The sequence below is a fragment of the Mytilus californianus genome, unplaced genomic scaffold, assembly GCF_021869535.1.
Source record: "Mytilus californianus isolate M0D057914Y unplaced genomic scaffold, xbMytCali1.0.p SCAF_12, whole genome shotgun sequence".
In the NCBI taxonomy this organism is placed as follows: Eukaryota; Metazoa; Mollusca; class Bivalvia; order Mytilida; family Mytilidae; genus Mytilus; species Mytilus californianus.
The window spans coordinates 48,076,137-48,132,354 of NW_026262604.1; the positions used below are offsets into that span (position 1 = coordinate 48,076,137).

Here is a 56,218-nt window from a genome sequence, read left to right on the forward strand (position 1 = left end):
GATTCAGGTGATCCGTATGATCAAGTGGTACCATGATCCCAACTCAAACTATGTTGAAATCTCGGGCTTTTTTAGAGACCATACTATAAAGATGTCATGAAATAGCATACGTTCGTTTTGGAGATTATGTGGTCGTACCATGATCCCATCTCAAACTACGTTGAAACCTCGGGCTTCTTACGAGACCATCCTATAAAGATGACATGAAATAACATACGTTCGTTTTGGAGATTACGTGGTCGTTCCAGGATCCCTACTCAAACTCCGTTGAAATCTCGGGCTTCTCGCGAGACCATACTATAAAAATGACATGAAATAACATACGTTCGTTTTAGAGATTAAGTAAACCATCAAGTTATTTGTATTCAGATATTTGAAATCTCGGGCTTCTCGCGAAACCATACTATAAAGATGACATGAAATAACATACGTTCGTTTTTGAGATTAAGTAAACCATCAAGTGATTTGTATTCCGATGAGTGAAATCGCGGGCTTCTCGCGAGACCATACTATAAAGATGACATGAAATAACATAGTTCGTTTTGGAGATTAAGTATACCATCAAGTTATTTGTATTCCGATGAGTGAAATCTCGAGCTTCTTGCGATACCATACTATAAAGATGACAGAAAATAACATACGTTCGTTTTAGACATTAGGTATACCATGAAGTTATTTGTATTCCAATGGGAAATAACTGTCCCCTCTTGTCGAAGTTTTGTGCATTTGCTGTTATAGATTACAGTGTAACCTTTAACCTTTAACCTTCTCAAAGATCAAACGAAACATCAGTTGATACCTGTAGATATATAAACGATATATTCTAGGTAAACTATCTATATTTGTCTTCAATTACCAATGATAGAGATAAGGTAAATTTCCTATTTTTTTTGTTTCATTTACTTGGTCAAAATAGTTGTCAAATCCTACTAGATTGTTCCGAAGCATCAATATTTCTGCGTTTGTATTTAAAATTTCAACTTTTCCAAATATTTCCATAAAAAAGGAATATAATGAGACGATACGTGTTGCTCTTTAAGGCGTTTTGAGACAAAATTGCAAATTTACATGTTTTTGTGAAATTTTACATCAACGTCTTTTACCAAAATAAATTAATGTGTATTGCTTAGACAACATATAGCTGTATTTCCAAATATTTTTATTTTTTTTTTTTTTTGATTTAACTGTCTAAATTCCGTTTTGAGCTATTATTTATGCCGTATATAATTTGGTCATCTATTTAAAAGTAAGCAATATTGTTGTTTAAAACTCAGTTTACACAATCTAAGCGAAGATTGACAGATTTTTGGAAAAAAAAACCTGTTGTAAAATAAAAAAAAGGGGAAGTAGGCCATAAATCTTTGTACATCTTCATTTGCTCTTTCTTAATTCAAAGTGACCTTTGTCCTTTTAAGGCCTTTGTGTCAATATTTCTTATAGAAATTTGTATACTAATTTGTTTGTCAAGTGAGTCTTTTCATATTGGTTTCTTTCTTTGTGGAGTGGTGATGTTGCATTAACAAGTTCTTATAGTATGTGCTGTTTTCGGATAATTATTTACCCTTTCCCAGATGGTTATTTGCACACTCATTTGTAGGAACGTTTTAGATTTTAATGACAATATCACAATAACTTTTAAAACAGAGATATTATAGATCGCTACCATTAATTGGTCAAAACTTTTAACTCAAGTATCGACATTTTTTTAGGATAGTGTATGATTCTAACAGCGAGAATTTGATAATATTTTACAGTTAACGTGATGGTACCCAAATTACACCTATTTTGACTGTTTTTTTCACCTACGTTTATTTATGATCTAGACAAAAGTTTCTATTCTGTGCTTATTTTGTAGATATATCATTATTTACTATATTTTGTATATAGTTCACCAATTTAATTTTGAATTCATATTGAATCGTAGAAAAATGTGTTTGAACCGACCTCCAAACGACCCATGATTCCGTAATGAGGAGTACCAAAATTGCATCCATGCTTAAATTCACATCCGTAAAATTCAAATAACTAATGTTTTGTTTTATTCCTCCAAAATAATTAGACAATAGCCATTGCTTACTATTCATATCAGGAAATGGATACCTGTGACATATTCTAATTGCTCATTTTTAAAAATTTGACTTTTTGTGGACGTCGCATGGCGACTTTTCCGTATATTTTATTTTTTCACTGAATATATCATCTGTTGAAACATACTGTGACCGTTTTGTGTATATTTAAATATATTACGCTATGGTGAAAGACGTGCATTATATCAAATCATAAAACTACCAATTGTTTAGTCTCTAAGAAAACATGTAAAATTTCCGCTGCTAATTTTTTTTTCTGAATGGGTGCATATTGGGTGTTCGGTGCAATTTAGTAACTTTTACGTTATTTTTCATTCTAAAAAAAACTGCAGTAAGGATTTTAAATGATATAGCTGCTCAAATCAAAATGGATATTGAAACCTTGATTTCATTTTGAGCGCAATTTGTTTGAACTATCATTCTAACCGATTTCATTGAAGTTTATGTTTGCACTCAATATATTTTTGTTTTCATAGTCTCTGTATAAATTACATGAATTAATAATATTGCAAAGCTATTTTGTGTGATATTCATAAGCAGCTATTGACTCTTGAGGGATGTGATGTATTTCTTGAAAAGCGTCGATGGTCTTATAAAGTGATGTCTCAATAGACATTTTCGAAAACTTATCGACACTGACGCTTACACCTATGCCTAGGACGACAGGTAACCTTTTTAGGTGGGGTCATCTCAAGATGTACAATGAGCACAGGCATTTATGAAAAAATATATATATAATTTACACTTTAAATACTGTATAAAAAATATTTTCAATGATTTGTTGATTTATTGGCTCTGCTTAGAAGCTGAGAATTGACCGATCTTCATATTATAATTTTTAAAAAAAGGGGGCTTGGCTTTGTGTAAATTAGTAGAACTTTCCACAGAAAGTCAGGACTCTACTTCGTTGTACAGAGCACAACTTTATATCCCTTGCGAAATGGCAATGATATCATTGTTCCTTTTTGTAGATTATCCCTTACTAAAGAATCTTTTATACCATCAACTTTAAGACTATAAAATCATACCGATTTGTCCCTTCGAAAATCAGACTCTATCTCAAAATTTAAAATCTAATTAAAAATGCTAAATACTATAAATAAAGATGTACCGAAGCACTATTTATATGGACCGAGGAAACTAAATATAATTCTAACACAATTCAGATGCTATTAATCTTTCTTGAACTATGACTTGTTTAGAGTCAATATAATTGCTGACCCATCTTGTTTTTGTAAATGCAACATTGAGACTGTACACCATTTCCTTTTCGACTGTTCTTTATATACACACCAGAGAGAAATTCTGATGAACAATTTAAGATGGCTCCCTGATGACCTTATATTAAATGTTAAGTTACTAACATCTGGTTATCCGAACCTTTCGTATGAACAAAACGTCAATATATTTAAACATGTATTCGAGTTTATTAAAAGGTCTGAGAGATTTCTTGTTATATGATACTCATAGTGTATTTGCGGTACATTTACGTCATCATCCTCATCATCATTACCAATGTTTCCGTTATTATTGTTTTATCTTTTTTTTTCAATAGATAGACTCTTATAGTATTGTATATTCTGAATTATTGCATGCTCACATTAATATTGTATTGTAATTTATTGTTATTCGGAGCGGACTTCATAAGTATGGTTTACTTGTGTCCAATCCATTTTACTTTGAGTAAATAAAATATGTTTAAACTAAACTAAACTCTACTTCGTCAAAATCATCTCTCAATAACGCCGATTAATTTTTTCAATCGTGAAAATGGAAGCCATTGTAGGGATGACCCGCGCTGTCAACTTAGCTCTTGAAAACCGATAAATTTATCCACTTGGCATAATTACGATCCTTACATGACAGTTGTGTTTTAAAAAAACAAATGTATCTACTAGCTATAAAGCATCTCATGTACTTTTAGGCCTTTTGTCAACTAAAAACCATTGTCTGGTTGGTTGTCAGGGGGAAATTTTGAAAGTTGATAAAAACATTTAAAAAAATCTATTTAAGCATTATGTGGAAGAGCAGACTAAACATTTGTTTAAGGTTGAAGAATAATTAACCTATATTACACACACAAAAATGTGTTTTTTTTCAGTTATGCATTTTTAAGACCCACTTATAAAGTCATGGACTTTTTGTATAAATCCAAGGAGGAGTTAGTGAACAACATTTGTCCCACTTTTTTTTTTATACATTTTATAAATAGAATAATTAACAGCCTAAATTTTTCACTACAAAATGAGTGAACGAAAGTAAAACAAAATACAACTAAGAAATACACTCCCAGTTTAAACATTTGAAATAGCACGAAGCTTTTCGTATTTTATTCAAACACACCACCTCTGTTGTTATGACACATTAGAAAGGTATTTCACTTGACCCATATATTTCCTGTTTTGGTACTGTGAATGTGTAATGTTATTATATCAAAATGTAGCCTAAATATATAAAAAAAATAATGGATCTGAAGCGAGACTGATACATGTATCAATATTTTTGCTTTATACGTATTCAGGACAAAATAGTCAAATTCTAACACGCTTGGACATAAAAAGGTGTACCCGATTTTCTCTTTTGATAAGATGAATACCCATTTTTGTTAATTTACCCCAAAAACTACATGCAATGTAATTTACTGCTTGAAAAAGATCAATCAGTATAATTCGACAATTAGAAGAAAACAGTTGGAATATCACAAATCATCACTAAAAGAATTCCAAAACTGATGAGAGGACTTTGTGTTTCTAGCTCAGATTTTGAATTAAAAATTATAGAAAACCAACTAACGAATAATGAATTTATATTTTTTTCTACCTCTGCTGAGTCAAACAAAGTTTTACGAAGGGAGTCTTTTTCTTCTTTGGGATATCCATCCTATTTGCAGTGTCGCCATATTAAAAATATATGCGTTTATTTTTAAATATAATTTACCTCGTTAATATAGTTATGAATGTTAAATTAAATTCATGTAGTGTATTTTGACATTTTGATACGGTCCCTCTATTTCTTTAGTCAGTGTAGGTATCGGTGTCGGTATAAGTGTCCGTGTAGATAACTTTTCGAAAATGTCTAATATTTATAAGGCGTCATGAATGTATGTACTCCGTTAATTGTCAGTTTATGGCATAATACAGCTCCCATATGGGGTTGCTCTTTATGATGTACTTTGGTGAAATTAAAAAAATCTATAATTTATAATTGATACTATAAATAAGTCAGAAGAGCATTAGTTAAGGACCAAAATAAGCTAAAAATATTGAAAGTTTATGGAGCTCCTTTTCGAGATATTTTATTTTTACAAAATGGCGGGAAAAGGCTGACTCGGACTTTTACCTTGTATTTGCGTTGGTATTGTTTGGGTCTAAAATCAAAATAAAGGAAATCTAGAATCTGCTAAATTCTGGTAAATGACCTATTGAAGTCTTATATGAAAAGAAAAATGGGTGTTATGGGGCAAAATATGTTACTTTGTATCGTCGGAAAAATGCCAAGGAGTCCGAACATTTGACAAAAACTTCTAAACCCCACCTAAGTACATCCTTAACATATACATTTGCGATTCTTTGTCAGAAGCGGGATCATTTTCACTTTATTGCTACAAAGTGACCAGAAGTGATTTTTTGCGTGAACACATCAGCTTTATATTAGTGAGTTTAGGAAGCTTCTATGGCCCATTCAGATATCCTCGGAAACAAGATTCTCGGAAAGTTTCGAAAATTTTCGTTCATTTATACAGGTAGATATCTATGTCTTTGATACGGTCCCTCTACGGATACATTACCACGCGACATTGTTTATGTCAACAATCCAAGTTCATATATAGATCGGAAACACAGTGGTTGGAAAACATAAAGATAATTAGGCAATGCGATATTCTGTCAGAAATAGTTAATTTCATTAATAGATACTAACAGACCAAAAGAATATTCATTAGAATTAGTAAATTTAAACTGAAACTAAATTTATCTTTACTAGAACACACCCGCGAAATCGCGGCCATTAAGAGTGTGGTTGAAAGTATGTAAACTGTTGTAGGATGAATTTTTGTAAAAGATTTTATGACTGGAGAATTTCAGGAAAGGTATCAAAAGTCATAGGTACTTGCATGGGGACAGGACAATTTGTTTTAGCCCTCCCCCTTTTTTCATAAGTCTATTATTTTTTTTCTGTTAATTTCAATTATTTTCGCGTTTTTCTGTATACTATGAACATACATAAACTATAAATAAAGTGTATTTGCTATTTACTATCAATTCCAAATTTACTACGGCTCTCTATATAATATATCAGTGACCGCCGTGGATAGTAAACTTGGAATTGATAGTAAATGGTAAATACACTTTATTTATAGTATATATATGATCATAGTATACAGAAAAACGCGAATATAATTGTCCTGTCCCCAAGTACTTATGACAATTATGAACAGTCCATAACGGAAGTCTTGACTTAAAAGTCCGTCCGATGACGGAAATAATATCCGGACGCCTTTATTTTCGTTTTCCTCCCAAAATATATCAAACTGAATAATCATAAGCGAGGATGACAAATGCGACTATGCATGGTACCTTTAGTACACAGAGGCATGACGAGTAATTTATTGTGGAAGGAAGAGAAGCGACACACAAAAAGAGGTCTTCTCATTTAAATATATAGAATAGAATATAATTGATAATGTTATGTTATGTCCTACAAGTTTTAACAGTGAATACATTTATGAAAATTATATGGAACATATGAGCACCAGTTATCAGGGATGTACACAATTAAATTAGTATCAAAATTTAAGCTGTAGTTAATGAAAGAAAAATAGTTGCATTGTTTCAATTCACAAGGATATTAAATCCTTGCATCACAAAAAAACGTAATTAATATTTTACAAGAATCATTTAATCCCTACATTTATAATTCATATCGTCTTCGTATGGTTTTATAAGTCTCTGTATATATTTTGTATAGCAATAAAACAGAAAGTTAGACTTAAAGAAGAGATTGATATGATAAATACTTGACGTTTGTGTTTATTCATACATGTAGTATATTTTTTTCCGGAAAAGATTTATTAACAGCTACATGTAGGAATGCATGTTAATTAAATTTCAATTCTTTTTTTGTTTTTAATAGTTCAACCTTATAGCATCTAAATCTTTGCAATATGATGCGATTTTGAAAATTGTATGCGTTGTGTTGACCAGCTATCTTACACACGTCTTGCTTCATTTACATTATATTACACCCTGTTCACACATCTGGAGTCAACCCACTTGATGTAGGCAGTTTGACATCCAGAATTCAACTAATATTAGATTTGAGCCTAGAATAAATATACTTGAGGATTCAAATGAATATTCTGGTCCAGGATATCAGTGCGTATGCTTTCCATTTACTACTTTTTGCTCCACGTGCATGCATAAACATTAATATCACTCGCGGAATGTGAATTTTCAAATTTATTATCTAAATCCAGGACACGGCAGAAAAGTTTAAAATGTGACTTTGAAGTATGGTCATCATTAAGGTACTCCGACCTCTAGTTGTTTCTCTTTTCTTGTCAGTCTTTTTTTTAGGGACTATCCTATTAAAATCTTTGAAACTTTGACATTTTCGAAATATTAAGTCTTTTCTACACGAGGAATAGATTACCTTGCTGTATTTGGCAAAACTTATCGGAATTTTGGGTCCTCAGTGCTCTTCAACTTCGTACTATAGGTTGGCCTTTGTTAACTAGTTTTATTCGAGCGTCACTGAAGAGTCTTTTGTAGACGAAACGCTGGTCTGGCGTACAAAACTTTAATCCTGACCATGTATCTATGATGAGTTTATTGACTTTTATAAAACATAAACTTATGATATAAATTGGTTCTTTGGGACCATGTTCGGGTATTCATATGTTCTTCAAAACTAAGTTTTTCCTGTCGAATAGTTAAATTGATTTAATTAACTTAAGGAAATCTTAAAATTTTAAATGTTTTATGAGACCGCATTATTTGTCAGTGTATAAGAGGTCCGAATGAAGCTGGTGTGTAAACTCTCAAGAACAAAGTACGAAACCTTCTCATAAGTTGCATGCCACAGAGTCACACTTCACATGGAAAAGGGACTTTCAATTTCTCTATATCACCTCTACCATTAGTACAGACAGCTTTAATAATGAGTATAACAATAATTTAAAGCATCTAGAAAAACAAAATTTGAAGATATGAATGATAAAAAAAAGTATCTAGATTATTAAGCAAACTGAGTGCTGAACTTTATATTGCGATTGGTTTGTGCAATTTGCTTTAGACATCCGGTTTGCAGAAACTGAGAATTGCAATAGGATTAGGCAATGTATATTAAAAACGTAGAAAAATTATGTACACTCCCAAGAAATAAATAAAATAGTCAAGCCTTAAAAATTAAATTCAAATGGACACTGTATACACTTTTCTATTACAACTAAAATCCAACAGTGCTTTTAATTGACTTGTGCAAGAATAAACACAAATATTACATGTTTTCAGTAAAAGTGTTTTAACATAATCGTTACCTGATTATATTCACAGTCAATAATTTCAAATAAAAAGCAAAAACAAATCAGCAACAATTGTTAGGTACCAGTCAGCGGACTCGGGTTCGTGTATTGCTTTTTTTTTTAAGAAAGCAAATTGTTTTTTATAATTAGTTAAAGATGGTAGACTAATAGGACAACATCTCTGTTCAATATGGGACTCCCCCCTTAGTTCTCAGGGTTACGTTTAAAAATGTCTCAGGTCACTAGGTCACTAAAAGGCAAACTATACAGTTCTCGGTTTTGAACATTTTTTAAGGTCACAGGTCCTTTTAGATGAGAAGTCAGGTCGCAGCTCGGATTTGACCATGTTGGAGCCACAAATATGAATAAAAGAAGCTGTAAATACGTAAATAAAGCAGCAACAAAACGACATTGAAAACATAAGACATCTTGAATACATAAAGTACTCAACAATACATAGGTGCCTTAACAGGATCAACGTGACACACTATCAGAGAACTGCCACCAACATAACATATCCCCCTTTCAAAAAAATAGCATTTAAGGAATAAAAACAACCAAAATAACAATTCTATGGAGAAGGTGTCGTATATGAATTTTGTTGATTTATTTTAATTGAAGATAACTATAGACGTCCTTTACATTTCAATGACGAAAAACATTTAAAAAAAACTGTCAAAAACATAGGGTACGGGTGGGACACAAACCGTATCAAATTTTTCATAAAAATGGGATAAGGGTTTGGCTTTATTGATACGACACGAAGCAATTTAAGTTTACCAGAACATTTCATAATTTAAATCCCTTATTTTCATCAATTCAGAATGATTTTTAGATGGTCAACAATAATTGTGAAGATCACCTGCAAAAAGTTCGATACCCTTTTTACATTTCTTAACATTCTTCTTGGAAAAACTCACAAAAATGTTCACAAAGCTTGGTCTTATTATGTACTAAAAAGTTAATAAACAGTAGATTTTACTGATTACTGATAACTGATTCCAATGAAATCTAAGGTAGACATGAATGAGACGCAACTCAATAAGAAAAAAAACGAAAACGAGGCATCAGTATATTTTCTTCAACTAAAGACAAGTGCCATGTTATACATGTCAGACCATACATTACCCACACCCTTTAGACAAAATTCTAATTATAAGTTAAGAACAAAGAGTTATGGCCAATTTCCTGTAAATTTATTTCACGCCCTGGCAATTTTCAAAACGTGCTACTATCTCTACTCAAATTCACAGTATGTGTGTACTATGAGGTTCTAATAACATTTTGGCGTATTTCTGAACATATAATCAGATTTGATATAAAAATAAGGAGAGGTAGTATATGATTGCAAATGACACAAATCTACGTCCGATTCAGGGGCGGATTCAAGCGGAGGCGTGGCGGGCGTGCGCCCCCTAAAATTTGCAAAGCATATGGGTTGTCCTCAAATATCCTTAATAAAGAATATTTCGATAATTTTACCTAAAAAAAAATTAAGTTTGCGCCACCCTAACCTAAGATCCTGGATCCGTCCCTGCGATTTCTGGACATATAACTAGCCAGGTTTAATATAAAAATAAGAAGATGTAGTATGCTTGCCAATGACACAATTCTACATCAGAATTCTGAACATATAACCAGATTTAACATAAAAATAAGAAGATCTTATATGATTGCCAATGACACAATTCTTCACCAGATTTCTTAACATATAACCAGATTTAACACAAAAATAAGAAGATCTTATATGATTGCCAATGACACAATTCTTCACCAGATTTCTTAACATATAACCAGCTTTGATATAAAAATAAGAAGATGTGGTATGATTGCCAATGAGAAAACTCTTAAAACCAGAGCGACCAAATGACATAGAAGTTAAGGTGACCAAGAATGGCTCAAAACAGCAATTTTATAGATGCTGGCAAAATTTGAATAAATATGAATAACGAGGACATTCTGAACAAAAATCAAAATTCTATTTTAAGGTAGAGTTATAATGATTTATCTTACACATACAAATCAATGCATGTTGGTAAAGCATAATCTTCGATTCGAAATTTTACAAAAATCAAAAAATCTTATTTAGGATGTTCGCTACTCTGTTTCAAAATAACAAACTTTTTAAAAGACTCTTATAGATTGATAGTATATAAATAACAGAACTAAAAAAGCAGAAAAAAAATAAAGGGTTCGTATGCTTGTTCTCGAGATATAAGCCATTGAAAATTTAGCGGGAAATGATTCTCTCTAGATTTTTCATACAGTTAACATTGGCAGCTTTTTTCTTTCAAAAACTGTGAAAAAATAACAGGGATTTTATAACATTTTCAAATATGGCTTTTTAAACTATATGTAATAAAATTGTGAAAAGAAAAGTAAGGATTAGTGGGCAAAATTTTTAATGGCACTACATTGATAAAACATGAGGATTCCGAATATCTGACAAAAATTCTAAAACAAGAGGAGCGAATATCCTTAATTAAATCTTATAGATTTGGTAATCTCAAACTTTGTGCAAGGATCTGGATGGGATTTACAGAATAAGGGAATAATGGGCGTAGCCCATAATATTTACCAGTGAATAGAACAATATAAAATGCACTTCCTGTGAACAATTGTGTAGCGAAGGTGGTGATCTGTACTATTTCTAAACATGTGCGAGACAAATAGTCAAGATTGCGTAACTTTGTCATTTTACTTAATTTACTTGTATTCTATGTCTGTATTACTCATGCATGGATAGGGCATATTTTAAATCAACATTGCAATGTATTATTAAAGTGCACATATTCAACATTTGGTTCTTCAAATCAGAGGCAACTCAAAATACATTTCATGTTAGACTTAAATCGTACTTTTGCCTAAGTTTGCTCTTGACCATCAAAATACGGATAGGAACGTTCATTTTTAATTTAATTGTGACGTCACACACGAGCATGGGATTAGAACATGGCTTTGTTTACAAAGCGAAAAAGAACGTCACATTAGAAAACCAGGACAACTTGATCAATTATTTGACGTAACTTGACGAAAATATTTACATTTTCATGAAAAATGATGACAGAGTCCTTTCATCGATAATATTGTCATGCAAAATTATGACACAGTCCTTTCATCGATAAGATTATCATGCAAAATTATGACAGAGTCCTTTCATCGATAATATTGTCATGCAAAATTATGACAGAATCCTTTCATCGATAATATTTTCATGCAAAATTATGAAAAAGTCCTTCCGTCGATAAAAAATTTCATGCAAAATTATGACAGAGTCCTTTCATCAATAATATTGTCAGGCAAAATTATGAAAAAGTCCTTTCATCGATAATATTTTTCATGCAAACTTATGACAGATTCCTTTCATTGATAGTATTTTGGGCATACAGTAGTACATAAATCAGATAACATCCGAACAACACAAAATATATATACTTGTAAACAAGGATGTTTGTCCATTGGAAACCATGCACCACTCACATCATCACATTTCAATGTTCAGTAATCCACGAAATCAACAAAACCCTAATTTGGTATACATTTATTTAAAACGTTCACACCACAATAAACATATGTACAATATGCACCATAGTTTCAAGTTGAAGTGAGCACAGCTTCATGGTAAACAACATTGAACCCAAACGTTAACCCGATACATGTATTGGACGGACGAATAAACACGCTGACGGGCGAACGGACGTACATAGCTTGAATCGGACGAACGAATAGACGCACTGACGGACGCCCGGATGCACAACCCGAAATTAACATAATGACGCCCTACTGTCGTATGCGGAGCATACAATCGGAAGCATCAAAACTTAACAAACGATAAGTATCTATTGTGAAGTGAACAAAATATTGAGTAGTATCATAAATCTGCTGTCAAAACTTAATGGAATACCCAACTCTTTGGCTCGTTTCATTTTCATAAAATTTGACAAAATGTTTACTTTTAACCTGTTGACAAAAATATAAAAAATTCAAGAAATTTGAATCACACAATTTACAGGAATATTTAATTTATTGGATATACATTGTATAGCAGTTTGAGTACAAACACTAATTTAATCATTGAGGAGCTTGATTTCTCTTTACTAAATAGCATGTGATTAAAACGTTCAGCTGACTTTCTCCCTTAGGTGTTATTTACCCCATTAATTCTCTATGTGACACAAATATTGAGGTGTAATTAGAGACAACCAGTGACGAGTCTCACTGTTGGAATAGTTTGTTAAAACAAATCTTTTTTCCATGATGCTCTTTTCGGGTTTTCTGGTCCGACCCAAGTGTATTTTGCCTTGCGACAGGTCTTCTGAAAAATACTAATAGAATATTTTACAAGATCATTTTAATGTTAGAAAGAAAGACATTCCTCCGACACATAGCTATTTTGTTTAGCATTGTATGTTGAAGGATCATGAATTGAAAGAGTAAAAATACATTTGTTTTTACATTTTAATATTCTCGAACTCTTTTTTGTCTAGATTCCTTTTTGTCATGATTTAGTTTCTTCTTCTCTTGAGTTGTTTTATCTTGTTTCTGGTTTCTTTTTCTGTCTTCATTTCTTTGTGTCTTGTTTTTGATTCTTGTCTTATTTTTGTTTTGATTTCGTGTTGTCTTGTCTTGGTGTCTTTTCATCAGTGATTTCTATTTGTTTTGTCTTGTTTTGTCTTGATTTCCTCTTTTTTGTTTAAAATGTACCGAAAGTCTGTAACCAGCAAACAGAATTATACCGGTAAGTGATGATTACATTTACTTAACGAATAAAATACGAGTCAACGATAAAGTAATGCGTTACCTGTATGTCAAGGCTTTCTGGAAAGTATCTAACCCTTCCAAAGCACATGAGTTCACCCGAATATTTGCCGGGTCATTGATTTTTAGTTTTCAGTTTAGTGTTCTTTCGACCTTTGGTTGTCTGTTGTTTTTTTTTTTCAACGGAATTGTCTGTTTTTTCTTCGACGTATTTGTTATTAGGCACAGGATATCTTCACTCTCTTTAGAAAGTGCTTTTTGACTGACATCTGCATCAGATTCTTAAACAGCAATTGGTGGAATTGACAGCTAGAATTCACTAAGTCTGATCAACTTTCGATCATTATTTATAATTTCAGATAAACGAAAATAACTTTATTTTTCAGAAAACCTAGATGGTCCAGGCAGTATCGACGATCTAACACAGGTAAAATAGTTACAATTGAGAATAATGTTGTCAATCGGCATACCGGTGTGCCGAAATAATGTTTTGCAATTCCGTGTTCAATCTGTAGCAAAGACGTTTTTCGTAAATTTGGGTTTCATCTTTTATTTCTTATGAGTAACAATTAAACTTAGGAATTGAATGTACAGAAACAAGACTAATAGACCAAACATTCTACAAACATGAAGCATGAAGAATAATAGGTTCTATAATATAAAGATTACTAGTAATAGAGAATTATAGAATAACTAATCGAAGAATTCAAATAGAGAAAAATATTCAACGAGTGACCGAACAACACATTAATTCACGAATGCGCGTAGCGCATGAGTTAATTATCAGTGTTGTTCGGTCACGAGTTGAATATTTTTCGATTTTTGAATTCTTTGATTAGTTATTCTTTTTATTACATTGGCAAATGGCTTTTTTTATGAAATTAAAGTAGAAAATGTAAGGAACTATATCTTTTTCTACGCATTCACAATTTGTTTTGATCCGACGTTATCGACGTCTTGACAACGCCTATTGTTGTATGACGTCAGAGGAGTGAAATAACCACGTTTTTTTATCACATGTGAAATTATCGGTTTTTATTTCACTGGGAAATCAATGTAATTCATTGCAACCAATGTAATAATCTTTGGTAAACATTTAAAGAATAGAGAAAAAAATAGCCTAAACAATTAAACAATACAGAAATGAAGACCCTCCATTTCAGACCCATATAACGTATCTTTTATTAAATTCAAGTCGTCGATATATATCCAATTTAGTAGCACAACCCTTATTTGTTAACATTTAAAGAGACGAGTTATCTAACCTGAATGTATTGCTTTCTTATCTTTCATCAAGAGAGAAAGATAAAAAAACATTTAACATATTTGTTTCTCTTTCTTTTCAGAAAATCAAAGATTTTATTGGACCCCTGGACCAATTTTTAGATCTAGCAAATTCACCGCGAATTAGTGCTGGGCCAGCTGTAAACACACAACCAAGAGGACAAACCAGTACAGGTCCCGTGGATGGTGGACAACCCGGGGGATTCCCTGGTGCAGGTCCCTTAGATGGTGGACAACCCGGGGGATTCCCTGGTGCAAGTCCCTTAGATGGTGGACAACCCGGGGGATTCCCTGGTGCAGGTCCCTTGGATGGTGGACAACCCGGGGGATTCCCTGGTGCAAGTCCCTTAGATGGTGGACAACCCGGGGGATTCCCTGGTGCAGGTCCCTTGGATGGTGGACAACCCGGTGGATTCCCTGGTGCAGGTTCCTTGGATGGTGGACAACACGGTGGATTCCCTGGTGCAGGTCCCTTGGATGGAGGACAACCCGGGGGATTTCCTGGTGCAGGTCCTTTTGATGGTGGACAACCCGGGAGATTCCCTAGTACAGGTCCGTTGAGTAGAAGGATCCCAAGGAGATATTTTCCTGGTACTGGTCCATTAGGTGGCGGACAACCAGGAAGACCATTAGGAACAGGTGGGTTGCCTTCCCTAGGTCACAGAGGTATCGGACCAACGATAAGTGGACAACCAGGACGACCACTTGATTCGAACCAAGCTGGTTTTGGACACCCTAGCGACCAATTTTTAAATCTAGGATTGTCACCAAGAAGACCAGGTGGCATCGGTCCTTTGGGTGATGGTCATCCATTGTTAAGACATAGAGGTATTGGTCCAACTATAAGTGGACATCCTAGACGGCCATTTGATTTACGTCCAAGAGACTTTTTGAATCGAGGAATACCATCCAATAACGGACAACTGAATAGCAGAACAGGAGAACCAGAAGGACAAACAGGTATAGGACCGATTGGTACTGGACACCCAGGAGATGGTACTGGCCAACCAGAAGATGGTACTGGACGCCCAGGAGATGGTATTGGACACCCAGGAGATGGTACTGGACGCCCAGGAGATGGTACTGGACACCCAGGAGATGGTACTGGCCAACCAGGAGATGGTACTGGACGCCCAGGAGATGGTACTGAACACCCAGGAGACGGTAGTGGCCAACCAGGAGATGGTACTGGATTCCCAGGAGATGGCATTGGCCAACCAGGAGATGGTATTGGACGCCCAGGAGATGGCACTGGTCAACCAGGAGATGGTACTGGACGCCCAGGAGATGGTACTGGACACCCAAGAGACGGTAGTGGCCAACCGGGAGATGGTACTAGAGACCAAGGAGATGGCACTGGACCACCCGGAGACGGTACTGGACACCCAGGAGATGGTACTGGAGACCAAGATGATGATACTGGAGACCAAGGAGATGGTACTGGACCCCACGGATACCATACTGGACGCCCAGGAGATGGTACTGGACAAGGAGACGGTACTGGACAAGGAGATGGTACTGGACATGACAATGGTACTGGAAAACCAGGAGACGGTAGTGGAAACGGGGATGGTACTGGAAAACCAGGAGACGGTACTAGAAACGGAGATGGTAGTGGAAACGGAGACGGTACTGGAGACGGTACTGGAAACGGAGATGGTAGTGGAAACGGAGACGGTACTGGAGACGGTACTGGAAACGGAGATGGTAGTGGAAACGGAGACGGTACTGGAAACGGAGATGGTAGTGGAAACGGAGACGGTACTGGAGACGGTACTGGAAACGGTGACGGTTCTGGAAACGGAGACGGTACTGGAGACGGTACTGGAAACGGAGATGTTAGTGGAAACGGTGACGGTAGTGGGAACGGTGACGGTACTGGAGACGGTACTGGAAACGGAGATGGAAGTGGAAACGGAGACGGTACTGGAGACGGTAGTGGAAACGGTGACGGTACTGGAAACGGAGACGGTAGTGGAAACGGTGACGGTACTGGAGACGGTACTGGAAATGGAGATGATAGTGGAAGCGGAGACGGAAGTGGAAACAGAGATGGTAGTGGAAACGGCAAAGGGAAACCAGGTGACGGTACTGGAAACGGAGATGGTAGTGGAAGCGGAGAAGGTAGTGGAAGCGGAGATGGTAGTGGAAGCGGAGACGGTAGTGGAAACGGTGATGGTAGTGGAAATGGAGATGGTACTGGAAAAACAGGAGATGGTGATAACGATAGAAAAGACGGTAAAACCAAAAGTGCTACTGATGAAGAAGATCCGAGGAATGGTATACCAGGTATGTTTTTCTGTAATAGGTAAATATTACTGCAAAATATTTGAACCAATATTGAGGAACAATTATTGTTAAATGGTAGTATATGTATAGCACGTTCTCAAAACTTTTTAACAGGGTCGACCTCATGTCATCCATGACTAAAGGTCATTATTACCAAAAATGTTCACTTTATAGATTTATGTTCTTCAGATTAAATGCGCATGACAGTTTATAACCACCAAATATTCAAGAGATCGTAAGCCATAGAATGGAATGAAGCCTTTGCAATAAATGATTATTATGATAACTGCAACCTTCGAATCAGGAATATGCTAGTGAATATATATATTGGTAAAATCCTGATGAAATAAACAAAAAATAATTACAAAATACAGAAACCTCCAATCCAGACCCTCGTATATGAAGTTGTTGGTGGTGGTAAGTTACAACCCCCTGATTCAAAGCCTAATATAAAATATAATGGAGATACTAGCTATATAAAACAAAACAATTTTCTTATTTACTTTTTTCGCGTTTACTCCTTTCTATCTAACTTCACAAAGACTTATTGTTTGCGATTTTCTAACTTAATGTCCTCATTCAAGAAAACATCTAAGTTTGGCATACTCGTAACGATTTATATTTGCGGTATTTTTCTACTCCTGAAAATCGCGTGCATATATCATTCGCGAAAATCATTTGGTTTACAGTACTGTAAATTGAGAAATTATTGCGGGCATATATTATTGCGATATTTGAAGAACGGACCAAAATGCGATGTTAATTATTGCGATTTTAGGAAAATATGCATACAAATATATGTATCAGATATCAGAATGCGAGTTCTTACCACTGCGATACTCACACAGTCGCATTATTCGCATTAATAAAAACCTCGCAATAATTTCTGAATTTACAGTATATATACATTGTCTTCTCATTGGCTATTTTGCATAGTTTGTTTTTTATTGTTTTTACTGTTTGAGAAAAAAAAGGATAACAACACGTTAAACATTTCATGCATCTGAAGCGCTTTTCTGGATTTACCTTCATCAGGAACGCTCAACGCCGAATATTTGAAAGCCAGGGGTGTATGAAAACCGAAACAATTGGAGAGCTATATAACCAAAAGGCCCTGAAAAAATATCCAAATCCATGTAAGGTCAACTTTGTCTGAGGGAGTTGAAACCTTAGTTCTTTATAATTTCAAAATTTATAAACGGACAATTTTAGAAAGGTTTGGTATAAATCATGTCAGAACCGAAGTACTGACTACTGAGCTGATGATAATCTCGTGGACTGATAGTCCCCCAGCAGCGGTATCGACCCGGTGTTGTTAAAAAATGATACAACATGTTATAAATTTCGTGCATCCGAAGAGCTTTTCTGGATTTACCTTCATCGGGAACGCTCAAAGCCGAATATTTGAAAGACAGGAATGTATAAAAACCGAAACAATTAAAGAGCTATATAACCAAAAGGACATTAAAAAGCTGTATTTTCAAAATAAATTACAAGTAAAATACAAATAACACTAATAATTTCATGCGTCCAATGCGCTTCTCTGGATTTACCTTCATCAGGAACGCTTAAACCCAAAACTTTTGAAAGCCAATAATGTATAAGACCTTAACACGTGATGAATTAAATGGTCAAAAAGGACGTTAAACAAAAGTTTCATGATCAATGCATTGCTTAATATACTATGCTGTTTTACATGAATCATTTGTTTCAATTGTAGGATTTATAGATCCATTTTTTACGCACCATAAAGGCAAACACGTTGCTTTCGTTATACCCAATTTAACTCACGCTTTGAGAAAGCACATACCCGGACATGAACATGACACAACAAAACAGTCCATTAAACCAACGACCCCTATGCCAAATGTTATGGCTTCAAAACCAGGAAGTGGTAATTCGAGACCAATGAATGGTGGAAGATCGCCATTTGGTGGAGGACCAAGATCGGGCTACGGAATGGGTCAACCTAAGTATATACCAAGGAGACATCCAGTTGCTCAACCGAGATATAATCCACATTACGGATTCGGTGGACCATCAGGAGGGTATGGATCAGCTAACAAACATAGATTTGGTTCATTGAGACGACAAGGGACATATAAGTCAGACTATGGAAAATAATAAAACTGTCACTAGATAGTTGATTTAAAATCAATAAATTATATATGTTTTAAGAATTTATTATTTTTAATCATGTATTTATAATCATTATGAACAAAGAAGCTGACGACACCAAAGTGATAATCAAAACTCAACAGTCGAAGAGAGACCGACAAAAAACGACGAAAAGAAAACCAACAGTTAACAAACCAATAAACAGAAAACTAAAACTAAACATCACGAACCCCACTATAACCATAGGGTGATCTTATGTGCTCCAGAAGGGTATGCAGATCCTGCTCCACGTGCTTTAAAATAGATCTTTCAGCTATTTGTGGTAACTGCATCCACTAAATATGATGACACAACCGATATGACCTACTTAATTTATTTATAAAACACAACAAAAGAGGTAACCAGGGCCAATTTCCGTGGATCTAATTCCCATGAACTATTTTCACACTAGGACCATTTTCATAGACTTGTATGAGTACTTTGAGGTTGTAACAATAGTATGCGATATTTCTGAACATGTGACCAAACCATAAATAGTTTAAGGTGGCTCAAACTGAAATTGTCAAAGACTTTTACGTATCGCGAGAATTTAAAAAAAATTGGTATGAAGGAAATTCTATACAAAAACTAACATTTTATCTGTAGTAAAGCTATGTGTTGTCTTTCGGAAATAAATTCAATCGTGTTTGTTATATAAAAACACAGATGACATTAAATGAACAATCAAAACTCATAAATCGGAGAAAAACAGACAATATCGTTGTAAAATGAATAACAAAAACGACCATTAGACAAACAACAGTAATCAATATACTTCTTAGAAGCAGTAAGAACCTCACAAAAAAATCAGGTTATATAAGGTTCTCATGAAAAGTAAGCAGATCCTGCTCCACGTCACATGTGGCACTCATCGTGTTGCTAATTAAAAGTATAACTTCAGGTATTGTAACAATTGAAGGAAAGAGGGTGGGATTGTGTCAAAGACAATTTGAGCATATCGTGTTCATCTGTGACATGATCAACCAAATCATGACGACATCTGTAAAACATTAAAAAAGATGACTTCAACATTTCCACTAGGAACCCTTGGTTCAATAGCTTCCTTGAAAGCAGTAATCGTCTATATACAGGAAAGTTCATCAATCATTTGGTAAAGGAGGGTGTCTTTCGACGCAAACGTTCATAAGATCTGATCAATTTTGCATATTTTTATCAAAATTGTCTTCAACAAAAAGGTATTGCACTGAATAACAGTTTTTACGACTACATCTAAAACCTTGTTGCAAAATCCTTTAGGTACATTCTTCAGTGTCATTCAAATACATTTCATTACATGTCACTTTCGGTTTTGACCCCATGAAATTTAACATATTCCAAGGAAATTAGTCATATCTCATAAGTATTTCGTATTGGGATACAAAGTATTTGCCAACATTTAAACAAAAAGATCAGAGCACATAAAATCAGATGCCGGTGTTATACCACCTTACAATATTCATCAAAAAGCCTCACATTTGAAAAAGTTATCTCTAGTTGATTAATGTTATCTACGATGGCCATAGTGAGTCGACAAAAATACTATTTAAATCTGGTTTCACAATGTAGTACTCTGTACATCAAGTTTAAAGATTAAAATTAATTGTTTTACTTCCGGGTAAAAAGATAGTTCACTGTACAGAAAGTTTAATACATTTTTACAATGAAGTAAAACCAATGTAATATGTACAAATTTTCTGTACAGAGTACTATATTTTACCCGGAAGTAAAACAACTTGTTGTAATCTGTACAAACTTTCTGTGTAGAGTACTATATTTTACCCGGAAGTAAAACAACTTGTTGTAATATGTACAAACTTCTGTACAGAGTACTACATTGTGATACCAGTTTTGAATAGTATTTTTGTAGGCTGTCTTTGCCCATCGTAGTTATCAACATGATCTGTATTGCATTATATGTTATATAATTGTTCTATCAGTTCAAATGGTCAAAAATGATTATTAATTTCCTGCGTCAGAAGCGCTTTTTTGGATTTAACTTCATCAAGAACGATCAAAGCCAATATTTGAAAGCCAAGAATGTATATGAACCGGAACAGTTGAAGAGCTTTATGACCAAAAAAGGACCTAAAATCATTGTCAAATCCATCCAAGGTCAATTTTGCCTGTTTAAGTTTTATCCCATTCATTTGTATTTACTTGGAACGAAGAACATTTGTTTCTCATTTTTTAATGTTAGACCGACAAATGAAAACTTCGTTCTTTTATTCCATTTGGTTTAGAGACTTCATCTATTAAGTATAAAAGTTTTACACTTCACCCCTCCCCTATTATACTACAAAAGGTACAGATAACATATCACCTGTATGATTAACTCCTCTTAAATCGTTTCGTATTACTAATAGATTTATCAATGACAGATTTTTGAATCACATGTTCAAACAAACATGCTTTTGGAGAGGGAAAACAAATTTGCTCTATTTACTATTGGAAATTTGCCTTTGAATTCAGATTGTGTGTCTGTTGTCTTTTTGTACTTGTTTATTTTTTTGTGTTTAGTACCGGTCTGATCAGTCAAACCCTTTTCAACGGATTTGTTTACCAATTTGTCTAATGTTGTGTTGTACCATCTCTTAGGTAATGGCTTTAAAAGAGAGGCGAAAGATACTAAAGGGACATTCAGTTTAATTGAGGTCTGGAGCTGGCATGTCAGTAACTGCTAGTAGTCTGTTGTTATTTATGTATTATTGTCATTTTGTTTATTTTCTTTTGTTTCCTATTCTGACATCGGACTCGGACTTCTCTTATACTGAGTTTTACTGTGCGTACTGTTGTGCGTTTGTTTTTTCTACATTGGCTAGAGGTATAGGGGAGGGTTGAGATCTCAAAAAACATGTTTAACCCCGCCGCATTTTTGCGCCTGTCCCAAGTCAGGAGGCTCTGGCCTTTGCTAGTCTTGTATCATTTTTAATTTTAGTTTCCTGTGTATAACTTGGAGTTTAGTATGACGTCCATTATCACTGAACTAGTATACATATTTGTTTAGGGGCCAGCTGAAGGACGCCTCCGGGTGCGGGAGTTTCTCGCTGCATTGAAGACACATTGGTGGCCTTCGGCTGTTGTCTGCTCTATGGTCGGGTTGTTGTTTCTTTGACACATTCCCCATTTCCATTCTCAATTTTATTCAAACTCGTAAGTCGAAAATAAACTGACATCGCCATAGCTAAAAAGAAAAAGACTAACAGACAAACAATAAAACACAACATAGAAAACTAAGGACTGAGCAACACGAACCCCACCAAAAACTGGGGGTGATCTCATGTGCTCCTGAAGGGTAAGCAGATTCTACTCCACATGTGGCAACCGTCGTGTTGTTCATGTTAGTACAAACCCGGTAATAAGTCTTATTCGGTAGGTCACATTCGACTTTCCCACTAAGGATAGTTTAGCGCGCATAAAGATGTTTAACCTTCACATTCTTTAGGTATATGTTCGAGGACATAAGCCCGTAGTCTAGTTGTCGTCCGTGGTTGCCGTCCATCATAATTGATTTACGTTCAATTTCATTAACTTAAAAACATCGGTAGTTTTCTATTTGAAAAAAAAACATTTTGTTATCCTATATGAAAATAAGAAGAATAAATGTGGTTTGGTTGCCAATAAAACAACTTTCCACTAGAGACCAAATGATGTAAAAGTTAGCAACTTTAACCATGAGGAAAACCCATACCGCATTGATAACTATAATAAGTCCCCAACACGACAAATGAAAATCAATTCAAACGAGAGAAAACAAATATGATATGCAGCAACAAACGACAACCACTAAAGTACAGGCACCTGACTTGGGACACGCACATACAAAATGTGGCGGTTACAAACTAACTGTACGGCGTGGGTTTAACTCATTGTTGGAGGTCGTATGTTGTAATTGTTTTAATCCTTTTGATTCGGTCTTATGTGGATAGTTTCTCATTGGTAATCAATATTTCAATATCTTCTTATTTCTTAAATTGCAGAAAGTGGCTTATGAATGATAAATTATTGTTAATTCAAAATTGATAGAGATTTGCTTCAAACTGGAGTAGGAATTTAGCCTGCTTCGATCCTCCTCCAAATGATGTATATAAAATTATGCAGCCTAATTGTCGTGTGATCAAAAACCCCATGCAGAGGTTCCTAACTTAGTACAGGATTCAAACATTCGAGGGTTTTACTGGTTCCGTGGCACAAACTATTTCTTCCTCAGAGACTACAATGTAGGCATTTAAAACGCAAAGATATGTAAAAAGAACACGGATCGTGTGCACAATATCAGTCATAAGTATATACAAATACAAAAGGAACGTACATTGTGCTAAATAAGGAATACCATTAATATTCCCTTTTTAGCTGTTAGTTGAGCTAGTTTATCAAATAGCTCCTTTTTTCATTGTCTTTGCTTTTTGTTTTACTTCCAATTTTTTTGACTGAAAAATGGTCCAGATATATAGTTTTTTTTTAATTTTTATTTGCTTTATTATTCTGTAGAAAATTCCAATTAGCCTTGCAATCATATTCAAATCACTTAAATTGGACGTATCCTCAACCGTTCAAACTCACACCACGCCCTATTGTAAGTTATTTGTTTTCGTTTGCTTTAGTAAATGTCAATCTGTCGTCATGTGATCATTTCCGTTTCATTTAAATTGAACATGTCAACATAATCACATCATTTACTCATTTCAAGCTACACCTGATATAGTACATGTTTTTTTTTTTTTTGGATAATGTTATTTTATTTCGATCTTAACTTTTGCAATATTTCTTTTTTTTATTATTATGTTATATAAAGGATGGTTTGTCAATAGAATTGTCTAATCTTAGAAAAATGCATATGTTGACCTTGTGATTTAAATAAAACAAATTAAAGTTTACCCTTTTATTCTTCCTCAATACACAGTACAGTTAACGTTGGAGGATTTTTTCTGGTTTTCAGTTGTTGTCTTTGGTAATATCTTAGTGTTTTCTTCAGGTTTTTTTTTTATTTTGTCCTTTAGTATTGGTGACAGATAAGTGATTGTTTCTATTGATTTACTATTTAATAGGATCGATTTGGAGTTTGACATGTGATGATGATACTTGTCTTTTATTGGAGGCATACTATTCACCGTTTGATCTTCTTCTTTTGTGTCGTTCGGTGTACGATTTGTAGGCGTACAACACACATTTTCCTTTATCCATATCCTTATCAAAATACGTGTTCCATTCTCCTTTTCTGAATACGTTTAAAGAAATATTGATAATATTGCCCTTACAGAATATAAATACATATATGCTTCAGGTAATATCAATTTATTTTTACGAGTTTTAAAAGCAGTAAAAAAGGGAGGCTCGCCCAGTTTTTCTCCTGTTTCGTAGCGAGGAGAAATAAAAGTTTTTCGAAATGAACGTTGCTTTTTTTGTCAGAATTTCTAAGGGAGTTGAAATAGACCTGTTTTATATTATATATATATATTGCACATCTCAACTGCTTTCTTTGCTCTTCACATAAATTGACAACTCCGAAGAGAAGACCAACACCAACTCAATTTACATCAAAAATACAGATCCGGTCTCCACGCTTCGCTTACAAGTATATGTAAGCACTCCGTTCTACTTTCTGTTCTGGTATATAATAAAATCAGCCGATGAAATTTCAGCCTTCAATTTTTTGAAGGTGTGTATCATTGCGATAAAATCAGAGGATCCCAAAAGATCTTTAAAACAGAAATAGAACGGAACGTTGTTTGGTCCTTCTAAGCGAAGCGTGGACGCAGAACAAGTATTTTAAACAGATTCAAAACCAACTCTAACGTAAGCCGTTTTACCGTTCGCTTGAAAAAGAACCCTATTAGCAGGAGACGTTTTTAGTAATAAACGAAAATCGAATAAGTATACTTGACGAAAGACTTAGAATAGAGAATGCAAACGGGGAATGTATAAGAGAGACAACAACTCGACCAAAGAGCAGAAAACAGCCCAAGGCCAACAATGGGTCTTCAATGCAGCGAGAAATTTGTATTTGTATGATAAAATGGCTTGTATAAGAAAACAACTAATATAAGTGAACCAACACATTTCAGTAACTTCAGCGGAAACTATACAATAAGTAACTTTCAAAATTTTTTCTATTGCGTTTATTTCCATTTTTTTACAAGGATCTAACAACGTTCATTCTATTTTCTGCTCTTATCATAATATCATTATTAATAATATGAATCCGGCTTTGTTCTTAATCGACATGATGAGCTAGTTTTCATGGTTACAGTACCAGTACACAAGAAGCCATGTCACACTTACCGGACACATTAATCTTACTTCTAGCCGATCAGCAATTGCTATCACTCCTTAATCCCGCGTGCTTACCGGAGAAGCATCCCATACCAGTTTTCAAGTCTTTGGTTTGACCCGGCCGGGGATCGTCCACACGACCATCCCGCTATCGTGGCGAGATTACTACAACGAAACCAACAAGGCGCTGCTATATGCATTAGAACACGATATCTAAAATTGGCATTCAAATGCCCTGCGAAAGTCAACAACGGGTTGGGCTAGTGTTCTTTATTTTGATAGTAGAATATACTGTAAATTTCTAAAAACAAATGTACTAGTTACTAGCAGTGTCTGTCAATGTTTAACAGTTTGTACTTGGCCGAGAATGTTCGCTCAACTCGCATCTCATCTTCAGCCGTATCAACGAATAGTTGCACGACAATTTAGTTAAGATTAAATATATCGGTAATCGGTCATTTACGAGGTAAGAAGTCAACAATCTGTCGTTTAACATGAGGTATTATTTAGTCACAATAGTATTAATTCTGCATTATAAAATAATCAGCAACGACGAGACAGCATTTATTTGTTTTACAGTTGACTTCTGTTAAGCTTGTCAGACTATTTAATCTGTACAAAAATATTATTTGAATGACTGGTACCTTATTATATAGGAGTGTTTAGTGCACTTGTGATCGTGTCATTGCAACTTATTATAAGATTAAAGAATGTGTAATATGCACAGTGAACGATACTGATAAAAAAGCAGTATCGATCAAGCTGCATGGCAATTTAGGGACTTATCATTTTTTTACCGGTTGAGGGGGGGATGCTGATCATTTTGAAATCAAATATATGAAATATTCTTGACCCCCCATAACATTTCACTATTTTAATTTTACCCCCCCCCCCCCTTAAAACATTTAAAAATGTGATCCCCTCTATTAAACATGCCAAAATTTTAACATGCAAAACACTTACCTTTGACACACATGATATGTAGTATATACTTGAAGATTCAAAAGTTCACAAATGCTTTGTTAGAGATAGAATTGACCCCCCACCACTTTGAATTTATAAAAAAAAGAAATTTGAACCCCCCTTTTCCACTTACAGAAAACAAACTTGATCCCCCCTACATTTTGACCAGCCCCCCTCTCAGGTAAAAAATGATAAGTCCCTTAGTAAATAGTATACAAGTCATATACAAGGAATCAACCTTGACTTTACAGCATTATAAAATAATCATCAACGGCGAGACAGAAATTATTTGTTTTACAGATGACTTCTGTTTAGCTTGTCACATCTAGACTTATATCCACTTCATTTGAACTGTGGTGGATAGTTATCTCATTTGCAATCATACCACAATTCCTTATTTGTATATTTAATCCGAAATGTTTTTGAATAGCTGAGATCTAAATATCGTAACTTAAGATTAGAGGACGAGCGATTTGTCAAGGAAACTAACATGAGCCTTTGATACAGATCATTACTAACAAAGAACATATTTATATATAGTAATATACCTTCAAACTAATACTTAAATTCGTATGTCCATTCTTTTGTGTTCTTTTCTGTCGCGTGGGTAACTGATACAAACCCATGACGGGTCAAGCAAGAAGAATGACAAACTAAGCCTTGTCTGCGTATTACCTGCGTCGCCGGAAGCAAGTCTGTAAAACGCTTGACTCCGTCTATCCGTCTGTCTGTTCATCCGAAAGAAACTTTCGTCAAGGTTCTGTTGGATTCTATGAAAGGAAATGATTTAATATTTGGTCTGCAGCTTGATGATGTTGATTTGTAGCGAAAAATTTACAACACTCATTGTACAAGGAAAATTTTTGTCAAAGTTTTCTTGGCTTCTACGAATAGGAATGATTTAATATTTGGTCTGCAGCTTCATTTTGTTAAGTTGTAGAGAGTAAGCAATGTTTGCATCTGTCGTGTAGACACTTCCTGTTTGCCGATAGTTTGGAATTTTACAAACCTTATTTTACAAGGATAATTTTGTTCAAAGTTTTCTTGGCTTCTGTGAAAGGAAATGATTTAATATTTGGCCTGCAGCTTGATGATGTTGAGTTGTAGCGAGTAAGCTATTTTTACATCTGTCGTGTAGCCACTTTCTGTTTGCCGATAGTTTGAAATTTTACAATCATTATTGTACAAGGAAAAAGTTTTCTTTTGCTCCTATTGAAGTGTGTGATTTTAATATTTGGTCTGGAAATGATAAGTTATGCTCATGAATACATGGTACCTCAATCAATCCATGCCGCGACGCAGGTCCAGACCCGGTATTGGTCTTGTTTATCATGAGTTTGTATTGGGGATAGTAGTTAAGATTTCCCATTTAAGAATGATACGCTTATATGTCTACATGTTTTGGTAAACTTTACAGTTGTGTGTTAGTTTCTGAGTCCTTTTTTCAATACTTCTACGTGTATTCTACATATGCATTGAGTATGGTCGCTAGAAATTGATTGCTAGCTTGAATCTGGTGAATAATACGGCCTGTCGTCGGTGCTTCAGTGTTCATTTTTTTTTCAGGTACAGAATACATCAAAAAAAATATGGATCTAGCTCATATGAAGTCAGCATATTTATCGTGACAACACAAAGGGTGTTGGTGCATAAACGTACAAATACAATTCAACATATTTTCTAAATTATATGCAAACTGATCAAAACATATTTCTGCATCTCAAGTTTTCCATGTCTTTGTGTTGTTAGTCTTTTGGTCGTTTTTAGTTTTTGCCATAGCATTGTCAGTTCGTATTCGAAAAATAAGTTTGACTATCCTTTTGATGTCTTCCGCCTCTCTTTTAAAGAAATTCAACAGACTACCAAAGATACACAATATACACCAAATCCCTCCATATATTTGTTTAATCGCTTAATGTTTTGGTATAATTGTGGTCGTTGGTTTTTCTCTTTTGAATTGTTCAACATTATGTCATGCCGGGGCCTTTATAGCTTACTACACGATATGCTCATTGTTGAAGGCCGTACATGACAAGTTACAAAAATAGAAAAATAAAATCTTATCTGTATTCTTAAATAGAATGTAATCCATAAGTATTACTAGAACGATTTCGGGGCGCCCGACACGTGTTTCTCAAATAGCCATTTCAATTGATATTTTATAGTGTGTCTTTTTATGTTGTAATTTTACACTACTGTTTCAGGTTAGGGTGAAGGTTGGCGCCTGTTAAAACGTTTGATCCCGCTGCATTTGTATCCACCTGTCCTAAGTCAGGAGCCTTTTGTTCAGTGGTTGTCGTTCGTGGTGTGGTTCATAAGTGTTTCTCGTTTCTCGTCTTTATATAGATTAGACGGTTGGTTTTCCTGTTTGGATTGTTTTACACTAGTCATTTTGGGGCCCTTTATAGCTTGCTGTTCGGTGTGAGCCAAGGCTCCGTGTTGACCTATAATTGTTTACTTTTTACACATTGTGATGTGAATGGAGAGTTGTCTCATTGGCACTCATACTACATTTTCTTATTTATATTGATCCAGCGCTTTCAAGACTAATTATTCATGTATATATGTAATCCTTTTATTTGCTCCAATAACCAAAGGCCGAAACTAGAACACATTTCTCTGATTATGCAACCGTTAAAGGCATGTAGTGAATGCAGATAGGTTAAGTAATACTATATACAATTGCAGTATGTGCACATGCCATTTTCATGAATGTTTTATCATCTAACATGTGTAGTTGAAGTAACAAAAAAGATCAAAACTGGCCCTGTATAATTTTCTCCATTTTATAGAAAAAGATGGTCAATTAAAAAAAAGCTTTTTATTTTCCTTTTACAAGTTATAAACCTAGATATACATAAAAACTCATCTAAGTACCAGGTTATAAAACAAACTAGCAAGTAAAGGTTGAAATTATGCTCAAATGCTCACATTGGCTGATATAGTTGAGCGTTTAATTTTGTCAGGATTTATGAACGTCCTCCTTTTTGAATTAACCTTAGAGCTTGGTATTTTTATTAAGTGCCAATCTGCCTAAGAATCAGGCAGTGGTGAAAACATGACAAACAAAAACTCACTCAAGTTGACATTATATTATGTTCAAATTGTATAATGATGCACGAATATAACATTTGTTTCCTTTTCCTGTTCTAGTAATTCAAGATATAATTTGGTTGAAATGCACCAGAAATTAACAATTAAGGGGAGCTAACTCCGTAATTTGCTATCATTCTAACAAAAAGTTATCTAGAGATTTTTCGAATTACCAGAGACGCAGAAACAAAAGACTTACAATTTCTAATTCAGGATGAGGTTAACTTCAAAATAGGGTGGTTAGGTCGGTAGGTTTTTTTTCGGCCATGTTTTGATTTTTTTTTCTAAATTGACTGATTCTTACAGAGACTGGCACTTAATACTTTTTTTTACAGAGCACATAAGTTCATCTATGTGTTCTTATGTGGTTCGTGTTGCCCAATCATAAATTCTTTTCTTTATTGGGGGTTTTATTTTTGTTTTTTTTTATTTACAATTTTTCTGACTATTCTTCTAAGACTTATACACTTGTGATTTATATTGCCTTCGTTGATACAGAACTGCATTAAAAACATTGTTTGTTTGTTTTGTGTTTTTTTTTTTTGTTATAAGCTCATTGGTGGCAACAAATTGTTTGGCGCAAAAGTATGTTTTAGCTAAAAATCAAATGGATTTACTGTATCGTCTTACTGTAAGCCACAGTCACGGCTATGGTTTTTATTTAACTTATCTTAAATCCTGTATTCAGACATTAAAACATTAATCAAACGATAATAATGATATTGTCCATTTTTCATATTTTCTGTGACATTAAAAACCGATTATGTGCTTTCTCTTAATGGAATAACAAATCAAAACTGTTTTGGTACGTAAAACGTAAACATCATTGATTCTGAATGTTATAGTAAGAAACCAAGGTTCCAACTCCCACAGGCCGCGAAAGTTGACCTTAATTTGATTTGACTATTAATGTTAGGTCCCTTTTGGTCGTATAGCTCTTTATGGTTCGGTACTTATACATTCTTGGCCTTCAAATATATGACTTTGAACGTTCCTGATGACGCGGTAAATCCAGAAAAGCATTCCGAATGCATAACATTTAAAAACTTGTTATTTTCATTTTGTGTACGATACAATAGCTGGGGAGAAATACACAGAAGTAGTATAAACTTTCATTCTGTCAAATTTTTCTGTTATTCGCCAAAGTCTGCATATTATTGAAAACATGTGCAACAACAATAGTTTGTAAAAAAAAGTATTAAGCAGCAGCTAATTTGACGTGTTCTATAGAGTAATGACTAAGAGAACACTCTTTTTCGCTTTGAATAAAGACCCTTAAATAGTAGTAACATCATATAGTTTTCGGTGCTTTGCCCAGAACCACTCTGGACTTAATGTTCGATGATTCTTTAAGGAACTGTCCTTAAAATAATTTGGCAATTATGTTAAAAGAAAGCTTTCCAGTTTTTGTTTTAAATCATTCGATACTTAAGTTGATATTTTTAAATCATTATATCCATGTTTATATTTTTTGCAATAATCCAAAGACACGTGGGGGGTAAACATGCAGTCTTGAACATTGAGTCGGTGGCATATTCGGCGAGCGTAGGCGAGCGTAAAGTGTGTTCACCCCCTCTTTTGATTGGGAACAGAATAGCTCGCATAATATCTTCAAAAACATTGCTCGAACTATGGCCATGATCCGCCCCTGTAAGTCTAAAACATTATGAATAATTAAAAGAAACTGCTAAAGATTTGCCATTAATTCCAAATTGAATTCCATTAATACATTTGTACATGACACATGACAACAGCTGACGAAGTTCCTGACTTGGGAAATTGAGGCTGGGTTAGATTTTTTTTTCTCAACCCTCTTCCTTTAATCTCGATCAATGGACTAGCAATATGAACATTAAAAAATGTTCGATAAATATCAGTACAGGAAAAGCACGGAACTCTAATATATAACGTTATAATAAATAAATTTCAAAAAATACTGCAAAATATTCCCATTTTGTTTCACACTCTAGCAAAGCAGCTTTTTCGTCATATTTCAAAAATAATTTGTATTTGTCGAATAATATAAATCAAAGATGTATGTTTCACATTCCAGTCAAAAACATAGTATTTGCTTCGGTAAAAATGTAAAATAACAAAAATACCGAACTCCAAGTAAAACTCAAAACGGAAGCGTCCCTTATCGAATGGCAAAATCAAAAGCTCAAACACATCAACGAATGGAAAAACAACTGTCATATTCCTGACTTGTTACAGGCATTTCCTTTTGTAGAAAATGGTGGATTAAACCTGGTTTTATAGATAGCTAAACCTCTCACTTGTATGACAGTCGCATAGAATTCCTCTCACTGGTATGACAGTCGCATATAATGCTGTTTATAACGTATCTTAAAACTATTATTATGTCCAAAGTCTATTTATGTGAAGCCGAAAAATCAAAAAGCCAATTCCTTTACGTAATCAAAATAAAAACACAAAAACTCTACAAAATAAAGCTTAAACACTGGCATAAGAACATTTTTCCTTCCCATTATTAGGTTTTGATGTTTTCGAAACTGTACCTAAACTAGTCCTACTACATTGTAAAAAAACACACTGGTATAGAAACCAACACAAAAATGATACTCAAATGTTCCTATGTATAAAGTCTTATCTTGCATTTTCTTAATGCATAATAGTTTTCACTTGTAAAAGACATTTCTTCATATGAATAAAAGAGAGATGTGGATAAGACATCGACCAAGCAAAATATTTAACGAAAATTCACATTATAGAGAACGGTATCAGCTTTTCTTTTAATACATAATGTTTACATTGGCACCTTTTCGCTATTTAATTACTGTCTTTTGTAGAATCATAATAAAATAGTTATACGTTTTAACATAATTTAATATAAAACGCAAAAAAAAACAGTTGACATTAGATCGTTAAGTATCCCATTTATTAACACAATAGAGAAACCTACTGTCATTTAGACCATCTACAATCCAACTCAAAATTTTATATTTTCATTCAGTAGCTCCAAAAGTATGTCACTTCAAATTGCTTATGAAACAACTTGTTGAGCTGTCGCCATACTTCAAACACGTGCAAGTCACTAGAAGCTTTTTGGTGATTACAAACGTCTTTTGGATGTTTAAGCAATAATTACCGGTCCTTAAAAACATATTGGATTAGGGTTTACATTAAACATAAGATTTGTGGAGATAAGTATTTTTGTTTCTGGATATGTTAACAATTTTACACTAGGATGTACAAATCCTAAATATACGCTTAATAATGATTATGCATAAATTTGACATAGCTTTAGACACAACTGTTGCCAAATAACCAGCAACTATGAAAAAAGGTACAACAGGGTAACGTTACTACACCAAATGTTCAAGAGATTAAAATAAATTTTGAAACAAACTTTAAATTTTTTTAAATATTTTTAAACAATAAATTATGGATTGTTTTTCAAAAAACGACACTTAAATATAAAAAAACAATCATAAAAATCGTAATAAACGTGATAAATTATCCCAATTAGAACCCCAAAAGGACTTCTCCTGACGTTGCGAATTTCGCGCACAACTGTTAAAGCATTGACAAGAGAGTGGTATAAAAAGGCAGGTAAGAGTGTTCATCAACGTACAGGGACTCACTTGTCAGTAATCAACATGGTCTTCAAAATCCTGACCGTGTGTCTTGTTGCATCTCTTCTAGAGACTTGCTTAGCTGGTAAGTATAAGTAACATCAACATAAAGCATTCTAAGAAAACAGTCGGCTTTAAGTATTTCAACTTGTAAATTTAACCCAAAAAAAAATAGTTTTTCACTTTTCATGCTTAAAACATTTTTGAACATTAACAAAAAAATCAAATTCTGCTTTAAGTATTTCAACTTGTCTTTTATAATTCAACAAACAATACAATTTTATACTTAAAACATTTTCAAACATTCAGAAAATGATTAAATTCATTCTTCTAAATCAAAGTTTGCTTAAAGAATTTCAATTTGTCTAAAATGATTTATAAAAAAATAGAAATCAAAGTATACTTTAAGTATTGCAACGTGTCATTTATAAGTTAACAAGAAAATTAGATTTTCATACTTGAAATATTTTTAAACATTAAGAAAAACATCAACGGAAATCATTCTTCGAAATCAAAGTATTTCAACTTGTCTTTTATAATTAAATAATACAAATCGGTTTTCATGCTTTAAAGCATGTTGAAACGTTTGAGTTCCAAATGCTTGTATGCGAGTCTTGTATTCGGCAATGAACTTCTAAACTTCTAATTTCTAAAATTTGAGTATTTTTTCTTATTTCTAAAAGTTGAATAATGTTCTTATTTCTAAAAGTTAAATCCTTTTCTTATTTCTAAAAGTTGAATAAATAAGTCACATCAAAATGTTGAATTATTAACAACGTCTTAAGAATCATTTCCTTGTTACTTTGTATTACTAAGTATGAAATAGTCTTATGGTTTGGTTCGTTTCTTAAAAAATAAATTCGCAATATCGTAATTCCGACAATTCGACAACACGTGGTAAAATATATATGAAGATATGCCTAGTTTCAAATATTAAGTAAAAATGTTTCAGGGAAGAGATAGAAAAAGATAAACATTCAAGCTTCTAGATTCTAAATATACATCTAACTAATTTTATAATTTTTCCAAATTGTATTATACTGTTCATAAATTTTAACGAACATTTCATAAAACCAATGGACATCATTTCCCTTCATAGATTTTTCAAATGTTTCTGTGTCAAACATGTTCACAGTCATATTTGTTCTTCCATACTTTGGGAGTATTCTAAATAATATTAAAAAAGACTTTATTTTAAAGAAAATGTTATTATTCTGAATTTTACGCAAACTTTATCAAAGAAAGTATTTTACATACATTGAAGATCTGATTGGATAGTAATTTACCTATTTTTATGATCTAATTGGACAAAAATTTACAGAAATTGAGGGTTCGATTGGGTAAATATTTTACATACCTTGAAGATCTGATTGGATAGTGATTTACCTATTTTGATGATCTAATTGGATACAAATTTACAGAAATTGAGGGTTCGATTGGATAAATATTTTACTTACCGTGAAGATTGATTAAAAAAAACTTAACATAAAACATTAATGGGGATCCGATTAGGTCAAACTTTTACAGCATTGGAAATCTGCTTGGATTAAAAAAAGTATTAAAATGAAGGTACGATTAGGTTAAAAAAAATAAAAAAAACTGAAGATCTCTAATCTTAGACAGAGTTAGACAAGAAAAGAAAATTAATTCAGTTATCAAGTTGTCGTTGTTTTGCAGACTATGGCAGGAAGTATGGCAAACCTTCTTATGGCGAATACGGAGGTAATAATTTCTCTAATTGCCTTCCATATAATTTCAAACTTTTCCAGAACAGTTTACACAAGACGGGTTTGATTGATATCAACTTATTACAAACTCCAGAAATCCATATATATTTCGCAACTAATTCAACTCAATTATTTAGTTATCAGTGGAACTTGAAACGATTTCTACATTTGATTTGAAATAACATATAAATAACTTATTTTCAAAGATTTTTGACAAATTGGGCCCTATCAGCCTTTAATCAACCAAAAGTACATTACCCTTTTACGCAATATGATTAATTGCGCCCACTAGATTCCCCTTTTACTATAACTAATCAGTTGATTGGTTAATACTATACCACGTGATACTTGACAAAATTCATTAAATATTTTCAGGAAAGAGAGGTGGCGGTCGTGTCAGTGGAGCCGTAGCCCATGCCCATGCCCATGCCCACGCAAGTTCAGGTAAATGTTTTGAATTTTGTCAAGATCGATGAAATCGTTTTTTATTCTTTTATTTTGTGAGATATTTGTCTATATTAAGTATTACTGGGAGATCAAGAAGAGGATTCTAGGAACCCCGCTTCTTGGGAGAATAAAAATCGACGAAACTAATCCTGAAACTCAATTCTGAACCCAACTGGAACCCTTTAACCATAATTTTAATTTTGTATTGGTCCCACACATGGAAAGTATAACTGCACATCCACTATATGCCAAAAGGTTTATTTCAATAACTCACCACAATTTTCCAACAACAAAGCTTTTGTTCACTCTCCTTGGGGATTGCTCTATGTTTGGTATCTGCATTTGCAATTGAATATAAGGAACATAAAATAGTGCATCGACAAGGAAGATTTTATGGACTGTTATTTTACCCATACAGGTGTTACAGGTGAAGTGTTTGTATATACTGTTTTTTATCTGAATTTTTCTATCACATATTTCTTCAAAATATATTTTAGGCGCAGACGGAAGATCAAGAGCACATGCACGAGCAGTTGCCCATTCACATTCCGGTGGTGGTGCAGCACATGGACACCCAGGATGTAAGTTTCTCATTACACATAGCCTTGTAACAATGTAACATTAACTTATACAACCCGAAACAAATATATAAATTCTTATATTTCTTTATTTTAGTCCCCGCTGGTAGCGCAAGTGCAGCCGCACGAGCAGCAGCTAGAGCAGGAGCAGTAGGAGGATTCGGCGGAGGTATGAATAACACACGAATATTTATCGGTTGAAATCGACCAATGAATTTCAAGTTTATATGTTTCAAATTGTCTACCTTGATTCAAAGCTTCAAAAAAATAGACATTTCCCTAATATTTGCTAAAATTTGAACTTGAATTATTGAAAGAAGACTTTTTTCATTTTCTCATGAAATATCTATATTGTTTGTATCATATTAATCAATTTTTAGAATATAATAATTCCACTTCCGCTTAAGATATATTATAGTAGGGAAATTCATCATAGGGATATTCAATGGAGAGAAATTATACTTTTATAAAATGCCAGAATAGTTCATCAAAACGATATCAGTTTTTCATAGTGAAAAGATCTATTTAAATTTATTCAAATAATCGAGTTATTATCTCTCTTGATGGTTATCTCCCTTGATTTTACAGGTGGATTCGGATCAGCATCAGCAGCAGCAGCAGCTAGAGCAGCAGCAGCAGGAGGAGGATTAGGAGGTATGTATAACACGAAAATTTATTGGTTGACATCGACCAATGAATTTCAAGTTTATATGTTTCAAATCATCAGACTTGATTCAAAACTTCAAACAAATTGAAATTTCCCTAATATTTGCTAAAATTTGAACTTAAAATGATTAAAAGAAGACTTTTTTATTTTCTTATGAAATATCTACATTGTTTGAATCCTATTAATGAATATTTAAAATATATAAATTCCGCTTTCGCTAAAGACAATTTACATTATAGTAGGGAAATTCATCTCAAGTTATGTTCAATGGAGAGAAATTATACTTCTATAAAATGCCAGAATAGTTCAGCAAAACAATACCAGTTTTTCATAGTGAAAAGATCTACTTAAATTTATTCAAATATTCGAGTTATTATCTCTATTGATGGTTATCTCCCTTGATGTTACAGGTGGATTCGGATCAGCATCAGCAGCAGCTAGAGCAGCAGCAGCAGCAGGAGGATTCGGCGGAGGTATGTATAACACACGAATATTTATTAGTTGAAATAGACCAATGAATTTCAATTTTATATGTTTCTAATTGTTTAACTTGATTCAAAACCTCCAAAACATTGAAATTTCCCTAATATTTGCTAAAATTTTATCTTGAATTATTTAAAGTAGACTTTTTCATTTTCTAATGAAACATCTGTATTGTTTGTATTCTATGAATGAGTTTTTAAAGTATATAAATTCCACTTCCGCTAAAGACAATTTATATTAAAATAAGGAAATTCATCGTAAGTTATATTCAATGGAGAGAAATTATACTTTTATAAAATGCAAGAATTGTCCAGCAAATAATACCAGTTTTTTCATAGTGAAAAGATATATTTAAATTGATTCAAATATTCGAGTAATTATTATCTCCCTTGATGATACAGGTGGATTCGGATCAGCATCAGCCAATGCAGCAGCAAACGCAGCAGCAGGAGGATTTGGAGGATTCGGCGGAGGATTCGGCCCAGGATTCGGTGGTCCAGGTCAACCAGGTGGTCCAGGAGGTCCAGGAGGTCCAGGTGGTCCAGGAGGTCCAGGTATGCCAGGCGGTCCAGGAGGTCCAGGTGGACCAGGTATGCCAGGTGGTCCAGGAGGTCCAGGAGGTCCAGGAACCGGTGGTCCAGGTCAACCAGGTGGTCCAGGTGGTCCAGGAGGTCCAGGTATGCCAGGCGGTCCAGGAGGTCCAGGAGGTCCAGGTATGCCAGGCGGTCCAGGAGGTCCAGGAGGTCCAGGTGGTCCAGGAGGTCCAGTTGTAGGTGGCGGAATTCCAGGTACTTTGGATTTAAATGGTTAAATGAGTATTAACTTGATTCCCTACCGATTTCAATTAGCACCCACGTAAAAATGTAAAAGTAATATTAAAGAATGCTGTTTCTATCTGATCAAAATAATATTAAAGAATGCTTTAAGAAAGGATAGCATGCCATTAACACCTTTTTTCATTATCTGTTCTTTAAGGGAAAAAACAACAATACAAAATGTAGTAAGGTCTGGACAAGTTAAGGGTGGTGCATAAAGATAAGAAATATATGTGTTCTAGGATTTATGAAGGGTAGATAACTCTTTCAATTTTTCATTTAGGCATAACAGGACCAGCAGGACCCCCAGGCCCAGCAGGACCACAAGGACCACAAGGTAAGTTCTTATTGTTTTAATTGGGTAAACGAGAGAAAAGGACTGTTTAAAGAGATAAAAGTTTAATTGAGATTTATTTCTGATTCCTTGGTTTCTTTTTCTATTAACGTTTTCTCGCTTATTTCTGATTCGTTTAATTACTTTGATTAATATCATTCAAAAGTGTGTAGAAAAAAAAATGTTTTCAATACAAATTAACAACAAATAAGGATATGAAAAGTCTTTAAGCCAAAAAGGCAATTATTATACAGGGACCAAGAGGACTATTTGTGTTAAATCATACCTGAACATTTCTCTTTTTTAGGTGAACAAGGACCACGTGGACGAACCCCAGCAGGAACACCAGGCCCACCAGGCAATCCAGGCGAACCAGGTGAGCTATCTCATTAGCGAATGATATATATGACAAAGTGGCACAAGTATTTGTGAAAGGAACATATTTTACTGTGAACACTTTAATACTTTCAGTGGTCAATAGTAAGAACTTCGGTACTGACATTTTTTCTTGAGTTCTCTGTTGATAAATTTAGGGAATTGGCTATTTCTTAAGTCCCCATATAGCTCCTCAATCATTCGAATATGTATACCCTCTTCACGTTTTTAATTTTGGCATTTCTGTTGAGAAAAACTTCGAAAGCACCCAAATTTATGAAATAGCGTTTCAATTTCAGCAATGAATGCGAAAGTATCATTATCGGTACCATTTAATTTCCTGTATCATCTTTCTTAAATAGTATGACAATTGTCTCAAAGTAATTATGCTGGAATTGAAGTTTGTTTACAAATATTACGATGTTTCCTTCCCCCAGGACAAGCAGGAGCACCAGGAGCACCAGGAGCACCAGGACATGGAGGAAAACCAGGCACCGCAGGAGCAACAGGAAAAGCAGGACGCCCAGGACCAAGAGGACAACCAGGAGCATCAGGATCATCAGGACAACACGGAGCATCAGGTAAAATAATGATAAGTACCCCGATGTGGGGTGTACATCAATGAATCAGCATTGCAACGACACACAAAAAAAAACAAAAGTATAACTTTCTTTTTTTTTTATGAGGGAAAATTCATCAAAATTTATACACACGATGTCCGTAATTTCTATCTGAAATAGATATTAGTGAGGATATTTTTAGCTGCAAAGATCGATACACTTATTGTGTTTTTATTTAATGTGGGAAAATCATTGTCCTAGTTTTCTATTTTACTGTCGTACATAAGGGTCATAATACCTGTTTAAACGATAATATCAACTCTTTTGTCATATCTAATAGGAGCACCAGGTCGTCCAGGTAACCCAGGATCAACAGGACGTCCAGGAGCAACTGGAGATCCAGGCAGACCAGGAGCAACCGGAACAGCAGGAAGACCAGGACCATCAGGAGCCCCAGGAAACCCAGGAGCACCAGGTAAAGAACATTATTTTTGATTCGCTAGTTTTGCTGCCTGCAATGTTTTCTTCTTAGATCACAATTCCAATTTTATTATGATAACTGATGGCATATAATTAGCTGCGATGCATAATACGCTTTCGTTTGATTGGTAATCTTATTTTTTCATACAAAATTCGTATCTAACATTTAAAGTAAATTTAATGAATAAATATCAAACAAATTAGTTCTTGTAAAACGTTTTGCTACAAAGCATAGTTATCTTCTGTTAGAAAAGCACGCATAACGCCTATGCTTCATTAGAAAGAAGTATTAGCTGAACAATTAAATACAAATATCAGACAGTAGCAACATACATATACCTTTATCTTTTGTATATTAACTCGTACCAATCTTTGTTTCTAGGAGCAATCGGAGCACCCGGACCACGTGGAGCACCAGGATTTGTTGGATTACCAGGTATGTTTCTTTATTCAAAGCATTTAAATAACATTGAAAATGTATTTGGAAGTAACGTCTTTTTAAAAAAAAACATATAATAATGTGAACATATCTTTTCAGTACAACTCATTTTAATTTTAATTGATATCTGTTTGATAGTCACCACCTATTAAATGTATTGGTAATTTGTTCTCGTCCTGAATATGCATGACATGTTTGCCACTGGACGTTAAGCACAAGATGCCAGTTTTTAATTCGTATCTTAACCCCTTTTAAAGATGTGAATAGATATTTATCTACGTAATAATATTTTAATTTTACATTTGTAGTACATGTACGAAAATACCATTTGCTTCCGATTAAATCTACATTGTTTTATTGTTTTAAGGACCAAGAGGCTCCCCCGGAGAACCAGGAAACCAAGGACCAATCGGAGGCCCAGGTATACAAACTACTTGTTCTATAAAAGAGATTAAAAAATGTATCACTCGCAATGTTTAATTTCCGATTAAATCTGATGTAACGAAATTTTGAATCGTTGTTTACTCTTTTCTCAAAAACATCAATACTTCATATTTTTATTTACTATCTGTTTATGTGTTTTAAGAAATATAATCAGAACGGCCAATTTAAAAAAAAGTTACATTGTAAAATATATAGTAGTGCAATACTAATATTTGTCTTTTCTTTGTTTAAAGGATATCCCGGACCAACAGGACCACAAGGTAATTTCAATGAATATTGTTTTCCTATTTGTAAACAATTGAAAAAAAAAATCAAACAGTTCAATTTTCAGCCTCTGTATTTCACAAATGTATACAATCTGTATGCATCTTTACCTGAAATCACAATAATTGATCTCGATTTTTGGTTTATTACGTCAAAATCGCAATAATTAATTCTCGCAATAATTTTTGAATTTGCAATAGTTATAATTTGCAACTAAAATTTGTATTACCTTTAAATGCATGCACTTCAAATGAATTTGATGCTAAATTTCATGCTTTTGTAGGACCCGATGGCGCAATGGGACCACAAGGACCATGTGGAAATAGAGGAGCACCAGGAGTACCAGGCAAACAAGGACCAGTTGGCGGGCAAGGACCAGCAGGGCCAAGAGGTATCAACTCAATTTCGTAACAACAATTATCCATCTTATTTTCATTTGACACAAGTAACATAATAATTGGTATTCACTTATTACACTAAGATAATCATTAACCAGAAAATAATTCCAAAAGCCATGATTATATAAAATTAAATCATTATAATATGAGGCCCCTCATGGGGGTGTCCAAGTAATCACATAATCACAATTTTTTGCCAATATAATCACATATTCATTAATTATTTTTTTAAACAAGAGTATCAAATAATCAAATAATCATGAAATATTTGGTCTGGTAATCAAATATAAATCACCATAAAAACGGCCAAGTAATCACATAATCAAAAACCCCATGATGAGGCTCTAATGTATCTTTTTCTTTTTAGGACCAAGGGGAGATGAAGGACCAGTAGGACCAAAGGGCGAACCAGGAGCAAAGGGAGCTGATGGTAAACCAGGAGACAAAGGAGGTGATGGGGATACTGGACCACAAGGACCAGCTGGACCTAAAGGCGAAGTTGGAGACCAAGGCGCACCAGGACCAAAGGGTAGAGAGAACTTTTATAAAGCCTCGAATTAGATGATTTGATTTAAATGTGTCATACCTATTAATAGTACCGTTTGAGAAATGTGCGATATGATATTTTGCTATGTTTTATTTAAAATTTGTTCTAACATTTTAATCATTTTGAAACTAAAACTTAGTTTTAATTTTTTTTGGGCTTTTAGTATAAGATCACTACAATAATGAAACTTTAACTTCAGACTTAAATTTTTTTTCTTCTTCTTTGTTTATCAATAGGAGAAACCGGAGATCAAGGAGCAAGAGGTGAAGCAGGAAAGGCCGGTGAACAAGGACCAGGAGGCATCCAAGGACCAAAGGGACCAGCAGGAGGACAAGGACCAGCAGGTACCATATGAAAGACAACCCAATGTTTTTTTGTGTTTTGTGACATATTTAAAATGGTTCAAATTACATGAAAGGACAATATCAGTAACATTTTTAAGGAAAATAAGCAAATAATTACTTACCTATATTTTTGAAACACATCAGTTATAATTAAATACCATTCTCCTGTCAGGTAAATAGTTATATAAACATATGATATACATAAACGAGTTATCTCACTATGCTATTTATATTCTTAGGACCAGCCGGACCACTAGGCCCACAAGGACCAATGGGTGAACGAGGAGCGCAAGGACCAACAGGACCAGAAGGACCAGTTGGTAAGCCCACAGTTTATAACTTAATTAGATTTTCATTCTCGTTCTATTGGTCATTTATATTTATAAAGGATAACATTCACTATCTAACCTTTAACGTCGGATTCTTGTTCGTGTTACGTCACAATCAAACCGTTTGAATGCAATTATTTCGTTTCTACATTTCTTAAACAAACTTTTATATCCACAATAGGAGCACCAGGACCAAAGGGATCAGTTGGAGACCAGGGAGCACAAGGAGACCAAGGAGCAACAGGCGCAGACGGCAAGCAGGGAGAACCCGGAGAACGTGGACAACAAGGAGCAGCAGGCCCAGTTGGCAGACCAGGACCAAGAGGAGATAGAGGAGCAAAGGGTTAGTAGCAGTTGCAAATTATCGGTCATTTACGATGGTTGAATCGGTAATATACTGCAATGTTATTTTCACAAATGGAAAAAGTTAATTGTTTGACTATTTGATGAAATGATTTTAATAGGAATTATGATAATTTTATTTAAAATTTAAACATGAAAAACAAAGAATGCATTAATAATATTTTTTAAAGCTTGTCATATTTTTTTAATTATTCCCAAACTTTAGTGGCCAATGATCATATGTTTATGTCAATCGATCGACAACTTAAACCATTGAAATTCAACCATTTCTTAATTTAAACCAATAAAATTCAACCATTTTCAAACAGGAATCCAAGGAAGCCGAGGACGACCAGGTGCAATGGGTAGACGAGGAAACCGAGGATCACAAGGAGCAGTTGGACCACGAGGAGAAACAGGTATAAAACAACACCCCTTTTTTCTTGAAAAAAAAGCAGCATTGTAATGTTTATTACTACAAAACACAATGTAATGTTTATAATTACAAAACTCCATAGATAATATTTATTGATAACATTTTGAGTAAACGTGTAAAATTGTATGCATGTACACTGTGATATAAAACAAAATACTTATTTAAACCAAGATGTAATATTTGTGATTTATTTTGGCCGACTTTAATTTTTGGGAAATGTTGTTCTCATCGCGATATATAGCCAATGTGAACTGACGCGGAATTAAACCGCAATCAATATATCAAACTTTATCATAAAAGTCAATCATGTTTACTTATTCCACATATCTATATTTTAGGCCCAGACGGTAACCAAGGACAACGTGGAGAACAAGGAGCACCAGGAGTTATCACCCTTGTCATTGAAGACCTCAGAACAGGTATTATTGACAGCCTTTTTATTTTTTATTTTTACAATTACCATGTTTTAATATAGGCATTTGAAAATATGAAAATAAATATTTAACGGTATTGGTAATCTTAACTATACTAAATAACCTAGTTACAAAAATTAAATCTTCCTTTCTCATTGTTTTACATACATTGTCGAACCAGTGCGACTGTGTAAAAGGTCGACAGTTCTTCAAAGATATGTGTACCACACCTAAAACTTTAATACATGTTGAAATAAGAATAGGCAAGTTTTCATAATTAATCATTGCACTTAAATTTGAATTATGGTTAAATTCGTTTTTGTAAAAAAAATAATTGAACGAATCGGCATATTACTGAAATATTCATGATTCTCATTCTTTATTTTCAGCCGGAGTAGAAAGCGTAAGTAACTACTACTTCATACAGCATTATAATACTGATGTTCGAGTTATTCCATTTTTTTAAAGAAGCAAAATTGATACTGGACTTTTAGATACCAAATGTCAATAAATTTATTATATAACAGTACTGTAGTATATAGTTGTATTGGAAAAGAGAAGTAGTAAGTCAGAATGTCACGTGATTTATTTGATTTTCATTTGTTCCTTGATTGGACGAAGTTACTTGAATACAAACGTACATGATCTCTGAAAGCATCTATCATCGCAGTAATTAAACTAATAAAGAAGTGAATTTTAGTATAAAAAAGATAATTCTTTTCTGTCAGAACTTCTGCATATGTGCATATTTGCATATCCGGTACATCTATATTCTTATGTATAACCATCTGATTTCAGCCTGTTGAAGCCTTTGACGCCGGAGCAGGACCCGGTGGTGCAGGACCATTTGGAGGAGCAGGACCATTTGGAGGAGCAGGAGCAGGTGCTGGTGCTGGTGGAGCAGGACCATTTGGAGCAGGACCATTTGGAGCAGGACCATTTGGAGGAGTAGGTGGAGCAGGAGTAGGTGGAGCAGGACCAGGTGGAGCAGCAGGACCAGGTGGAGCAGCAGGACCAGGTGGAGCAGCAGGAGCCGGTGGACTAGGTGGACTTGGTAATTATATCATATTTCTCTTTAAAGTTATAATGTAATGAAAATTAGTATGGTCATCAACAATATTTTAAATTCGAATGAAAATGAAATTCTGACGCTTAAGTTATTCAATGTTGCTTTGTACTAAACAAATACATGATGAAGTTGTTATTTTTTGCGAAATAATGGTGTTAGGAATGATAACAATACCTTAAAATACGATCAAGTACTGCATTGTTACATGCTTGATTACATATGAAATATGATTAAATTTTATCTTTACCATGTATTTTCGATAAAAGTAAATTTACTCAATTTACAATATCTAAATAAGAAGATGTGGTATGATTGCCAGAGAAACAACTATCCACCAGAGACCAAATGATGTAGATCTTAAAGATAAATCACAGTAACGCATTTTCGAAATTCCTTCATTTGTATACACTGTTTTCTCATTTGTCCTTATCGGTTGTGATTTAATTTGCAGGAGCTGGAGGTTTAGGTGGACTAGGAGCTGGAGGTTTAGGCGGACTAGGAGCTGGAGGTTTAGGCGGACAAGGAGCTGGAGGTTTGGGCGGACTAGGAGCTGGATTAGGAGGCGGTCTTGGCGGACTAGGAGCTGGATTAGGAGGCGGTCTTGGCGGAGGAGCAGGAGCAGCAGCAGCAGCACAAGCAGCAGCAGCAGCAAATGGAGGACTCGGAGGTGGATCAGCAGCAGCAGCAGCACGAGCAGCAGCAGCAGCAAATGCAGGACTCGGAGGTGGAGCAGTAGCAGCAGCACAAGCAGCAGCATCAGCCGCAGCAAATTCAGGACTCGGAGCAGGAGCAGCCAGAGCAGCAGCAAGTGCAGCAGCTAGAGCAACCGTAGCAGGAGCAGGACGTGGAACAGCAGCAGCAGCAGCCAGTGCAGCCGCACAAGCACATGCAGCTACAAAAGCACAAGGAGGATCACACGCACATGCTGCCGCTGCAGCTCAAGCAGCTGCCAGTAGTGTAATCCATGGAGGTGGACACGGTGGACACGGTGGACACGGTGGTGACTATCACAAACCAGGATATTAAACTAATTGACACTAATAGACATTTAACTATTGTAAATTGAATATGTTACTTTATCAATAAAATCTGCAAGTGTTTCCAGTATCTATTACTTATTGTTTTTCGCTTACATATATGAATATAGAAATAAAAACAAAAGGAAGTAATTTAAAAAGTAAATTTGATGTGAGGTATACTTCAGTGAGGCAGTTATCCAACTACACAATAGAACCAAACTAAAGTTATCTAAAGGTCAATAAAGGTCAGGATACAGTTTCAACAATTGACAAATACCTATACCGGAAGTCAAGTTCTGAAACGATCATGTGAATATAACACAGGCTTCCACAGTTCTGCGATCAGCACTTTTCTGGGTTGGAGGTGATTGGGGTCTATGATACTGCAGACCGGAAATACACGACATGAGTCAGTTTACAAATTGTGAATACATTTTAATAACACAATTTAACAACTGGGTTATTGATGGCCTCATTCTAATACATAGTTTTTAATTGACGTGATTTGCAGTTGCGTAGAATGGCAATTTTTAAGTGTACGCACGAAACTTCGACGAGTGGTCTGAAGGCCCCAGGGCAGAGGATCTACGGGTAGGGGCGAAATCCCCGGAAGCTCACGCGTTATCGTGGAAAAGATACCGTTTCTGTCATTCAAAATGCATTAAAAGCAATATACTTGGTCGGTTGAGAACAACACTTTACAACATAACAGATGATTTCAGCTTCTTTGTTGTGAATTTTCCATTTCTATGTAACAACATTCCAGTAGAACCTAAATATGGAGTATACATCTCCCAATTGATACGTATGATATTTCAGAACTTGCATTTCCCATCATGATTTCCTTGAATGCGGTTGCTACTAACAATGAAGATATGATACCAAGAGTTCCAAGTGGTGAAGATCAAAGCTTCCCTTCGAAAATGTTAAGATCGCAATCACAACTTGGTTTGACTGTTTCACAGATGACGACGGACATGTTCCATTGTTGTCAGCACAATTCCGTCCTCTTTTCCTCGAATTTGACCTACCGAATTAAGACTTATCACATCACCGAGTTTTCACTTTCATGAGCAACAAGACGGGTTCCACATGTGGAACAGGATATACCTACCCTTCGAGAGCACCTGAGATAACCCCTGCGTTTAGGTGGGGTTCGTAATGCCTAGTTTTTAGTTTTCTATGTTGTCTTTTATGTACTGTTGTTTGTCTTTTCGTCGTTTTTCGTCTTTTGAAATGGCATTATCAGTTTGTTTTCAACCGATGAGTTTGAATATCCCTTTGGTATCTTTTAAAGGTTGAATTGGGTTTTTTTCATATTGATTTGGAATCTTATGATCCTTTGTTTTAAAGAAAAATGCCCAAACCAGTTACTTTACAATATGTTTAAATGGAGAGGTTGGGTAAACCAATCACACGTCAAAAAATGAAAACTTTATAAAAATAGTAAGAAAAGTAAGTTCGATTCATTATTTTAACTTCATATAATTTTCACAATTTTTACTGAAAATTTTCGTAAATGGACGCATGAAATAATTAATGTTCATAGATGGTCAGGTGTAACATAAAAATGCAAGCCATACATATTGTATCCCGGTCAGCAGATACTTAATTGCTTTAAACAATTGTAATCTGAGTAGAATATTCACAGTAGATTCAAAGTTGGGAAGAACATGAAGACCATTTGATTAAAAAGTAAATTTTGTCACTTTAAATTTATTTTCTTTAACGAGTTATCGAAAAAGCATTCCCTTTATTTATTTGGATCAAGATATCTTTCCCTCCAAAATTCATGTGCACGCCCGGCCGTTTTGACGTAAACGTAGCTACGCGCCTGATTTGAGATGGATTTATTAACTTTGGTTTTCATGTTAGTGGACAAACTGATTCATTTTCTTATTTGACAAGACAAATTAAAATATGTTGTTCAAGGAGTTTGACAAGGGAACCTTACTTGATCATAAACAAATTCAAATTGGTCAGAAGGGAACTATTTCTAAAGTCTTGCGATCAGTACGGTTGATTTATGAAGGAGTTTGTGCATGTAGACTTCCAATATAGCGACAGAGGGAAATAACTTAATAAAATTAGGTTAATCGAAAACAATACTCACTATAGCACAGTACATAACAATAACAAAGCACAGTACACAACAATAACTAATCACAGTATACAACAATAACTGCATAGCAATAACCAAGCACAGTACACACCAATAACCAAATACAGTATACAACAATAACTAAATAACAATGACAATTCACAGTACACAAAAACTATTCACAGAACACAGCAATTACCAATCACAGTACACAACAATAATCAATCACAGTACATAACAATAATTAATCACAGTATACACCAATAATTGATCACAGTACACAAAAACTATTCACAGAACACAGCAATTACCATTCAGAGTACACAACAATAATCAATCACAGTACACATCAATAATCAATCACAGTACACACCAATAATCAATCACAATACACACCATAATCAATCACAGTTCACAACAATAATCAATCACAGTAAAAAACAATAATCAATCACAGTACACACCATTAATCAATCACAGTATAAAACAATAATCAATCACGGTACACGACAATAATTGATCACGGTATACAACAATAATCAATAACAGTAAACACCAATAATCAATCACAGTACACACCAATAATCAATCACAGTACACACCAATAATCAATCACAGTACACAACAATAACCAATCGCAGTACACAACAATAATCAATCAGTACACACCAATAATCAATCACAGTACACAACAATTATCAATCACAGTACACACTAATTATCAATCACAGTACACAACAATAACCAATCACAGTACACACCAATTATCAATCACAGTACACACCAATTATCAATCACAGTACACAACAATAATCAATCACAGTACACAACAATTATCAATCACAGTATATTACAATTATCAATCACAGTACACACCAATAATCAATCAGAGTCCATAACAATAACCAAGCACAGCACACAACAATAACGTGATTAAAACACAAGTATCCCAGTGAGTTCATCATTCGGCTCACCTCGTCAGATCTAACATAATGTAGAGTAGCCAAATCTGCCGAGGTTTGCCGAGGTTACACTGTATAAAACATATATGACGACTTATCCTTATAGGTTTTTGACTATGCCTTGGCAGCTTATGAGGCTCAACTTAATTATGAAAAAATAAATTTAAAACAAAAAAGGGCAAGCGAGTAAACAGTAAAACAAAGGATACAGATAACTACATGATAAAAAGAAAAGACAAAGAAAACAGCAACGGTCCACAAAACGTTACGCAGCAAACAAATGAAAGAGAAATGCGACTACAAACCGAGCTCCGGGACTGTATAGAAGTGTGAATAGTTTCCCCTTTAAATATGCATCTGCCGTGTAGTTCTTTTAACCTTTTTAGGCCTTTTTAAAGATTACATTACGTTGTTCAATTCCTCAAACAAAGCATTTTACGTCAAATATGCGCATTTGGAATTACCATCGACGCCATAGTACTTGACCCGAAGTTAATATGTTTGACCTGGGCTATTATTTATGAATTAGGCTAGACTGTGTATGGAAAATAAAACATACAATAGTAAATACACAAAAAAATATTATTCATCAGACTTACGCGGATGTGATTAGACTCGTGAATAGTCAAAATATATTGTCCCAGATTACACTGACACGCGATACTGTTAGTTCTGAAACATTTTTACTCTCTTGATTGAAATAAATTGTTTCAGGTAAAAGTGATACTCTATATTTCATTGTCATCAAAGAATACTTTAAATTAACTGTTTGGTACTTGAACATAAAAAATGGATACAGCATGGTGTAGCAGTCTTCGTTCTTCATCACGATCACGTGATTCCAAGGGTATTCCATGTACCTGAAGCCTTTTTTCTATTTTTAAGTATATGAACGCTATGTTTTTATTTATATAATGTATCGACGATCTTTATTAAATATCTTGTAAAATACAAAGAAGGAATATAGAAGTTCATAATACACTTTTTACATATGTAATATATAAATTAAGGACTTTAACGCGGTCAGTATGCTATATATGGACCTGTTAGATTATATTGAGTCATATAATGACACTCGGAATTCGTCCTCGGTCAATATAATCTGAAATATATTTCATACGACAATCATTACCTATTTATATACTTTACCATCAGATAAATAATGGACATCTTAATCAAATGCAATCGGCATTAAATCATTCTTAATAATTCGCCGTTTCAGATGCTAATGCATTCTGGGTAACTTCATTGTTCGTACCTAAAAATGAAAACAACGTCACTCATTGATTGAATTTCAATTGTTTAGGACGTTGTTAGCCAATCATAACCCGAATAATTCAGTACCTCCCCGTGATCGACTCTCCCACTCGCGAGGGCCTGAATTCTTTATACAATAAAAACGCGTCACGAATCCAGGATTTTGATTGGTGCTCTCTGTGAGAGAGAGCCAATCAGCTAATAGCTCAATGTTATCGAGATAGGTAAATCCCGAGCTAATTCCGAATGATTATTTGACGATTTTTCATTGACAAGGCCTCCAGGCGTTAATGTAGCCATCGTAGAGTAGTGAAATATAACGACTAAATTATTCGGGTTAAGCCAATCACAGTGTTTTGGTGTACGCTTTTGAAAATACTTAACTATAAAACTCCAGTGAATGTTCTGTTCAATCACTAGGATCTTCATGCGGTTAAAGTCATCAAGTGTGTGACCAGACTGTCTGAAATGCTGAGAAACTGGTGAAAAGGTATATTTTAACAAAACGCATTTGACTAGCAGGTCGAACAACTGATGTTCTTAAACCCTGCTGACTGCCATTGGCGATTGCCAAATTAACGGATCACAAGATGGAACAAAACAGATCTTATTATTAAATTATTACCAAACAGAAAACAATAAACTTGCAGAAAAGATGGTATACCGCAAACATGAGGTGCAAAAATTTGTACACCATATCCGGATTTCGACAATTAATGTCTCTTCAGTGATGTTAGGAATCGAAACGGTATTTGGAAGGCCATATATTTTACCTCAATTTAGGATAGACTCTTGAATTTTGAAAAAGTCAAAATAGGATGAACGAATCATATAAACCCGAAGGAAAAAATTTAATACAAGCCCAAACGAAAAAATATAAACAAGTCTAAATTGAAAACAACGTTTAAACCTATGATTGCGTTGGATAAAAACCGCAATTTCTATACGTGTGCATGCAAAACAAATTTCTTGGTAGAGGGGTCTAAATACAGCACAAACAACATTTTCCAAAAGACCAAATGAGTGAAAAGGTATATTTTAACAAAACGCATTTGACTAGCAGGTCGAACAACTGATGTTCTTAAACCCTGCTGACTGCCATTGGCGATTGCCAAATAAACGGATCACAAGATGGAACAAAACAGATCTTATTATTAAATTATTACCAAACAGAAAACAATAAACTTGCAGAAAAGATGGTATACCGCAAACATGAGGTGCAAAAATTTGTACACTATATCCGGACTCGGACTTCTCTTATACTGAGTTTTACTGTGCGTACTGTTGTGCGTTTGTTTTTTCTACATTGGCTAGAGGTATAGGGGGAGGGTTGAGATCTCATCAAACATGTTTAACCCCGCCGCATTTTTGCGCCTGTCCTAAGTCAGGAACCTCTGGCCTTTGTTAGTCTTGTATCATTTTTAATTTTAGTTTCCTGTGTATAATTTGGAGTTTAGTATGACGTCCATTATCACTGAACTAGTATACTTATTTGTTTAGGGGCCAGCTGAAGGACGCCTCCGGGTGCGGGAGTTTCTCGCTGCATTGAAGACCCATTGGTGGCCTTCAGCTGTTGTCTGCTCTATGGTCGGGTTGTTGTCTCTTTGACACATTCCCCATTTCAATTCTCAATTTTATTATTGAGCCGAATATTAAATTTGTCCATTGTTTCTCCCACATACTGAATGCCACAAGTGTCACATGTTAATATATAAATTGAGTTCTCCGTTTTACAGTTGGAATTTGAGTAGATGGTATAATTTTGTTTAGTAAAGGAGCTGATGAAAGAACTGCTTGTATTGGCAGCTTTACAACACAAGCAGTTCCTTCGACCACATTGTTTGTAGCAACCGGGAGATGGAGTAGGCTGCTTTGCTAATACAGATGTCACTAATTTGTCACGGATTTTTTTAGGTCTTCTGAAGGCCATGACTGGTGGTGAGGAAAATACTTTTTTAAGATTAGAATCATTTTCTATAATTTTCAAATGCTTCTGAACAATGGAAGACACATTTTTAAAATCAGGATGGTAAGTGAGTACAAGGGGTGTTCTGTTAGCTGCTTTATTCTTATCTTTGTACTCTAGAAGTTCTTGGCGACTAGTTTTGTTTGCTCTTTCGAAAGCGCTATCAATGATGTTGTTATTGTATCCTTGAACAACTAGATGTTTACGTAGTTGTCCAAGTCTAGCATTTTGCGTATTTTCAGTAGAGCACATTCTCTTGATTCGCAATGCCTGGCTGAATGGGATGCCACGGGAGCAGTTTTTAGGATGGCAACTTTTAGGAGAAAGGAATTGATGTTTGTCCGTTTGTTTGGTATGAAGGTCCGTTATAATGGTTCCGTTCTTGATGTAACTCGTAGTGTCGAGGAAGTTTATTTTCTCCATAGATGATTCATATGTAAATTTTATTGAATGGTGGAAAGAGTTACAGTGTCCTAGAAATTCATTAAGAAGTTCTTGTGAATCCGTCCATTTGAAATCAATATCGTCAATGAATCGGAACAATGATAAGGGCTGGTATGGAGCACTAGCCAAGAGGAGTTTTTCAAGTTGGCCCATAAATATGTTGGCATATGACGGGGCCATTTTTGTGCCCATACTAGTACCGTCTATCTGGAGATAATGTTTTTCATTGAAAGAGAAGTTGTTGTTCTCTAGCACTAGTTTCAGAAGTGTAACAAGGCACTCAGTTGGAGGATTTTTTTCACTACGAGTGTTCCATACCTCTTCACACGCTGCCATTCCTTTGTCTTGTGGAATGTTGGTATATATATTTGTATATATATATATATATTACAGACAATGTACATTTTGTTCCAGGCAGGACCAGAACCAGAACATCATTACAATAATCATCGTTATTACGTATATCAACTAACGTTTACAGACAACTTAAGGTGGTACCCAACACCTTGACTAATATTAATTTGGCTCGTTTAATTTTCATAAAATTTTGACAAAATGTTTACTTTGACCCTTTGACAAAAATATAAAAATTTCAAAAAATTTGAACCAACCACTTTATCAGAAAAATTTCGTTGGTTATATAGCAGTTTGACAAACACTAATTTTGATCATTGAGAAGCTTAATATTTCCTTAACAATACAACGTAATTAAAACGTTTAGCTGATTTTTACAGAGTTATCTCCCTGTAGTGTTAGGTACCACCTTAACAGAAGATGAATATGTATGACCCATTGACAAATATATTTCTATCCATTCTTATCTCTGCCTACCATCTAGACATTTAATAACATAATTCCCTAAATATTTTAGGACAGATAAAAACTTATTAGTAAATAACCCAACACATTTTGCCTCATTTGAGAGATCTGAAAAGTTATGACAAATATTGTTTATTTCCTTCAAAATATATCTCTATCACCATTGTATGCTGGACAACGTAGTAATAAAATGTTGTTCATCTTTATCCAAATTAAGGGTACATTTCTTACAAAGCCTCTGATCTCTTTCTATATATACAGTTTTATATCTGTCTCTTTCTATTTTGAGATCATGGGCACTTATCCTGATTTTAAATATGGCACTTCTCAATCGAAAATGGTTTAAAGATAGATAAATTTCTTTAGAAAAACATTTTTTTAGTTTGATAAAAGTATCTGATTTACTACTTTTTGTGTTCAAAAATTTGATAAAACTATAAACAATTTTTTTAGTTAACTGACTTAATAAAAAAGTTAAGCTTTTTGAATATTCAGCTTTTTAAAAATATAATGTATGGATGAATACCAGCAGGTCTGGTGGTTTGCTGGTAGGAGGCCAATGATAAACTAAAGGCTCCTAGTTAGCAGTACTGCCAAGGATTGCGCAGAGTCGTCTAATGTTGTATTCTATCATTTGTAGCGTCGTCAAAAATTAAGATATTCAACATTGAAAGTTTGCAGATCCAAATATTTGAAAAAAGGAGGACATACGTTGTATTACCGGTATATCCGCCACTGGAAAAGATTCGCTTTAACATCAAAAAGCTCTTCATTATTTAGGTGTCGTTAACAAGAATGGATTATCTCCCTTACAATCATTACACACTTACATTTTTGTAGATGTCACTTGTTAAACATACAAAAATAGGAGGAAAGACGTTTAAAAGACCTTCTAAGACTATAGTTTGGCATTGCACAAGGTCATGTTTTTCTCTGACTGTTAATGACGGCTTTACACTAAATCCATTGGATGTTGGATGTGTACTGATTGAAATTTCAGTCTTAGATACATGATTGTTTTCATTAGTTGTTATTGGATTTGAACTAGCTGTCAGTAACTGCGAGTACTCTCAGATCTGTACTTAGTGTCGTTTTGTTGTGGGGATGTATAAGTACCCGGCCACGTCCACTCTGTGTTTTTGTTAGATGTATTTCTATTTGTATCCATCTGATGAGTTAAGCCTCTTTCAACTGATTTTTATAGTTTGTTCTTATGTTGTACTGTTACACCTTGTCCCAGGCTAGGGGAGGGTTGAGGGCTCACAAACATGTTTAACCCCGCCACATTCTTTATGTGCCTGTCCCAAGTCAGGAGCCTGTAGTTCAGTGGTTGTCGTTGGTTCATGTCTGTCATATTTGTTTTTCGTAAATTATTTTGTTGTAAATTAGGCCGTTAGTTTTCTCAATTGAACTGTTTCATAGTTTTCATGTCGGGGCCTTTTATAGCCGACCATACGATATGGGTTTTTCTCATAGTTGAAGGCCGTACGGTTGCCTTTAATTGTTTACATCCACTTCATTTGAACTTTGGTGGATAGTTGTCTCATTGGAAATCATACCACATCTCCTTATTTTTATATTCTAAGAACATTCTTTTCGTGTGTACGGACGGCGCGGCTTAAAAATATCATCAACCAATCAATCATTGATGCCACATACATATAGGTCATATTGAACTCTATGATTAATCACATTTGTATGCTTTTCTCTGAAACAGAACAAAACAGTCAAAATGAATGGATGGTACTAGTATTTGATTTTTAAAAAAAATAATTTCTTTCAGATTGGGCAAACAAAATGGCCGACAGGTACAATTGTTTCTTGTTTCTTGTGATTGAAAATTTGCATAATTCTCTTTGAAATTAAAAGAATAAAAACTTTGATTAATTACTGTTTTATCGTTTTATGTTTTTATTGGTGCATGTTGATTGAGTAACATACATTGCGGCAAAGAAGTTATAGATCCAGTTGTATGAAAAAAAGAGAATCTCAGCAGAATGTATTGAACGTGGCAAGATAACTTTTTGTATAGTTTCTGCAATGCTTATAAGTTTACTATTAATCATGAAGCTAATATTCTAAACATAACAACTTAGTAGTAGTGTTGAGACATCCACTGTTAATTCTGCAGTGGTGTTTCAGAGTTGGCGGAAAAATAGGCCACTTCCATCATTCGGCTGGGGTGATCCCTGCAGTCAGCATATAAGAATATATTGAATGAAATCTTAGGTAAGCTAAATATAACCTTGATAGAGCTTTTAGTACAGGACTGGTTTTAGTGAGATTGGTTTAAGCGTGTTTATAATTCATGAACCATAATTAAGTTTAACATTGCTGTTCATGTAGGTTAAAGGGCTTTCTGAATAACTGTTTTGTTAAGTGTATATTGGTAGTAAATTGTGGATAGAACCAAAATAACTTGACACATATGGTGATGGTCATGCTGCTAGCTTTACAGTTCTAAAAACTTCGTTAAAGTATCTTGCATGTAGGACTATTTGTGTCTACACACGCAACGATTTTAAACATTACCTACACTGTGACACTTGTACCATAATTTAAATTAAATGACGAAGACAAATAACTGTTTTAAGCATCCTTCATTGATTTACTTAATTCAAATTACTTTAATGTACATTGTGATCACATCATGTGATTAGTTTGTTGATTGTTTAATGTTCAGTGGCCAATACTTCTTGCATATATTTAGAACTGTCAGGAGAATATATACAATAAGAGAATGAATTACAACTAATAGACATTAGTTTTATGTCGGTGTATGTCGGCTGGAGTTTGAACAGAAAGTTGAAACTAAGGCATGTTGGATAGGGGCAGAAATTTTGCCTTGCAAAGGCCGCCTACGGACCCATCACAAAGTTGCTGCAAGGGTTCTTTATCGTACAGAGAGCACCGGATTTAACGTCCCATTCTTACCGGACGTGGCTGCGTATTCATTCAACCCACACACACACAGCCAAACGGACGCTAATGTTTAGCAATGGTGTTAACTACACCAGTCACCAGAAATCCAGGGATGATCCTATTACTTTACTCCAGTCAACCTTTGAAATCAAAGTGCATAAACGGAAGATTTTGAAACACAGAAGATGCTTGAATGGCTGACGTGATTTAGAGTGAAATG

General features: G+C 34.5%; 2 protein-coding genes across 14 annotated transcripts; both read left to right on the forward strand.

The window, feature by feature from the left end:
* The first annotated feature begins 15,450 nt into the window (after positions 1–15,450).
* On the forward strand, positions 15,451–19,103 carry LOC127721102 (putative per-hexamer repeat protein 5). The gene is made up of 3 exons (XM_052227781.1): positions 15,451–15,463; positions 15,610–16,938; positions 18,659–19,103. Exons 1-3 carry the CDS (start codon positions 15,451–15,453, stop codon positions 19,060–19,062), a joined length of 1,746 nt encoding a protein of 581 aa, XP_052083741.1. The 3' UTR covers positions 19,063–19,103.
* Positions 19,104–32,991: 13,888 nt separating this feature from the next.
* Positions 32,992–45,615, forward strand: LOC127721934 (collagen alpha-1(I) chain-like). Of its 13 annotated transcripts, none has more exons than XM_052228758.1 (26): positions 33,018–33,102; positions 34,695–34,739; positions 35,120–35,188; positions 35,689–35,772; positions 35,867–35,938; positions 36,358–36,423; positions 36,847–36,909; positions 37,321–37,707; positions 38,018–38,071; positions 38,376–38,444; positions 38,881–39,024; positions 39,344–39,478; positions 39,866–39,919; positions 40,290–40,343; positions 40,600–40,626; positions 40,914–41,021; positions 41,396–41,557; positions 41,812–41,919; positions 42,159–42,239; positions 42,430–42,591; positions 42,920–43,009; positions 43,365–43,445; positions 43,829–43,842; positions 44,238–44,493; positions 44,960–45,070; positions 45,104–45,615. In XM_052228758.1, the coding sequence occupies exons 1-26, from the start codon at positions 33,042–33,044 to the stop codon at positions 45,532–45,534; spliced, it is 2,988 nt and encodes a 995-aa protein (XP_052084718.1). In that variant the 5' UTR covers positions 33,018–33,041; the 3' UTR covers positions 45,535–45,615. The 13 variants fall into 13 exon arrangements, with proteins under 13 accessions (XP_052084716.1, XP_052084718.1, XP_052084724.1 ...); XM_052228764.1 differs by having other exon boundaries at positions 45,008–45,070; XM_052228763.1 differs by having other exon boundaries at positions 37,321–37,500; positions 37,579–37,707; positions 44,960–45,615.
* The last annotated feature ends 10,603 nt before the right edge of the window (positions 45,616–56,218 follow it).

Bases quoted from the DNA above. Each gene is read 5' to 3' on its own strand.
- LOC127721102 (XM_052227781.1), top strand. The intron at 16,939-18,658 runs GTATGTTTTTCT...TTTCAATTGTAG, and splicing joins TCCGAGGAATGGTATACCAG to GATTTATAGATCCATTTTTT.
- LOC127721934 (XM_052228756.1), top strand. From the start codon at position 33,042: ATGGTCTTCAAAATCCTGACCGTGTGTCTTGTTGCATCTCTTCTAGAG. The intron at 35,773-35,866 runs GTAAGTTTCTCA...TCTTTATTTTAG, and splicing joins AGCACATGGACACCCAGGAT to TCCCCGCTGGTAGCGCAAGT. The intron at 40,344-40,599 runs GTATACAAACTA...CTTTGTTTAAAG, and splicing joins AGGACCAATCGGAGGCCCAG to GATATCCCGGACCAACAGGA.